General features: G+C 45.5%; 4 pseudogenes; 2 read left to right on the top strand and 2 right to left on the bottom strand.

Annotated features, from left to right (window-relative positions):
• The first annotated feature begins 5,427 nt into the window (after positions 1-5,427).
• On the top strand, positions 5,428-16,777 carry LOC144374166 (helicase MOV-10-like; annotated as a pseudogene).
• A 381-nt stretch (positions 16,778-17,158) lies between these two features.
• On the bottom strand, positions 17,159-21,716 carry LOC144374167 (rho-related GTP-binding protein RhoC-like; annotated as a pseudogene).
• Positions 21,717-23,959: 2,243 nt separating this feature from the next.
• Positions 23,960-29,724, bottom strand: LOC144374169 (protein phosphatase 1J-like; annotated as a pseudogene).
• Positions 29,725-35,679: 5,955 nt separating this feature from the next.
• Positions 35,680-37,853, top strand: LOC144374170 (chemokine-like protein TAFA-3; annotated as a pseudogene).
• The last annotated feature ends 34,236 nt before the right edge of the window (positions 37,854-72,089 follow it).

Raw genomic sequence — 72,089 nt, forward strand, 5'->3', positions numbered from 1 at the left:
GTGGCTGCAGCATCCTTCAGAGCAAAAATACTTCACCTCCCCAAAAAAGTGCAGGCACAAACTAGATTCACTAGGAATCTGTGCCTCAATGAAACCTGAGGGGGATATGATCATACTTTCCAATTCACAAAATGTTTTATGTCATCTGCACAGTCAAATGCAAAAGAAAAAAAACTGGGGATTATTCACACAACAGACAGCAGGCTTTAGTGTTAAAATCTCAGCTCCTATCCCTGCCCCCCCCCAATAAAAATTCATGGCAAGAACTTACATCAGAAACTGCAAGATTCTTGCTGAAACTGTATATGCTAATCAAGGACATACTGTGAAAAGTGATAACCCGTCTAAACATTTGCTTAAATAGGCACCAATCATGTTTGTTTTTAGCATTCTGTGGCTAATCTGCAGGTTACATGAGTTGAGGTCACATTGACTTTATACACCCATGTGTAGAAGTGGAATTAAAAAGTTATGTTTAGCTGGGTGCAGTGGTGCACACCTGTAATCCCGGCAGCTGTGAAGGCTGAGGTAAGTGGATTGCAAGTTCAAAGCCAGCCTCAGCAACTTAGTGAGACCCTGTCTCTAAATAAAATAAAAAAAGGGCTGGGAATATAGCTCAGTGGTTAAGTTCCCTTGGGTTCAATTTCAGGTATGAAACAGGAAAAAAAACTTGTTTAAAATATGTGGATTGATAAAATAAAAACAACAATCATTCTTCAACTTTGAAGAGGGGAGAATCCTTGTCAAAATGCTAAACAGAGTGTTTGTGAGGGGTGGATAAGAGGGGATTTTTTTGGCTTATCAGACCACAGTACAATTCTGCTCAGAAATTCATTTTACCAATTAATTAAGAGTTGCTCAGATAGTATGAAAACAATTTACTAGAAATGGATATCAGAGAAAACAGGTTTGTAGCTGTAACTCCACTCCACTCCTTTGAGGCAAAAACTTCTGGTATATTTTCTCCAGGGAAAGCACTACCTAGCATTCTAGCTTTTAACAAAATGATTCCAATTTTCTTTATGACTATGGAATTATAGAAGAAGGGAATCAATAGATCTTAAGTGATATGCCAACAGGTCATGATCAAGTATAATAAGTTCCTGTCTTCTATTTCAGTCTCAATTTATGTGTTAGGTTCTGGAAAGGTGTTAAGAAATATTTGTTTCCAAGCCAAAGGGACATGACATAAGCTCCATCTGTTGGTGGTAGACAGAGTCTTAGTTCAGTGGCAGGCTTGAAAGTTTCTTTCTTTATAGGATTCATGGTAGTCTGACTGATATATTTCATTCAGGGTACCCTCCCCTTGCACCCCTTCGTCTCTCCCTCTGACCCCTTTGTCTATGCTACAGTTATGGTATATGCATTTTCAAATATACCACTATTCTATATAATTAGCATATACAAAAAATCCGCCCTTTACAGGGGATTGAATCCAGGGACACTTAACCACTAATCCACATCCCCAGCCCTTTTTCATATTTTATTTAGAAACAGGGTCTCACTGAGTTGCTTAGGGACTTGCTTTTGCTGAGGCTGGTTTGAACTTGCAATCCTCCTGCCTCAGCCTTTAGAGCCACTAGGATTACAGGTATGCACAACCACACCTGACTGGGAACTATATTTTTTAGGAGAGGGGTCAAAGTACTAGAGTGCCTGTTACAAGAGCAGTCCCTTGTTCTTCTTTTGCTGACATACTTCAGTGTGCTCTCATTTCTAGCAGCCCTTGCTTGCAAGGCTTTATGGAATCAGCAAGGTTTTGAGCAGCTGTTAGCTAAAGTCACCACCGAAAGGAAAAGGAAAAAAATTCCAGTGTGCTCATTGCATTCCCAGGATTTGCCCTTGCTCTGTTCCACTTGTTCTCTGGCTGACAGGCTGCCCACAGAGCAACCTGCTTTATAATCCAGAGACTGGGGAGGCTTCAAGTTGCAAGTCACATATTAACAAAGAGGATTTATCTCATCACTGCAGCCCAACAGATGCACACAAACTTCAGACTTACTGCAGATGCTATAAGTGTGCTCCCAATTTGCTTTTTCATTATTGGTGCTTAATGGAGAGGAGAAATAATGCCACTGATATTCTAGGCTCACACTACCTAAGGATTCAAGCAGGCTGCTGGGCTCCATCTCCAATGATAAAAGGATCGGAAATGAGGAAGAGAGAAATATTCTGAGCCTGTGCTGTCTGATCTCTGCCACAAAACTTCAACCCTGCCATTAGCTGCAAACATGTATGGGCACTGGAGATCCAGTGAGATACTGTGATATTTATTTACTTGTGTGTGGGAAGGGTGGATGAAAAGCTACACATATTTGGAGTTTCAACAATAATTTTAAACAATGGCATGACATCCTTGGAAACAGAACCCTATGCCTCTAAACTTAAAGGACATGGGAAGACACTTGCTTAAAATAAATCAATTTGGATGGGTACAGCCACTCTGGAAAGCAGTATGGAGATTCCTCAGAAAGCTTGAAATGCAACCACCATTTGACCCAATGAAACCACATGGTATCTCATCAAATAGTGTGCACTGTTATATGTAGTAGTAAATTTGGGAAATAACCCAAATATTCACCTATAGGATATCAATCACAAAATTATGGCACATGCATATGTGGAAATTCTATGTTACCACTAAAAAAGCGCCCACTTGTAATCCCAGCCACTCAGGAGGTGGAGGCAGGAGTAAAAAGAGTTCAAAGCCAGCCTCAGAATCTTAAGAGACCCTAAGCAACTCAGTGAGACCCTGTCTCTAAATAATATATTTAAACAGGCTGGGGATGTGGCTCAGTGGTTAAGCACCCTGGAGTTCAATACCCAGTACCAAAAACAGAAAGAAAGAAATGAGACTCATTTCACATACACAGTCATACACAATCACTGTCATGGTAAGGAAATATCTAAATGCAAGGATGAGATAGAAATGATAAATATATTTGTAGAAAAGCCAACACATGTATGCATAGATATTTCAATACTTAGACGAAAAGTTAGGAAAAGATGTACCTCACAGGACCCAAAAATGAAGTAGGGCTTCTGCTTTTGACTTTCTGCATTTCTGAAATATCAGATTTTCTTTGAACCAACATAAGTTGTCTCTCAGTATCTGTGTAGGTTTGGTTCCATGACCCACCTAACCTAATACCAAAATCTGTGGAAGCTCAACACTCACATAAAATGGGATAGACTTTGCATAGGACCCACCTACAACCTCCCATATAATTTAAATCATCTCCAGACCACTTATAAAACATCCAATAGAGTGCCTACACAATATTTCACTTGTGTGCATTTAGGGTGTTATGTAGGATGTAGTCATTTCAAGTTTTGCTTTTGGGGATTTTCTAGAATTTTTGATTTTGAGGAGTTTCTGGAATTTTTGCTTTCTAATTATTTTTTATTCTTTTTTAATCTGTGGAGGCAATTTTCTCAGAGGTCCGACATCTCTTAATCTTAAAGCAGTTTTGAGGGCAGGTAGGGTCCAAATCCGTTCCAGTTTCAAGCCCTTTGTTGGATACTCAGTATCAAGGCATCAGTAATTATTGGTTCCACAAGTATAATTAGAGGAGCAGAACAATCAGTTCTTCCCCAAAATCCCAGAAAGCATCTCCTTTTGTGGGGTGCTCTCAAGAGCTCGGAAGAATGTAGAGACACTGTGAGGAGCCTTGCGCTACAGGGCAGGACCATGGTGCATGTGGTCAAGGGCCCAGCCAAGGGCAGAGGGACCAAGCTCTGCAAAAATCAAGGCAGGGCCGCACTCCTCACGAATCCTCATCCCAGCCCCACTGCCATGAGTAAGGCGATTCCGGGCACGTGCAAGGCACCACCTACCTTACAGCTCTTAAGAAGCAGCTCAGGCAGCAGGTGGAGGGGCGGCTAAGGCAGCGGCAGCAGGCAGAGCAGCAGAGGTGGCGGGAAGCGGGGCTGAGGCCGTGGGAAGCGGGGCTGAGGCCGCCAGGGCAGCAGCGGGATGGCGCTGGCAAGTGGGGCTGCGGTGGCGGCGTCTGTAGGCGGGGAGGAGGCAGCAGCTGCAGGTGGAGCAGCGGTGGCGGCGGCAGCAGCAGCGGGCTCTGGAGCATGTGGAGCGGCGGCGGGGGCACGCGAGGCTGAGGGGGCAGCATTGGCGGGAGGTGGGGCGGTAGTTCCAGTGGCGGGAGGCAAGGCAAAGGTAGCAGCAGGTGGGGCCGCGGAGGTGGCGGGAAGCGGGGCGGAGGCCGTGGGAGGCGGGGCCTTGGCCGCCAAGGCAGCAGCGGGATGGCGCTGGCAAGTGGGGCTGCGGTGGCGGCGTCTGTAGGCGGGGAGGAGGCAGCAGCTGCAGATGGAGCGGCGGTGGTGGCTGTGGCAGCAGCAGCGGGGGCGGGAGCAGGCGGAGCGGCGGTGGCGCACATGAGCCTGAGGAGGCAGCATTGGCAGCTGGTGGGGCGGTAGTTCCAGTGGCAGGAGGCGAGGCAAAGGTAGCAGCAGGCGGGCCAGCAGCAGCAGTGGTGGCAGAAACGGAGGCGGTGGCAGGCGGGGCGTCGTCCGCAGCAGGCAGCGAGGTGCCACAGCGGCAGGCAGCGAGGTGCCACAGCGGCAGGCAGCGAGGTGCCACAGCGGCAGGCAGCGGGGCTGGTCGTCAGGCGGCCTGGCGTCCGCAGCAGGAGGGGGGCGTCGTCCGCAGCAGGCAGCAAGGTGCCACAGCCGCAGGCAGCGGGGCGTGGGCGTCAGGCGGCCTGGCGTCCGCAGCAGGAGGTCGGAGGTGACTGTGGCGGCAATCGGGTGGGAGCCAGAGGCAGCCGCGGCAGGCAGGTCTGAGGCATTGGCGGCGGTGGCGGCGGCAGGAGTGTGGGTAGGTGGGGTGAGATGGCACCGCCTGGTCTGTCCTGGCCTGTCAGGGCGCGGGCGGTGGTGTTCTGGTTTCTGCCACCTTGTCCCTGCAGTATGGGGCGGAGGAGACGCCCCTGATATGTAGTTCCGACTGGGTGGATTGGTTCCCAAAGGATTTCTTCTCTGGTGGAGAGGAGAAGGATGAGTTCAAAGCTGAGGATTCTGCTCTTGAGGATGCTGCACAGCCGCAAGTCCTCCATTCAGAGGGTGAGTTGGTGGTGTTGGGTACTTCTGTCCTCCCTTGGCTCCCCTCCAGTGTCCCAGGTGGCCGCTATCAGGAGTCCCAGAGGAGGGTGATGGTCATGCTGGCCTACACCTGGGTCGCAGCGCACGGGGAGGGGATAAGACGAAGAGACCAAAGGGAAGGCTCAGGTAGGGAAAGAACTGCGGAGGGACGCCTGGTGGGGGAAAGGGAGATTGCAGGAGCAGGAGGTCAGAGGTAGCGGGCTTCCCCCCTCTGCACCCTCATCGCAGGGCCGCCAACTTCCAACCACAGCGGCGACTTTCAGTTTCATTTCCACGGACCCTCCTGCCTGGGCTGTAGCCATCGCTGAGATGCCCAGTATGTTCAGCTGCCGGCAGCTCCAGGAGATGGGCCAGTGCTTGGAGAGTTTCCTAGTCGTTAGAGGACAGGACATGGAGACAGATCCCGAGCAGCTGCGAACCATTTATAACAGCGACTTCAAGATCAGGTACCGGCCTATGCAACCCGGCCCGAATCATGGGCCCTGTGTACCTCTACTATCTCCTGCCACTCCCCTCGCACTTCTCACTTTAGTGCAACCAAACTGTATGTGATACTAATCATCACTCACTATTACTGAGGTCTCCTATGTGCCAGGTGCTGGGCTAAGTGGCTTGCAGCAATGCTACCATCTTGGGTGAGGCTCACAGCAACCTTTAAAAGAGGCAAGCCTTGCCATTCCCATTTCATAATGGAGGGAAGCGAGGCTCCCAGAGGTGCAGGAATGGCCCAGAGGTAGCGAGGTCACACCCCTCACCTTGACTCACTGTGCCCTCCGTCTTTTGCCTGAGTAGTGCCCATTCATCTTTGGGAGACCAGTCCCCTCCCCTAGGCTGCCCTGGGAGCCTCAGAGGCTGCACTGCGGTCACACACTGGAATCTCTGGGTTCAGTCTGAGTGCTTCTCAAGGCAAATCTGGCCTACGTCAGCAAGACTCAGGTCAGGTTCTTCAAACTGGACCACTGGACTGACTCGCGGCTTCCAGAAAAGAGGAGAATGAAGCTGAGCTCAGATATCAGCAAGCACCATAAGTCACTGCTAGCCAAGATCTTTTATAACAGGTGTGTGTACGTGTGTGTGTGTGTGTGTATTTGTTCGTGAACACACACTTGCTTGTGAGGGGTACTCAGGGCATGGGGGAAGGGGCTGTCTAACCAAGAAGAGTAGTTTGCTCAGGTTGTGGGGAGGCCTCTTCCTTAAGGAATGGGGGAAGCAGGTGGGGGGCTTGGCTGTGGGTGAGAGCATGGCTGGCACTCTCCCCAGGGCATCCCCCAGCCCAGGCCGCTCCTGCCCTAGCCCCCACCCTTGACTCCCACTCTCCCCAGGGCTGAGTATCTTCATGGGAAGCATGGGGTGGACGTGGAAGTCCAGGGGCCCCATGAAGCATGAGATGAGCAGCTCGTTATCTGCCTGGGTTTGAACCACAAGGAGGTGCTGACCCTGAGGCTCTGGGACGGAGGAAACAAACCTGCTACCCTCAGTCACCTCTTCCCACTCTGCCAGAAACCCCAGTTTGCCTTCTACTATGGTGACCAAGATCTGCCCTGCCTGCTGGGCCCCGGTGAGTAGCTTTCCAAAGGGAAGAATTCTGGTGGGCAGGGCTTGTCCTAGCAGGGCTGCAGCTTTGGAGCACACACTTTGGCTGTCCAGTAGTCTCCTCTCGGGATAGGTCTGGCTGGGCAAGTGTCAGGGTCAGCATGTTGGTGGGAGGGTCCCTGCCTTCCCTCCCCCCTCCCATTCACTCAGCCTTCTTCCTGCAGGTGAATGCTATGAGTTGCATGTGCACTGTAAGACCAGATTTGTGGGCTACTTCCCAGCCACGGTGCTCTGGGAGCTGCTGGGACCTGGGAAGTCAGGTTCAGAAGGAGCTGGCATCTTTTTACATTTCCCGTTTCTTGGCTGCCATCGCCCACAGCCCTATGGCTGCACAATTGGAGCCCATGACTCCCTTCAAGCACACCTGGATCACTGGAAACACTGTGTTGACCAACCGGATAGAGGAAGGAGAAAGACCTGACCTGTAAGCCCTCCCTCCAGACCTGACAGGGCTTGGCCTGTCCTTATCACAACAGTGTGGACCCTTGGTAAAAGCCCAGAGCTGGGAACCAAGGGACCCTTTATTCCCTCCTCTGGGCTCAGAAAAAAAAATTCTGCCTAGGAAGCAAACTGCAGGAGAGTAGCAGGAACAAGGACAGTATGAAAACATTTTTTAAGAAGTATTTTCACTGTGTAATGAATTATCAGGCAGCCCATTATAGACCGACACACACCTCTCCCCCCACCCTCTCTCTCTCTTTCTCTCACAGCATTGGGGATCAAAACCATGCATGCTAAGCCCATGTTCTACCCAGCCCCCTCTCTTCTCTTTTTAAATTAAAAATAATTGGTAGTACTGGGAATTGAAATCAGGGACACTTTACCACTGTGCTATAGCCCCACTTCTTTTTATTTTGAGACAGGGTCTTGCTAAGTTGTTGAGACTGGCCTTGAAATTTTGATCCTTCTGACTCAGCCTCCTGAGGTGCTGGGATTATTGGCATGCATCACTGCACCCAGATCTCTCTCTTTTTAAAAACAACTTTACTGAAATAATTCACATATCATACAGGTCAGTGATTTTTTTTTAGTATGTTCACAGATATGTGCAACCATCATTACAGTCAGTTTTAGAACATTTTATTATGCCAAAGAAGAGAAACCCAATACCCTTCAGCTACCACCCTTTTTTCACTCACCCACCTGCTTAGTACTTAGCAGCCACTCACTTTATCTCTGTCTCCATAAATTTCTCTGTGCTGGACATGTCATGCGAGTGGACTCATGTGTAAACATCTTTTCGACATAGGTAGCTAGTTACAAAATACTGTAGGACCTTCACAGTTAGATAATTGTTCACTTTTTGTTAACAATATATAGGTGCCAGGTGCAGTGGCACATGCCTTTAATCCTAGTGATTTAGGAGGCTGAGGCAGAAGAATTACAAGTTTGAAGCCAGCCTCAGCAACTTTGTGAGGCCCTACACAACTTACTGAGACCCTGTCTCAAACCAAAATTAAAAAGGGCTGGCTGGGGATGTGGCTGAGTGGTAAAGTGCCCCTGGGTTCAATTTCTGGTACCCCAAAACAAAAACAATATATATACACATATAATATAAATTAATCTGGAAGCCTGCATACCCCCAAAAATTAACATTGGCTGTCTCAGGATGGTAAAAATGTTATTATAATTTTTTGCCAGATTCTTTTTTAATAATGAAAATGTATTATAAATAATATATTTTAAATATTCCAAGTATTGGGATTTCCAAAATTGGTCCACCCATGGACTGAGCAGCCACATGAGCTAGTGAGCTCCATGTCCTTGGGCAGAGGCTGCCGACCACCCTTTGGAAATGGCATCACAGGGGTCCTTGTGCCTCCTCCACGGAGGGGCATTCCCAGAGTCTTGAAGGTGACAAGTTCAATGTTTATGACAGCTTTTCCCCCTACTTCTGCAGTGCTAAAGGCCATGACTTGAAGGTAAGTATGGAACTGGGGACCTACTACCCACCCCCATGCCTCAGGCAGCTGCTCCCCATCCTTCTTCAGAGAACAAGTATCTTCACTGCCTCAAAGGAGATTGCTGAGATCAAGTAAGTGCTTTCCTTCAGTACCCCACTCCCGTCTTCCCTCTCCCTGCTGGCCTCTGCCTGTTGCTTTGGATGTCTGTCCAGCCTCCCAGGCTCTCTTTGTTCACCCTTGCTGAGCAGCCCACTTGCCAGTTGCTGTTCCAAATGGGCCTTGCCCATTCTGGTGGGGAACAGTGAGCACTGATCATTTCTTTTATTTTATCTTGTACATTCCATATTCTGGTGAGTGCTTTGAAGAACTCAAGTAATGCTAAAGTAAAACCAAAGCAGGACAAGGGGATGAATTGGTGATGTTTTACAGAGAGTAGTCAGTCCTGGTCTCTTTGAGGAGGTGACATTTGAACAGAGAATGATATTTGAATGAGGTTAGGGTGTGAGTCATGGAAGGAAGATCTGGGGAAGAATGTTTCCGCCATAAGATCTACCGCGGATACTCAAGTCAGGTCTGAGGTTGGGTCAAGGACATTGGAGGAAGCAAGAGTTGGGGCTCCCTTCTTCAAGGCCTCTGACCCAATCCATTTCTCTGTCCTTCTGGTCTTCTCTGATTAATGGTGTGTTCCTAGTTGCAAATGGGAGGGGCTAGATGCTCCTGGTCATGGGGGTGCTTGATCTGTCCCTTTTCTGCCCTTCCCACTTCATCCTCCAACCATCACTGCCAGGGCCCAGCTGGAGACAGCCCTGACGTGGAGGAACTATGAGGTGAAACTCTGACTGCTGCTGCACCTGGAGGAGCTGCAGATGGAGCATGACATCTGGCACTATGACCTGGAATCAGTGCCCATGACCTGGGACTCCATGGACCAGAACCCCAGGCTGCTCACTCTGGAGATTGGGGCTCAGATCAGGTGCAGGGAGGGCAGGCTCAAGTCAGCCAACCTCTATAGGCCATTCCTAAATACAGGTCAAACCTAGAAAAAGGATGAAATGGTTCCTGTCCCAGAGGGGTCAGCAAGGGATAGGGTGGGCATCCTTTGCCCAAAATGGTGTCAGAGCAGGACATTGGGGTTTTAATCTAGACTTTGCTACTACTGGCTGTGTGATCTTGGGCAATATCCTTGCTTTCTCTGAGCCATAGGTTCCTTATCTAAAAAGCATAAAGCTGGACTGGATAATTCTTAGGCCCCTTTCTAGCACACAGATTTTGAATGTGTGTACCTTAGACCAGAATTGCCCATGAGAATAAATTTCTCCACACAAATGCAGGTGGGAAGAGAGAACAAGGATGATCATGGCAAGATGACTACAGGAGATGAGTTTTAACAATATTTTAAAGGCAGAGTAGAACTGAGCTGGTGAGAGGGCAGCTGAGTAGAGTGGGAAGCAGCTGCCAGGCCTTAAACTAGCACCCTGGAGTTCTGAACCTGTGAGCAGCTTGGGAAGGTTGTATTCTTCCTCTCCCCACAACTCCTGTCTGGTGGGAGAGGAAGGGAAATAGGGAAAACGCAGCTCTCTGAGTCTTGGGTTAGAAGGCCAGAGCCTCAGTTTTCGTCCCTCAGAGATCTGGAGAGCCTGGAGGTTGGGTCCTTCAGTGACCATGCTTGGGACAGAAGCTTGCTTATGTTCACACCCTGTAGGTTCCTGGTGTGACTGAGAGCCACCCCTCAGTGCTGCGGGGGGACCACCTGTTTTCCCTCTGTCCTCTGAGACACACCAGGAGGACCCCATCACCTACAAGGGCTTCATGCACAAGGTGGAACTGGACCATGTCAAACTGAGCTTTTCCATGAGGTGGGTGTTGGGGGAACCCTTCTTCAGGCTTCTCCCTCAGGTCAGGGGAGACAAGAGGCTTTCTCCTAGGATGAGTGGATCCCAAGCACAGGGCAGGGGCTTTTCTTCCAGGGAACTCTGAGCTACCTCAGCAGCTGCCTCTCCTAGGGAGCTTTTATGGAAGTCTTGGAAACAGGGAGTGGAGCAGAGGGAGGTGGAGGGAGGTCCTGGCTTTTTACTGTCTGGCCCACCTAACTGGAACTACTCTACCTTTCTCCCTATCCAAACCCTCCTGAACCGATTTGTGGATGGGCTGACCTTCAAGGTGAACTTCACCTTCAACCGCCAGCCCCTGCAGGTCCAGCATCGGGCCCTGGAACTGACAGGGTGCTGGCTGCTGTGGTCCATGCTTTTTCCTGTGGACTCCTGTGGGGTCCTGCTGCTGCCCTCAGATGTGAAGCTCAAGTGAGACTGAGGGCAGGGGACTCCAGGGCTGGTTGGAGTGTGGGGCTTGGGGATGGAGTCCTAGAGGCTTCTGGGATGCTGGCTGGATAAGTTGAAGTTTGGATTCCCGGCCTCCCTGCCAGGCTGTATGACTGGAGTCTGGAGTCACACCCAGAGCAGCTGCAGGCCATAAAGCACATTGTTATGGACACCACACATCCAGCCCCCTACATCATCTTTGGGCCTCCAGGCACTGGCAAGACTGTCACATTAGTAGAGGCCATTAAGCAGGTGAGGCTTGAGGATAAACCTGGGACCTATATCCTTGACTCCCCCAGATGGAGCGGTTTTCCCCAAATTCTGATTTCCTTCATCTCCCTGAAAGTTCTTGTTTCTCAGCAGCCATCAAAAGTAGGTGGGGAGGGCTAGGGCTGTAGCTCAGTGGCAGAGCACTTGCCTGGCATGGGTGAGGCACTGGATTCAATCCTTAGCATCACATAAAAATAAACAGATAAAATAAAGGCATTCTGTCCATCTACAACTACAATTTTTTTTAAAAAAAAAGTGGGGAGCTAGAGTCAGTGTGGCTGTTGAGCACTGTTGGGTAGGTTGGGCACTGTGTGGCTCTTGGAATGACTTTTTGCATTTTGGTATTCATAGACTTGTGTGTTTTATTGCAGTTGTTGTCCCACGTCAAAGTGCTAATTGAACTAGCAGGGCTCCAGGATAGAACTTGTCATTTATATCACTGCCTCCCTTGGCTGTGGGAGGCAGATGCTTCACTGCCCCAGTGTGAGTCACTAGAGTTTGGGAAACTGCTTCCCACACTCTACCTGTCCGCATCTCAGGTGGTGAAGCACTTGCCCGAAGCTCACATCCTAGCCTGCGTTCCATCCAACTCGGGTGCTGACCTTCTCTGTCAGCGGCTCTGGGTCCACCTGCCCAGCTCCATCTACTGCCTCCTGGCCCCCAGCAGGGACATCCACATGGTACCTGAGGACATTAAGGTCAGGGAAGTGCAGAGGGTCAAGGGATGGCAGATGTCTGGGAGACTCTAAGGGTAAACCAGAAAAGTAGGGAGACTTGGATCCTCATCCTTGGGTGGGTGAGAACCCTCTCTGGGCCTCAGTTTCCATGTCTATAAAGTGGCCCAGTGCCAGAGTGAGGGTGGGCATGGGTAGAGCCAAGCTGATGCCTCATGTTGCTTCACAATCCACAGCCCTACTGTAACAGGGATGCGAAAAAGGGGGAGTATGTGTTTCCTGCCAAGAAGGAACTGCAGGAATATTGCATCTTAATTACCACTCTCATCATGGCCAGCAGGTGGAGAGTGTGTGTGTAAATAAAAGGGTAGTGGGCTGGGAAGATGGGGAAGGGTTTTCAGTGGGTGAGTGAGGGATCAGATTGGGTGAGCATTCAGGTTTGGTAGTTGGGTGCCTGGGGATGACCCTGCCTGGCCTGACACCTCCCAGGTTGGTATAAGCCCAGTTTCCCATTGATCACTTCACACACACCTTCATCGATGATGCTGGCCACTGCATGGAACCTGAGAGTCTGGTGGCCATAGTAGGTGAGCGGCTCAGAGTGGGGTACAGGTGTGCCACCCTGCATGGGGAGATCCCATCACTTACCTTTCTCCTCATACCACCTTTGCCTTCTAGGACTGATGGAAGTTAAGGAAACAGGCAATCCAGGAGGGCAACTGGTGCTGGCTGGAGACCCTTGACAGCTGGGACCTGTGCTGCAGTCCCCACTGACACAGAAGTATGGGCTGGTGTACTCGCTGCTGGAATGGCTGCTCACCTACAATGCCCTGTACAAGAAGGGCCCTGATGGCTATGACCAAGCTCATCACCTCAGTTCATAACCAAGCTGCTATGAAACTACAGATATGCCCACACCCTCATCTCCCTCCACTGCTAGCCCATGCCTTCGTACCCATTGTGCTCCAGCAGGAGGCTGTGGTCTGCATTCCTGGTGCTCTGTGCCTCTGTGATGCAGAAAGGAGTATAGACTGGAAGGTCGGAGGCCTCCTTTAGCTAGTGGTTTTATTCTGGACTACTGAGATTATCTAGATATGGGGGTGGTCAGACACCAGGATTTGTCTCATGTCTGTCTCGGATGGCATTTCCAGGCAATCCAAGGAGAAATGAGAAAAAGAATAGTTTTTCATAAACATATTATCAGATTAGAGGGCTAGGCAGGGTTGTTTGTTTTGCAGTGGTGGGGATTGAACCCAGGCTCTCACACATGCTAGGCACATTCTACCACTGAGTTACATAGCCAGCTCTGTTTTGTTTTGTTTTGTTTTAAGAGTCTCTTTGTTCCCCAGGCTGGCCTCAGGCAGTCCTCCTGCCTCAGCCTCCTGAATAGCTAGCTGGACCTACAAGCACACAGAACCACACCCTGTTTATATACTTCTTTTACTGAATAAGTTTAGACATTAAAAATGCTTGGATGAGTACCATATAGGACAGTTGCAGAAAGGAAATGTTATTGTATCATTACTACTTTTATTTTTGGATTTAACATATTATCTCAAATAAGGGTAATGGGAAGTGATACATTGTTTCTGTACTGACCTTCCTTGGCAAAATTGAAAGCTGAGTCCCTAATTTCTTAGTTTTTTCTTTTTCTTTCTTTCTTTTTTTTTTTTTTTTTTTGAGGGATGGAGTGTGCCAGGGATTGAACTGGGCACATGACCACTGAGCCACATCTCCAGGCCTATTTTGTATTTTTTTAGAGACAGGGTCTTACTGAGTTGCTTAAGTGCCTTGCTTTTTGCTAAGGCTGGCTTTGAACTGGTCATCCTCCTTCCTCTGCCTCCAAAGCCACTGCAATTACAGGCATGCACCACCATGCCTGGCAAATCTTAGTTTTTAAAAGTAATTTGAAAATAATAATAATAATTTCACTGTTCACTGGATCCCTATGGACCCACAAGTTCTGCTTTATGTGGTGTGCAATGCCTGGCAGGAGAGCTTGCAGGTGAATGTGTCCTGCTATGCAGAAAGCAGGAAGCAAGATGCTCATGTGTGGACCTAAAGCCTGTCCCCCAAGGGCAGGACAAAAGTAATCCAGGCCTTGGTCTAGCTCTCCCTCCCTCCTGCCTCTCAGGTCCCATCCCATCATCCTGGACATTCCCAACCAACTCTACTACGATGGAGAGCTACAGGCCTGTGCAGATGTGGTGGATCAAGAGTGCTTCTCCCGCTGACAGGGTCTGTCTCAAAAGGTGAGGCTGGAAAGAGCAGGACTCAGGCCCCCACCCCCATATCTTGATTGTTTACTGAAGGTAGGAAAAGGCTCCACTGAACACCAGGGGTCCCTCCAGTTGTCACCTTGGCCTAATCTTCCTTATTGCCTGCAAGGGTTTTGGAGTGGGAGGGAAGGGAAGCAGGGAAGTCCAGTTGAGGGTTTCTTCTAACCTATGACCAGGGATTTCCCATCATCTTTCATAGTGTGATGGGCAAAGATGAGCATGAGTGCAATAGCCCATCCTTCTTCAACCCTGAAGAGGCTGACACGGTGACCTCCTACCTGAGCTGCTCCTGGCCCCTTCCTCTAAAAAGGGGAAAGCATGCCTGAGCCCACAAAGCATTGGAGTCATCTCGCCATTACCGGAAGCAGGTCAGGCCCTCAGTTCCCAGCAAGGATGGGTCCTCCCCCAGGTGATACCTCTGGAACAGCCCTGGCCTCTGCTGGCCCTATATCTCAGAAGAGTGCAGAGGTCAGCTTCCTCCTCCCTCTTTGCTCCCCAGCTCTCTGGCCTCCTTCCTGCCTGGTTCCTCTTGAATTGAGGTGACTGCATAAGAGAAAGATGCCTTTCCCTTCATTCCAGGTGGAAAAATCCATTATTGCATCACCAAACTTGACAGGGAGCTTCAGAGACTGGAAGGACTTGAAGGTGACTCACTACTTCACATTCACTCTCACCTTCTTTGTACCCTTCTTTTTCCCAAATCAGAGACCTCAGCTCCTGTGCCACTGCTTCAGTCTGGCCCATGTCCCTGTCCCACCTCCACTGCCTTGGACAGAACTGGGTTTTTCCCCATCCTCTTGCTCCTCAAAGCTCCAGCTTATAGTTCTGGCATGAGATCAGGAAGCCTGCATGTTTAACAACCTCCCACATCACTGTGATTGGGCAGGTTTGAGGTCTTTGCCCTAAGAATGAAGTCCAAATGCCACAGCCTACCCCCATTTGTCATGTGATATTGTCACCTCATCTCCACCCTCAGTAGCTTAACACTTGCTCTGAGATGGTGATTCTTAATACAGAGAAAAATCACCTGGAGGGATGTTAATACTACCAGGGCCCCTCCCAGCCAATTAACACTGATATCTGGGGGCAGAGCCAGGGCACTAGTATTTTTTTTACAGCTCCTCAGGTACAAGCCTGAAACCTACTCTTTTGAGATTTGGAGACATCTGCCTTGGAAAATTCTGATCAGGAAGTCTGGGTTAGGGCCCAAGGTTCTATAGTCTTAACAAGTACTTGCTGATTATCTCCAGGAAAGTTTTAGAAACACTCTTTTTATTTACTGTGTTCTTTGAAACACTGTTTGCTTTGTTCTGATGACTTTACAGGCCCGAATCCCAGAGCTAGCTTTACTCTTGAGGCTTGTACTTCCAGAGCATGCCTCTTGTCCCCTGTGGCAGCACTCACCCACTGATTGACAATTGCCCAGTGTACCCTCCTTGCAGCTCAAGCGCCATGTGGCAGACATCCCTTAAGTTCCCCTTGAACCCACCTATTCTCACGCCCTGACTCTATCTCTTCTAGGTGGACTCTGTGGAAGAATTCCAAGGCCAAGAATGCAGCGTGGTCTTCATCTCTACTGTGCGAAGCAGACAGAGGTTTGTGCAGCTGGATCTGTTCTTTAACCTGGGTTTCCTTAAGAACCCCAAGGTTGGAGGGCTGGTGGGTGTAGCAGGAATTCTTCCTTCCTCTGGCCTTTCCTTCCCATGACCCCACCACTTCTTCCTTCCAGAGGTTCAACGTGGCTGTGACCTGGGCCAAAGCTTTGCTCATCATAGTGGGCAACCCCATTCTCTTGGGCCATGACCCCGACTGGAAAGCGTGAGCATTCCTGCCCTGTAATCCCTCATGGTTGCCACAAGCCCCAGCTTAGGCAGCTGTATCTTCATTAGTACCTGTTTATGGCTCAATCCTCAGGATCAGTTAATCTTCATAAAACCTCCATCTTATTTGTAAGTGAGCTGACATTTAGAGCTTGAGCAACCAAAGCTCAGATGTGGCAGGACCCAGGCCTCGCCTCCAGCCTGTGCTGGTACTCCTCATCCAGGCCTGCATGGCTCTGTGTGTCAACACCTCTGTCCCCCACAGATTCCTGGAGTTCGGTAAAGAAATCAGAGGGTATACAGGGTGTCCCTTTCCTGGACCTACAGAATGGACAGAACTTACTTCAAGATCTGAGCAAGCTCAGCCCCTCTATCTTAGGTATGACTAGGCCAGGGTGGACCAGGCAGGGGACAGTGGTAGAAGAGAAGGTAAAGAAGACAAACCATACCTCCTTTCTTTCTAGGGCCCCATGGTCATGACTACCTCCCCCAGGAGTGGGAGAGTAAAGGGGGCCTGTCCCTGCAAGTGGAGCCCCAGTGGAGGAATTCGCTCTGAAGACACAGCTGCCTGCCTTCTCACACCAAGCCAAGCCTTAGCCCGCTGCACCCAATCCTGAACCAGAATCCAGCTGGGCTGCCCCTCTAAGGGACAGGAAGGCTGGGGGATGGTGTTTACAACCAAGCCATTCCACCCCTTTCACTGCTGGGGATAATGACACATCAAGCTGCTTGTTAGCATTGTTATGGGGGAAGGGGAAGAAAGAAAAACTCTGAAAACAAAAAATCTTATTCTATGCAAAATCCTCTAGATCGTGTCTCCTCTTCTTGGGCCCAGCTTCCTGTGTCCCCAAGCTGACCTGCAAGAGGCTGAGACTGTCACACCCTGTCCAGGGCCACATCTCCTCACAGCCTCCATGTCCAGGGGAGGAAACTCAGTGGGAAGCCACCCACCAGTTACTAAATTTAGTCCAGACTAGAGACCATGCCCCTCACCTACCCCCCAGGCTAAGCCAGGCATGACCTCATCTCTGCTCCAAGACTCCACCCTTCCACCATAGTCCTGCCTTTGCCAACAGGGGGCCAGTCTGGCAAGCAACTTGGAAATGAAGAGAGAGATGGGACTCTGGGCTTGTAGCCAAGATAGGAACCAGACAAAGGAAATAGGAAGCTGCCACACACGTGTTGGAACCTGTGGCCTTTATTCATGACCCCCAACAAGTTCAGTCAGAGACAAGGCCCCTGCCCAAAGGAGAAACCCCAATCCACCTACCCTAGAAATGCTCCTCTGAGCCAGAAGTATATAAAGTGCTGGTGTGTGACCATACTCTGGGGAGGGCCAAAGGGAGCAAGAGCCCTACCCCTGGACCAAGGCAGCAGGGAGAGGGACTGCTCAAGAAGGGCAGGCCACAGGCCCAGCTCCCAGAGGACAGGGAGGGAGAGCAGGCCTGTCACCACTCTGGGGGCTAGGGAAACGAAGCAATCCTGGGCACGAGGAAACTGGAAAAAGGAGCCTTCAGCATGGAGTCCTAAGGGTGGAGCTCAAGGGCAGGTGGGTGATCCCTAAGCCACTGTGAAGGAAAAGGGCATCAGGAGCCGTGGGGATCTCAGAGAATGGGACAGCCCCTCTGGCACTTATTCTTGAGGACCTGGAGGCCAGCTTGAGTGGCCATCTTGAAAACCTCCCGCAATCCCTCATAGATTTTGGCAGAGCACTCAAGGCACTGATATGATTTGCCATATCCTGGCCTTCCTCATATCCGATGGGTTCCTGAGAAGACAGAAGATAAGGCAGAGGAAGCTGTTGGCTAAGTGCACCTCACACCACATCACCCATAACAAATACCTCCTTCAGCCTTGAGCTTACAAAGCATCCAGGCCCCGGCTGCCCCAGGCATGGATCTAAACCTCATGTTTACATTAAAAGTTATCCCCAGACTAGCCCCTCCTCTCCCACCTAGTTGCAGACTCTGTGGTCCACATATGTTTTGCCTGAATGTGTGTCAGCTACCTCCTAAATGACTACCTTCTCCATCATCCCCCCAACCCATCCTCTGCCTGCTGTCCCCAGTTTAAAACCTTGCCTTATATAATTATCCTCTCAAGATAGTCTCTATTCCATACCCTGGCAGCTTCATGTAATAAACTCTTCCTCTGGTCAGTGGGCCACTTAGTGAGACCCTGAATAAGCCAGATCCCTCACCCTCTAAGCCTTTCTTCAGCCATTGATGATGCCCTTCCTCCCCAGGTACACTGATGGCACAGTCTGCATACCCTAAGTGAAACATAATCTGTCTCCCGTGGACAAGGACTTCCTTATTCATCTTAGTAGCCCCAATTCCAAAGACAGAATAATAAACTGGAATAAATTAAAATGCCAAGTGACCTTGGACAAGTCACTTCATTCTATGATCATCTGATTTGATACTGAGGTTCCTTCTGGTTCTTAGCAGGGCACACACATGGGAGAGGAGGAGGTAGATATCACTATGACTGCTTAACACAGGACAGTTGGCTGAAGAGAGAGCTCCTTTCTGCCTCAGATTGCAACCCCTCAGGGGGCACCTTCCTCCCCAGGGTTCCCCATCAGGCAGCCCCACCACCTGCTTCATCTTGGCCAGCTCTCTCCTGGTATGCTCATCTTGCCTCAAGTCCTTCTTATTCCCCACTAGGATGATGAGCGCATTGGGGCATAAGTGCTTCACCTCCAGGGTCCACTTCTCAGGTATGTTTTCTGTACAGACATGTCCCAACAGTTTCCTCAGTTTAAGCATGTGGGCACTGGTCTTCCTTCCCATAGCAGTCTGAGGCTGATGGTCTCCTTCATACCTCAAAACCCGGTCCCTTGTAGCATATCCTCCCCCAAGCCCTTCCAACCACTGGAGATACCACAACAAAGGAGCCAGCAGAGCCTGTGCAGCCCTTGTGACTCCATCCCCACAGCCTCTGAAGATGGCTGACTCCAAAGCGTCTCCACCCGCTCTCTCCAAAGTCCTCACCCAGGCTGTTGGGGCTGTCAATGGAGAAGCACATGAGGATGACATCTGTGTCCAGATAGGAGAGAGGCCGAAGGCATTTATAGTCTTCTTGCCCTGCTGTGTCCCACAAAGCCAGCTCCACCTGACAAACGGGCAATACATAGCTGACCCCAAGGGCCCCAACCTACTACCCAGAGATCCTCTCAAACCACTAGTCCTGCTGTGTGCAAGGCACCATATTAATCACAGTCATAAAAAACTCAATTGAGTTTTTCTTTAAAGTTCTAAGATGTAAACTGGGTGTACTGCTGCATACCTATAAACCAGCATTGTGGGAGGCTGAGGCAGAAAAATCGCCAAGTTCAAGGCCATCCTGGGGAACTTAACAAGATGCTGATTCAATTTGTTTAAAAAAGTAAAAAGGGCTGGGGATGTAGTTCAATGGCAAAGTGCTGCTGGGTTCAACCCCTAGTAACCCCTCTCCCACAAAAATCACTAAAATGTGTTTGATTTTTGTGATCTCAGATGAATTGCTATCATGAATACCACTTTAATTCTCACATTCCTTTGGGATAAGTCATGCCATCATCACCATTTTGTGGTGGTGGGGAGTTTAAACCCAGAAGCAAAGGGACTTGGCCCTGATTACACAGTGAGTATGTGGCAGAACCAGAGGATATATCCAGGTTTTCTTTGGGGTACTGGGGATTAAATCAGAGCCTCATGCATGCTGGGCAAGTACTCTACCAATAAGCCACACTCCAGCCCTTTTTATTTTAGATAGGGTCTGGATAAGTTGCCCACACTGACCTCAAACTTGTGATCAATCTTCCTGCTTTAGCCTCCTGAGTAGCTGGCATGATGGGCATGTACCACCACACGTGAATACATCCAGGTTTTCTAAAAGTGCAGTTTAGTGCAGATGGCAGGGCACATCTTCCCTGTCAGCATATCCCTTTCCAAACAAGGGTTCATTGAAGTCTACCCAGGTGACTGACACTAGGATTTCTTCCAACTCCCCCACCTACTCCCATTAGTTCAACTTATGCAGCTGTGTAAACACGGGCTGGGGTAACTCCAACCCAGGCAGTGCAGATAGAGAACAATCACTACTGATCTACCAGTCACTTAGGCAAGAGTGCGCCACTGCCATCCCCCAGCAAGGCAACGGGCACCAGATGGTGGGAGGCAGAGGCCAGAACTTCAGGACAAGGACATGAATTAAGTGACCTGGAACCCCCAGCTCAGAAGACTTTCCCTCCAGGCTCTGGTTGGGCCAGAAGAGCAAGCAGCCCAGGCCAATCCAGGACACAAGGCCCAAGGCCAAGATAGCATGAACAATAGTTCCCTGTGAGAGGAAACCCCAGAGGAACTGCCCCACTGACCCTAAAAGGAGCAACCAAACCCCCGCAGAGACTGAAGTGTAGCTGGAACGGAGCCTGGAACTTGTGGCACCTCCCCTGAGACAAGATATGTGGGATACCTAGCTCATTCTCTTGATTTTCCCGCAGATCCAGTGGGCCTCCTACCTGGCTCACTTCCCCTGAAGTTTGGGAAAGACTCACTCTTCAGTTGACACCTCTTCCTCAACTTTAAAGCCAGAACTGAGAGAACTCTGTGCCCCGGGCTCCCCAGCCGACACCCCTAAAATAAATCTTTAGCCTAGCTGGGGAGTGTGGAGGGTAGATTCCTTCACACACTTGCATGAACGAACACACGAACACACACGGGCTGGATCCTTCCCGGTCTCCCCTACCCCATGCCCCAAGCAGTTTCCAAGGACTTTCGAGGGCAGTGTCCAACCTCCCCCAACAGTAGCAGCCCCCAAGGGTCACACCATGCCCTTATTCACGCCATTCCACCTTCCGGGCCTGGGAGAACTCCCAGCCCATGCCCAGCACCCCAGGCCAGGTCCGCGCTGGGCCGTCTAGCCTGGGGCTAGCCAGGGCGTCTGGGCTGGGTTCTCTCGCCTAGGGACATCAAGGCCTCTCCCCTGTTCCGCGGGGGAGGCTAGGGGAAACCTGGAGGGAAGGGAAAGGGCTCCTATCAGGGCCTCAGCAGGAGAGAGCTGCTGCCAGGCCGCTCCTGGGGCCCCTTGCTGCAGTCCGGGGAGGAGCCCAGCAGGCCAGACCCCAGCGCAGCCCGGACACCACGTCCAAGGGGAGGGAACCGGCCAAAACCCCTCGCCGGACCCGACCTAGCTCCCAGCGAGTGGAGAGGAGGAAAGTGTTCTCCCGGGAACTGGGACGCCCTTCTCCCCCTGCCCAGACCCCTGTACCTTCCGCTCAGTTGCCTCTTGAGTTGCGTGGCCGTTGCAGGAGGCTGAGACTGACCCTAGGGGCCGGGCCCCGCTCCCGCCCCCGCCCCCGCCCCCGCCCCCCTTCAGTCCTTGGCTCGGCTGGCCTCTGGCCCAGCCCCAGGCGGCCAAGGGTCGCCTCCGCTGCGGCGCGAGGATTGGGGGGCACCTGCCCCGGGCTGGGTGAGAGGCTGGAAGGAGAGTCGCTCTGAGCTGCCAGGACCGCAGAGGAGTGGGCGGTGACCAAAGCGGGTGGAACCCCGGAGGGGCCTCTGCCCAGCATTCCAGCCCCTAGGGGCAGATGGGCGTAGAGAAAGTTGAGAAAGTTGAGAGGCGCTCGGGGTGGCGTCAGGAAGGGCCGCTGGTGCCCTCCCGCGGCCAAACAGCACCCGCTCCTGCCCCTCCTGGGCGCTCTCCGGAGGCAGGACTGGGAAACCCGGGTGCCAGCGCGGGCGATGGAGTGGGCCATGGTGTGTGCAGAAGACCACTCTCTGCCACTAGAATCCTTGCGGACCTTCTGGGACCTGCAGACCCAGACCACCGTTCTGCCTCATACCCCCTTCCTTCCACTGCCTGGAATTTCCCTGAGTCCAATTCCTACCTACTTCTCCAAGGGTACTACTCTTGGACGTGCTTCTGGATCCCCAACCAGGAATACAGTTCCCACAACTATTGTATTATTGTGCCGTTAGTGACGCTTAGCCCCGTATGATGTGTTACATACCATATTTACCTACATGTAGATCTTTCTTGTAAAAATGACTGAGGAGGTGGACAAAGAAGGAGGAAATCTATCAACATTTTATTGACTTGTATATTCTAGGAACTACATAACTCAACCTTTTAAATACTTGTCACAATCCTTTCGGGGGAAGTATACCCATCTCCTTTTGCCTGTAAGGAAACTGAGATTTGAAGACGCAGCTTAGCAAATGTTTGAGATTTCTGATAGCAAGAATTCATACAGTCAGTCCTGTGTGACTACAATGCTGGTGCTGTCTTCTGATGACTACCGTGCTCCTCCAGTCTTCCCTTCCTCTCGTCTAGCACAGTGCGTGTCCCATGATTGGTTTTCAAGAAATATTTGCCGAATGGATGCATGTTAGAAGTATTACAGACTTTAAAGATCTGAAGTACAGCCAACGCATTTGGTAAATGAGAAAACTGAGCTCAAGAGCAGTTTGGTCCCCAGGCCTCTTAATCCACTCAATAGTTCACTCAGTATGAAGTGAGAGCTATGTGCTGAAGATTGATTTATGCCTTCAAATAATTTATAGTCTAAATGAGGACTACAGACAATCTCAAGATATCTAACTCTTGGGGAACCTGACTCTATACACATTAACTATTTCAGTCCTCACAATAACCTGATGGCCTAGTAGTGTTATCTCCATTTTACTGAGAAAACAAATGGGGGCTCAGAGAGATTACAGAGTTGATGTTGGGTCTGGTCCTAGAATTCAAACCAATGGACTCTAGAGACCTTGCTCTTAATTGCCATTCCCTATGGACAACTCTTGCAGGCGGCCATACAGGAGGCATTTGCTGTTGGGGGGTGGAGAGAATGCATTAGCTATGGGATGCCCAGCCCTGAAGAACAAATGAAGTATTCAAATTAGGTTGATGTGTATATTTTAAATAACAAATTGAAGGTACTGAAGGCCTACAGAGTCATGGGAACTCCCTAGAAGACAGTGATGGTGATGGAAGATGAGGCTGGAGAAGGAAACAGAGACAGACCATGAAGGTCCTTATATGCCATGTCTAGGAGTTGACTGTGAATTTTTCTCAGGTACAGCAAGGAGCTGCTAGAGTTAGGAAACTAATATAATGAAAAAATAAGAAGGTGACAGTGGGAGTGAAGATATGTGGGAAAAGGTACACACACACGGATACATAAATGTATATATTCAACAATACAGTCTTGCATCATTTAATGATGGGGATATAAAAAATGCATCATTAGGCAATTTTATTGTTGTGTAAACATCATAAAGTGTACTTACACAAACTGAGAAGGCATAGCCTACTACACACCAAGGCTATATGGTGTATACCATCATAAATGCAGCTCATTGACATCATATAGCACATGATGGTACTTAGTGATGATTAGCATGATGAAGAGGAAATTAAAGGGTTACCAACTCCAATATTTCTAATTTGAGCAGCCAAGCTGATGCTCTTTGAGAAGACGAAGTAGGAGAAGTAACATGCTGTGGGGAAAATAGCGGATTGAGGTGTGTTGAGGTGAAGTGTCAGTGGGTTTTCACGGAAATGTTTGGGAGATGATTGGTATGTATGAATCTAAAGCTCAGGAAAGATTTGGGAAGAGAGCCCAATTTGGAAGAAACATCAGCAGATGGATGAAGATACAGAAGTGTCTGAGAACACTTAGGGCAAGTGAGTGGATTGAGGAGAGGAGAGGGCAGAAAGAAGAACTTGGAAAAAAATTCATTTTGGGGGGGCTGTCCTGATGTCCTTTCCACCACAGCACAGAACTTTTCCTTAACTTTTAGTTTCTAATTAAAGCAAATGAAGACACTCACCTTTATGCACCAGGTTTATTTGCCAAAAGCTGTAATTCTGGGTCTACTGGATATCCCTTTTTGGGTTAAACTGCAACTAAAGGAAGACAACTGCAGAATCTGGGCTGAGAGAGGGGTAAGCATGGAGAGGCTGGGTGGTGGTGGGAGGGATGGGCTGATCCCCTCAGGAGTAACTGCCTGGCCTTCCTAGGGGGATGACAAAGACTGAGATGTCATCCCTGGAATTCAGCTTGTTGTTAGGGAGATGCCAGCCATGTTCCTGGGGGATGCCCCGTGCCCCCAGGACCAGAGCTTGGGCCAGAGCTGTATACCTGCCAGGAGAACATGTGCAGATTCATGTATATGGTAATATAGACACAGAAGCCCACATGGGGTCCTCAAGCATTGCTTCCCTTTGCCCTTTACTTTGCCAGTGCCATCCCCTTACCATCATGTCATGCAACCCCTACCTGATGGGGTCATTGGGTTCTTAGGCCTACAGCACCCTGTCCACAGTGGCAGCTACCTCACAATCATTGGTGACATCCCATAGGTCATCTGTTCCCAGGACTAGCAAATCGTCTGGGAAGTGCTCATACTGTGTCAGGTCATATACTCGAACCTGGTGGGGAAAGAGTATAGGGAGGATTGAGGTGTGGAGTTTGCTGGACAGGAAGCTTGGGGATAAAAGGACCCTGGATGAAAGCCAGCTTGAGACCCACAGAGGAGGGAAGGTATAGTTAAGGAGGCCCCCATACAGCTCACCTCAGGGAAGCAGGAGAGGAAAGGCTTGATGGGCAGGGTGGATCTGCAGACATTAAGGTTGTGGTCTCCCAATCCCCAGGTTACCCCAATAGTGGCCATCACTCAGGCCTGAGGGAAACATGGAAGGGGAAAGCTATTTAGACCTCTGCCACACAGCCCTCGCACACCTAACCTCAGGTAGAACCTCAACCTCCCTAGACAAATTGTGGTGGGTCCTCCTGCCCTCTCCCACCTCTACCGTGGATTTTAACTTTTTGCCCTCCCCACAGACCAGAGGAAACCTGAGGTCCTCCAACGGGATCTTTTTGTAGGCTCTGGGGAGGGGGGGAGTAGAGGCATCACCTAGGCATCAAAGCCTCCTCTCTTCTAGGAGCTGGACACCCACACACATACCCCTTAGAACGGCCCCATCCCCCAACTCCCAGCCTGGCCCAGCCTTCAGCTTCCACTTTGCTACTGGTGAGGGACTGGTTGGGTTGCCATGGGAACGACCCAGCTCTGAGGGAAGTGTTACCAGCCAGTCATGTTCTGGTCCCGGTAGAGCATCCTCTGCCCCAGCTCCTTGGGCTGAGCTCTGCAGGGGAACTCAAGGTGGGTGAATTCACCACCCAGCAGCTCTGGTTTCAGGAAGCCCTGGGGTTGAGAATGGCCAGACAGAGCAAAGGGCCAGAGGGTGTTACACTCACAGCGTACCCTAGTACAATATATAGATAGTGTTATTTTTTTTCTTCTTTTGCACTAATGGGGATTAAACTGAGGGGTGCTTTACCACTGAGCTACATCCCCAGCCCTTTTTAATTTTTATTCTGAGACAGGGTCTTGCTAATTTTTTGAGGCTGTCATTGAACTTATGCTCTTCCTGCCTCGGGCTCCTGAGTTGCAGGAATCACAGGTGTGCCACCTGTGATGATATTTATTATAGCAGACCTTTAAGTAAAGGTCCACATGCTACACACTATTCTGATACACACATTAACTCAGTTACTCTTCAAAACAACCCATGGGGCAGGAACTATTACTGCACAGAGAGGTTAAGGAATTGTCAAAGGTCACATAATTAGCAGAGAACAACAAACCAGGATTCAGTATCCAGGCAGTCCAGTTCCAGAGCCCAGGGGCCTTTTCTGTTCCCTCCCCCCACCTCTGATTTTACTTCCTTCCTCAGCTGGGGCCACGGTGGGTGCTGCAAACCATCTCAGATTCCTTCCTGTAGCATTATCCCCTGGGCACAGCCCTGCACTCAAGAGCCCACACAGCCGCCTTCCCAAGAAGCTTCCAGTAGGGAGTGTTCTGTGTTTGGTGGTAGTGGTGGTGGTGGTGGTGGTGGTGGTGTGTGTGTGTGTGTGTGTGTGTGAGAGAGAGAGAGAGAGAGAGAGAGACAGAGACAGAGACAGAGACAGAGAGAGGGTAGGGTTGGGGGGATATTCTCAGGGACAAGAGTGCAGAGAGGCACAAGAACCAGTAAACGATGTGGGTGGGAAGTTTGTTTTCTACTTACAAGCAGCTAAAGATGCTGGCGCTCAGTCTCCGGGGTAGACTCCCAAACATTGGAATGATTTCACCATTCCGGACAATGATGGCCCTGCCCAGAGACAGAAAAGGCCTGGCTCTCCTCAGCCCCCTTCATGGATAATTCCAGAGGGACCAGGCCTTCTGCTTAGGATTTCTTACCCAGGACTCCATCTTTCCTCTCCTTGTATATATAAGGCCTTTCTTTATATCTGTGGTCCTCCAAGCTTCTTCAATCTTTAGGGTTTCTTTAAATATTTTATTTTATTTTTTTACAGTACAGGGGATTGAACCCAGGGCAGCTTTACCACTGAGCTATATCCCCAGCCATTTTGATTTTATTTTGAGACCCAATTTATTATAGGGTCTCACTAAAGTTCTGAGGTTGATCTTGAGCTTGTGATCCTTCTGCCTCAGCCTTCTGAGTTTCTGGGATTACAGGCATGTGCCACCATGCCAAATCCAATATTTGACTTTGAACCCCACCACCTCACTCTTCTATCCCTCCATCCTAGAGTGTATGGCTCCTTGTAGCCACTTTTAAAGCCCTTCTCCTTCATACCTGCTGTCACCTGCATTGACCACATACACCTTGCCTAGCAGGTACACCACAACCAGTGCACAGCAGCCCCCCTCTACTTGTTGGCCATGACACTCCTGCTCCCAAGCCATCTGCTCATCCTGTCAAGTGAGGAAGGGTCAAGAGGGAGGAGAGTAAAAGAAGAGTTTGCAGACACCGAGTCACCCTCCCCACTCCCATCTGCAGAAATCATCTGGCACAGCCAAACCACAACTGGAAAAATAGTGAAACACATGGGGGTAACTACTCCTTCTGCCTCCCCTCAAAACAAAACTCTGCTCTGGCTCTCAATAGTGTTGTGGGTTCTCAGGGTCAGTCCCTGAGGCCACCTGGCTCTCACACAGAGTTGGCCAGAGTGTCTGCCTAGCCAGCCTTTGTCCTGGGCCACCCGCTCACCATGAGCTAGAAGGCATTCTCAATGGCCCCTACTACCAGGCTTTCATGGGTCACTTCCTTCTGTGAAGACCAGCAGGACTGAGGACCAATCAAGTGAGTAGAATCAGAGGAACCTGGGGTCCCTGAGGTGCATGGGAGGCAGAGGGGAGGTGGTGAGTGGTCTTGAAGTGTTTCTCCTAGGTCCTTTAGTTGCTCCCGGATGTGGCGATGCAGGAGCCGTGAGGCCATTTCGGCAGCTCCACCACTGGCCTGTCCATCCAACAGGCCCCAATAATAGAAGCTGAGTCCCTGGTGGGGAAAAAGTTGAAGGAGAGTAAATCTGTGTGTGTGTGTGTGTGTGTGTGTGTGTGTGTGTGTGTGTGTGTATGTATGTGTATGTGTGAGTGTGTGTGTGTGTGTGTGTGTGTGTGTGTATAGTATAGTATAGAACAAGACTGTAGGCATCCAATAAATATTAGAGAGGTTGACATTACAGGCAAATTAGATTTATTCACTTATTCACCCAGGGCACACTATGTGTCAAAAGAAAGGAGACCCTCAAAAAAGCCAAATTCTGAAGATAAAAGATGCAAAAATCAGTATCATTAATTAATTAAATTATCCATAATACACGAACATCTACATTTGAAGTAGAAAAGTAAACATTCATCTGACATGGCAGGAATCAATGCCACGTAAGGGTTCTGTGGCAAACACAGAAAGATAGTGAGTTAGGAGGCAGTTCTTCCCAGTTTCAGAAATAAAACCAGATGCCTGGTATCCCTCAGGATGAGTGTCTGTGTCTCTGGAGGCTAAGAGAAGGGGTGAGGTCTTACTGGGCTTTGGCTAGGCTCCCTAGGGGCCCCTGTAACACCCCTCCATCCTTCCACATACACCACTTCACAGCAAGCCTGGTCCTCATTGTGCTGGCTCTTGCCAGTGTTGATGACACTTCCAGGCCAGAGTGACCACATCAGGTTGGACACCAGACCAGGTCCTGGAATAACCCCCACCTTAGACATATACACATCCTCCCCTGTCGGCTGGCCAAGCTGAGAAAGGTCACAGCCACTTGGTATCCAGACCAGAGAGAAAAGGAGCAGGGAGAGCTGACGAGGAATACTGTCTTGGTGGCAGGCCCTACTTCATAGAAAGGTAGACAGTAGCACCTGCCTGCCTCAGATCCCCCCTTACTTGGCAAAAGAGGCTCCCTCAGAGGTTCTGCTGGAAGAGGCAAGATGAGGGTAAGAAGCTTTACTTCTCTGCTCGCCAAGACCCTACATTCCACCTCCAATGTCAATCAGTTCTCCCAGTACTTTGTCCCCAGCATTCCACAACTCATGGGCACACCCACCCTCACCCTAAAACTACCCAGCAAAAGTTTCTGCCTGTTTGGTAGTGAGGAAGTGCTTCAGCCCAGATCCTGAAAGAGGAATTGAAAGTAGAGTAAGAGTATAGGACCACCTGGACTGGGAAGGAGCCACTTAACCACAAACTTCTCCCTTGTAGGAAGTTAAAAGAGGTGGTGGTGGGAACATGAGACCACCAGCCACCTTTCTCAGCGATCTCAGTGTCCCCATCTCCCTCAGGGTTAGCTTTTCTGGTAGATGCATTTAAAAAAATCCATGTAGCCTAGAAGCACGCCCGCTGTCCTGATCAAGGGGTCTATTTCCTTTATCTGCTGCACCAATAATTCTACCCAGAGAACACAATCCAAAGGGTACCCTCCCACTGCAGTAGGCTGCCCCCTCCCCCACTCTGGGAGGCCGGCGGCCTTCTGGTGTTGGGCTATTTCTGGGTGTGGAGGGGGAGGGGAACGTAAGAGGGACAGGGAACTGGGGCTTTAGGGCTGGAAGCTGCTGATAGTCTTTCCAACCCCTATCCCCTGGTTAGAAGGAACTCCGCTCCTTTTTGAACAACCGCCCTCACCCCGCAGTTCCTTAGCCTTTAACCTGCAGAGCTGCGATTAGGACCTGGCCAACTCATCCTTGGCAGAGCCCCCCCACCCCCTCAGCTCTGGGAAAAAACGGGGTTTTGAGGGGAGAGAGTGAGGGTTATCAACGAGTTACAAGGTCTTGAGGAAGGAGATTCAGGCTGCACAGGATTGAAGAGAGGGCCCGGAGCGGGTGGTGCCCAAAGCCCAGAGGATAGCAAAGGTCCCGGGAAACGGGGGTTCACGGCTCCAAGCGCCACAAGGGGGGCGCATCCCTGGAGCGGGGATGCAGAGTTGGGGAGAAGTGGTAGTCCCATCCAGGTTTGGGTGCCCTGGGAGGGCGTTCACTCAGTGTAGCCAGTGCTCCAGGGCAGGCGGCGGCCCCTGTCCGGAGGGCTTTGCACAGCCCAGCCCGCCCAGCCCACATGGTCGTCGGCGCCGTCGCAGCCCCCAGGACTCAGCTGCAGAAAGGTCGGTCTGGAGAAGCTCGCTGGAGCCTCTAAGGTCTTCGCTGACGCCCAGCTCTCGCTTCCTGGCCTCGCTGGAGGGCTCTTGGGCGTTTCTGTAGCTGCAGCCAGTGGCGCAGAGGTCATGCTGGGCAGGTCTGGGGATTTGGTGCGCGGAGGTGAAGCACCCCCAGAGCTCACCAGGTGAGCCACTGCAGAGCGCACCAGTTTTAGCCTGCTGCTTCTTGGCCCCGCCCTCGGCTGTGGCGCTGCCTCTCTCAGACCCTGACCCTAGGGCTCAGCGTGGGCGGTGCTTACCCCTGTTGGTCCTTTGAGGCCATTGACTCCCTGCCTGGTTGGGACTGTGAGGGGCAGAACTTCCCCTAGCTCTAGGCCACCCCGGGAACCGCCCCAATGGTTCCCGATCTCTTCTCCACCTCATTCTGTCTTCATCCAGCCGCAATTTCTCAGAGGGAGATGGGTTTGTTGCACAGCACCCCAGCCTACCCAGACCCTAAGACTTTCATCTCCCTGAGCCACCCACCCATTCCTGACACGATCGCACCTCCTCCATCCTCAGACTGTTTCAGACCTGGTAATGCAGTCATCGCCCCTACCCATCCCAAGGTGGCAGAAGGTGAGAGGAGAAAGGTAGCAGGCTGGGAAGAAGCAAATCTGTGGGATGTTTTCCTTAGTTCAGACTGATAATGTCTAGCCATAAAGGGGGACTGGAGAGCCTCAAGGCAGGCCCCTTTTTCACAGTCCACATGCAGGGGGTCAGGGCCTATTATTTTTATTATTTGGTGTTTCAGGGATAGTTTGCTTACCATTTCTTCCTCCTTGCCTTTTCCCTCCACATTACCCCAACCTCAGAGCCCTGTTACAGTAAGAGATATGTCCTTCATATGAAGAGAAAAACTCACAGAATCTCTTTGCCTTTATTTTCCTAGTACTTTTCACATACAAAACATAACCTTACAAAGAATTTTACTATTTCCAGGCATAGTGGTGCATGCCTGTAATCCCAGTGGCTTGGAAGGAAAATGGAAAGTTGGAGGCCAGCCCCACCAATTTAACAAGGCTCTAAGCAACTTAGTGAGGCCCTGTATCAAAGTAAAAAAAAAATAAAAAGGACTGGGGATGTATCTCAGTGGTAAAGCACCCTTAGGTCCAATATCCAGTACCTAAATAAATAAATCTACAGTGGAAATTATATTACATTTTTTTTCTGATGCAGACACTGGGTCCCAGAATTTGATTCCCAAGTTGAGACTCACACCCATTATCCATAGTGACCATTCACCAGGCTATTATAGCCTTCCTGCCTGTCACTAAGGGTACCATTTCTGGGGTAGAAATATTGCCTTCCAGATATCAGTCTAGGTGAGGACTACTGAAAAGAACTTTGTAGCTGGGTCTAATGGTGATTGTTTGTAATCCTGTTGATTCCAGAGACTGAGGCAGGACGATCACAAGTTTGAGGCCAGCCCTCATCTATACACCCTACTGTCAAGTATAAAACAAATTATATATATATATATATATATATATATATATATATATACACATACATATATATCCCCTTCAAAAAAAGACCTCCTTTCAAAATAAAAAGGACCAGGGATGTAACTCCAGTAGAGGGCCCCTTGATCAAGCCCTAGTAGGAGGAGGACAGGGAACAACTTTGTGCAACCGTGAGAATGTTCTATATCTACTCTGCCCAATACACTTGTCCCTAGTTTCTTGTGGCTACTGGACACTTTAAATAGCGTTTGAGTGCTAAGTAAAATTTTAATGAGTTTAGATTTAAATTTAAATAAAATGCGGCTAGCGACTACCCCACCGGACAATGCAGTTCTGGAAACTTCAAAGCTCAAGACACCTTTCAGGTCCAGGCAATGACTCCTCACTTCCAGCGCCCCACCGCCACCTCCACCCCGCCTCTGCCCTTCACCTCTGAGCATCACCTCCTTCCCCTGAGCCACAGAACTAGGCGTCAGGAGGCCTGCAGGTTTGGGAGGACTTCCTCGGGGTTACCTATCTGACAATAGGGGCCAGTAGTTCTTCCCTCCCTCCTCCTGTCTTGAGTCGCCAGGTGCCTCTGCGGGCCGGCTTCGACCACCAGCCCGCCCATTGCCCCGCGCTGTCCTGTGCTGGCCCAGGTTGGAGGAGTGGGGTGGCACCGGCGCCAAGGCTGCAGCGGCCGCAGCACGCTCCCCAGCCTTCAGACGGGAGGATCAGAGAGGGTCCGACTGATCAGAGCAGGGCCCAGGGCTCTCATCACTGCCGCGTCGGTGATGCGAGTTTGGCCAGAGCCCTGCTGTCCTGGGGGCACAGCAACTTGGTGAGGGACGCAGACAGAGCCCTGGACTGGAGGGCATTCAACCTGGCTGCACCCAAAAGTAGTCTGCTCTCTGAGTTTTGGTCCCAGGTTCAGAGGCAGCGCGGACCTCAGACCAGCAGGTGGAACAGTGGTCACCGCTGTGGGGCAGGTAGGTCCCTGTGAGAGTGCTCAGAATTTTTGAGGACTGAAAGGACACTGGAGTTGGGTGAGGGTAGGTTGGGGAAGGTTGGAGGTTCTTGTCGTTCACGTCTTCAACTCCTTCTTGGTGTGCAGGCTGCTCACTCAGTCTCACTATAGCATGGGTTGGAGCAGAGGGGAAACAGGCTGGGAAACTGAGGTAGAGCATAGAAGTTGAAGAAACATTCCCAGAAGCTTTCTGCAGCTTCCTCTAGCCCCAGTCCTCTCCCCTCCCCCAGGTCTTTTGAATCTTGGGGTTCATAAGAGAGACCAGGTGAGTGGGATTGAAGGGTCTGTAAGCTCAGAAACAAGATCACCTGAGACAGGTTGAGCATGTAGCTCAGTAGTAGAGCCCTTGTCTAGCATTCCTGAGGCCCTGGGTTCAATCCCCAGCACCCCTCACCTGGGAGAAGCTGCATTTCTAATAGTTGAAATGAGGTTTCCTGATAGGGGCGGAGAGAGGAGAGATCTGTTCAGGAAAGAGATACATCCAGATAGGTGGGAGCTTAACTGTCTCCAGGATATTGCCATCACTTCCTCTGAACACCTTCATTCCCCTTTGTAGGTCCCTTGTTGCTGGGAGCTAGGAGGGAGGGTTCTCTTCCTTCCAGGGCCTCACCATCCTGCGTTTCACTTCTGCCTCCTTAGGAGGCTGAAAAAGGAGGAGTACTTAGGAGAAGGTGTTGGGGAGCTGTGGCCTGCAGTTCAGAGACCTGCTGAACCCCCATTCTGGCTCTGTGGGGTGAAAGAGGGTGACAGTGGCAGAACTGAGCCAGCTGTATGTAAGTCCAGGAAGCAAGTGCCATGGGACATTGGAGGTAGAGGCAAAGAGGATTCAGGGCTTGGGAATCCTCCCCAGAGGTCTATCCCAGCAGGACTCTATCTGGCAGATTCTGATTAGAACCCTCCCCTGATCCTCAGCTCTGTCCCAAGATCAGAGAGATGACAATGCTGATTTTTAGACCCCTCCCACCACTGCTTCACTCTGGTGACATTGAAGCTCCCTGGCCACTGGTCCCAGGCTCATCCTGACTCTGTAAGGGCCATTCCCAATCCAGAAGAAGAGACTCTGCCCCTGCCTAGAACAGCTTCATAACTGGACTCCGACCAACCCACCCCCTTGCCTTCTCCCAAGCTTTCCTTTACCCAACCAGACCAGGGCCCGGGCTCCCTCAGGACCTCACAACTCACTGAAATCTTTCCTACTTGTCCAGGTGGAGTGAGTCTGAGACCAGCAGATGAGCAGACTTAATCTAAAAGATCCTAACAAAAGGTGAGTGAAGAAACAGTTGAAGATTTGAAGTGTGAGGGGTGGGCAGATATTGGGCATTTTATTCTAAGATGACAGCAGGTTCCTGGCATTTGGTTGATCCCTAATACTCTCAGAATTGTGCTGGCACTTGAGGGAGGTCAGCAGTGACCCAAGGGGTTAGGTGAGCAACAGAGGTAGTGACCCAGGTCTATCCCTGAGCTTGAGACCCTGATGCCTCCTGAGACTGATTTTGTCCCCATCTGTGGCTGGGCAGCTCCCAGCCTTTGTGTACCTCTACTTCCCAGATGGAATTCCCTCCATTTCTAGTGACTCTCTGGAACAGATTTGGGAGTTTGAACCACCAAGAATGGAGGAAGATAAGGAAAGGGGAAGAGAGTTTGGCTCAGAAGCAAGGTGGTAGGTGGGCATAGGGAAGATTGCTGGGTTCTGGCCCCTGCCACCCCCATTTTTCATTTTCATTTTTAAATTTAAATATTGTTTAAATTAAATGGCCACTACATTCCCCAGGTTTGAAACTCAAAAAATGAAAAAGAGCCGGGTATGGTGGTGCACACCTGTTAACCCAGCAACTCCCTGAGGCAGGAAGATGTAAGTTCAAGGTCATCCTCAGCAACATAAGGAGGCCTTAAGTAATTTAGCAAGACCCTTTCTCAAATCAAACAAACAAACAATAAATAAATAAATATAAAAAGGGTGGGGCAGGGGATGTGGCTCAATGGTTAAGTATCCCTGGGTCCAATCCCTGGTACAAAAAAGAAAAAAATAAATAGGGAGTAAAAAAGAAATTGGTAGAAAAATAAGTCATCTTCTTTCTCAGCCAACCACTTTTCCTTCTTAATGGCAAACAATGTTATTCCTGTTTTTTTCCATAGCTAATTTTTTGACATTTTTGTTTGGTGAGGTTTGGTTTGGTTTGGTGTTTTGTGTATGTGTGTGCACACACGCTTGCGGTATTAGTGATTGAACTCAGGGCTACTCTATTGCCAGCTATTTCCTTGGCCCTTTTTATTTTTAAGTATTTTTTTCTGAAATTGTCCTTTATTTTGTTGTAATAAAACTGATACAAAGTAACATTTTAGTACAGAACCTCCCAGGTTGTCAGATCCTGTATCTGCCTGCACACCACCCATCACAGCCCAATCTGCCTGCAATATAGAAAATCAACGTGTAACCAAGGCCTCAAGAATGGTCTATAGTTCTTCTCAGTTGTCTGAGCTAGAAAACTTGTACCTGAAAAAGAAAGGTCAGCATTGAGAACCGAAGCTTGTTTCTCTTTTGAAGCACTGTGCAAAAAATCATATCCCTTTTTCAAAAATATCAGTAATGGCTAAACTACAATCTCATTTCTAGAATTACAAAGAATAAAATCAAGTCAAAGACATCTTGGTATTAAATGAAATTTTAGGAACAGTATTAAAATATGGATCCTACACCAATGACATCGGAGCCTGGTATAGAACCTGCTAACAGGACACTGCAGGACACACCATTTAAGGAATCTTCAGCCAGACTTATCTGACCTCCGAAGTGCATGCCCTTTTTATTGTATTTTGAGACAAGCTCTCACTAAGTTGCCCTGGCTGACCTCCAACTTGCAATCCTGCCTCAGCCTCCAGAGTTGCTGAGATTTACAGGTACAGACCACCACATGTGGCTCCAGAGCTAGTTTATGCCTATTCAAGCAGTATAAATAATCTCTCTCTTTTACACGTTTTATACACATCATCCCACATTTTGCTGCTCCCTCTTAACAGTGGATTATCATTGGAGATCACTGCATGCATCATTAAATAAAGCATTTTTCCATTGTGTTTCCACAGCTGTTTGGAAGAGACTGCCCAGATTCTCTTCAAAGCATTTAGCCAGTCCTTCATTGGTGGCTGTTTGGGTTGTGTCCAGACTTTTTGAGTTTCCATTTGCTCATCTATAAAATAGGTAATAACTATCCTAGTTTTTGGAATAGTCATGAAGGATTCAAGAGCATGTCTGGGTTAAGAACTGAAAAAAATGGGAGTTAGCATGATTGTTCCTCCCACACCACAGCCCATTTTTTTAATTTTGGGGGGATACCAGGGATTGAACTCAGGGGCACTCAACCACTGAGCCACAACCCCAGCCCTATTTAGTACTTTATTTAGAGACAGAGTCTCACTGAGTTGCTTAGCACCTCGCTTTTTGCTGAGGCTGGCTCTGAACTCTGGATGCTCTTGCCTCAGACTCGCAAGCAGCTGGGATTACAAGTGTGCCACTGTGCCCAGCTCTAAGACCCCTTTTAAATGTCACTTCCTCCTCAGGTCCTCCCTTTCTGCTCCCCTGTTCTCTGTGGCATCCATCGCTCCCTACAGTGACTTTCTGCCAGGCTTTGAGCTGCTTGGGGACAAGATGGGCATCTTACCCACCCTTGCCTCCCAGAGGGCATAGCACAGAGAAGCAACTAGGGCTGGGCACTAGGAGAGCCCCTCCTGTCTGGAGCTATGCAAGGTGTGCCCTTCTCTCCACAGGATGAGTGAAAGGGCCATGCAGAACTGGAACTCAGGCCACTGGCTGCTGGCACTGTGCTTGATGTGGCTGTGAACTCTCCTGGCCTTTGCTTCCTCACAGCCTCCAACTGCCACAGGTTAAGGGGAGGCAGCAGGGACTGGGAAGGAGGTTTTCCAGCACAACTGGAAAACTGGATAACACCCCACCCTGTTCCACACAGCGAGCAGATCTCAGAGGCAAAGTACAATCCATAGATTTCAGGGTTCTGACTCTTCCTTTGTTCATCACCCAGGCAACTGCTCTCTTCTGCTAATCCCCACCAGGATGATGCCTGGGAAGACCCACTGTTCTCTGTCCCTTCCAGGCCAGAAGGTTTTCTGCAGAGAGAGAGGCCCTCTGGTGGGGGCTTAAGTCTAGCCTCCTGGCCTAATTCTGGGGTTTTCCTTCTGGAATGGCTGAAGCCTATATAAGTGGATGATCCTCCCCACACACTGTAAGCCCTGGGGCCCTTGCCCTCACCCTGAGAAAGCAGGGAAGTGGGGGCGGGACCTGGTGCCTGCTTCAGCTTTCTTCTGCTCAGACCCAGGGTCTGCCAAAGGGTGATGAGTGCGGCTTCACTGGGGAGGAACAGGAAGATTTCATCTGCTTCTTTCTCCCCTGCCATTGGATTTTTTCTGTGTGTGATGCTGGGGATCGAACCGAGGACTTGATGCTGCTGAGCAAGTGGTCCATCAGTGACGTAAAACCAAAGCCCTGGAAATCTCTTAAATAACCTTCCCCAAGCAAGGTGTAGTGGTGCACACCTGTAATCTCAGTGATTTCCGAGGCTGAGGCAAGTTGAAGCCAGCCTCAGCAACTGAGCGAGACCCCATCTCCCAATAAAATATAAAAGGCTGGGGGTGCGGCTCAGTGGTAGAGGGCTCCTGGGTTCAATCCCTAGTAGTTCCCACCCAAAACACACAAACAAGAAAGGAAGGAAGGAAAGGCCTTCTCCCTAGCAGGTAGAAGCGGCTCAGGGACCAGCAGGTGGGTGGGAGGGGAGCAGGGCTGGAGGCCTGGGCTGGGGACCTGATCTGATGTGGCTGGCCCCATCAGTCTTTGTAAAGCAGGGCACGTATGAGGTGATCGCTTCTCACCACTGCTGCAACAGATACCACATGGAGGAGCACTCCCAGACTGTAAAATACTCCTGCTTTTCCAGCCAGGTGGCTGGCACTGTGCGGGCAAAGCCCTCCTGTGTGGATGGTGAGTGAGAAGCTAGGCCCTGGTCAGTGAGACTCTGAGCAGAGAGATAAGGAGGTCTTGTTGGGCCATTTCATCTTCTGGGGATCCAATTTTATACCCATCTCAGGGCTTTCATGATCAGAGTCTCAAATGATGGGGCACCCTCTGGGAGATAGGAGGGTAGATATGACTATCTCTGTGTTATAGACAAGGAAAGCTCTTGTTGTGTGCTGTCCCTCACTGCCCAGCCCACACCAACAGACTAGTTCCCTCATACTTTAGGCTTTCTGCCACACACAGCCTTTCAGACGTGGGCTCTTCACCTACTGCTCTCTCCCCAGCCTCTTCCACATGCTCTACTCTCAACCCTGCCTTTACATTAACACTTGTATTCCTTCACATCACCCTTTCCTACCTACCCACTCTGGCTTCTGCTCTCAAGCTTAAGTGGCATCTGAGCAACCATGCCCAGTGTGATCACATGCATGCCAGCTTGTGCCCTCCTGGTCTGTGGACCTCTGCACATGGTGCATAGTAGCTCACACACACCAAGCTCTGTGCCAATGACATGATTGCCTCAGAGACAACTTCACCTGCCTCCTTTCCCCCTCAATATCTTTGGTGAGATGCTGGGACCTGTAGGATTAAAGTTGGTAGGGCTATGTCCCCAAGCCTCAACATTTCTTCCTCTCTGGGCATCCCAGAGTAGGCAGAGGACAAGGGAAACATGGGACTCCATGCCAGGGGTGTGTGGAAATGTGTACCTCATTCACAAACCCCCCCCCTTGACTGATGGCTGTGCTTGCAGAAAACTTAGAGCTGCACTCCTGCCTCCTGCCCCAATAGCCTCTTTCATCCTGCAGAGGTGGTGGTGTCAGATGGAGCCCTGCCTGCCAGGGGAGGAGTGTAAGGTGCTCCCAGACCTGTCGGGATGGAGCTGCAGCAGTGGACACAAAGTCAATACCCACTAAGGTATCCAGGTGGACACCTCATTCTACTCCTCTTCTTCCTCTTTCACCTGGGGCAGCCAAGGGGGCACAGGAGCCCTGGGGATCCAGGATGGCATGACCCAAGTTGGTATCTGTGAGCAGTGAGATACTCACTGCATCCCCAGGTGGTCCTTCCATGTACAGTCAGACTCTGAGGACTGGTGTTAGGGCTCTGGATAAACAATCCAGGAGTGTCTTTCTGGCAGATTTTTTGATGGTCCATATGCCTTGTTTTCTCTTCTTTGCCTATAGTGAGTTTGCTTCTGGAAAACATCAAGTCTATACAAACAAAGTGGGGAATTGGGGAAGCTATCTAGATAATTCAGGGAGGAGTCTCTCCTCCTACCTGAATTCCAGGTATAATAGTCACTCTGCCCAACACTTCTCCATGGACTGTCCCCCCATTCCCACAATTCTAAACTCCAAACAGTTCATAGCTCCCTTCCTCTAGTCAAATTGCTCTGTCTGCTGTGACAGCAACCAAGAGGATTATTATTTTCATGGTTTGTTGCCTATCCCATGAAACAAGGGGTAATTAAAATTTTATTAAAGTTGTTAGCAATTCCATGTGTGTCATGGTTAATTAGTTGCATCTCTTTGTCATCACCATTTGTACAGATGAGTGACAATGTGGGGCAAGTCAAGGCACTGCCTTCTACATTCCGTGCCCATCACCACACATATCAAACAGGCAAACAAACAAGAAGAGAAAGAAAGGCAGCCTCAACAGTTTTGAAGAAAGCAACAATTTTCCCAGAGCACAGAACAAATGGAGCAGGGAGTTTGACTAGATATAGAGCATCTTATCTGTAGGCAGAGAAAGGAGACAGCCATTCTGATTATACCTAAGCCTAGATGAGACTGAGACCCACCACAGAGCTTGTGACATTTGTCACCACATTATATGTTTAGGTTTGCAGCCCATAAAGCCTACACTGTGCTTGCAATTTGTACAGTGACCTGGAAGCAAATAGTGGGTAAAGCGTGCCTGATTTATGTTTGCATGGTCCAGCTGGGCCACTTTTGCAGCCTGGACTGCTTCAAGAGCAAGGGACCAGCAGCAATGTGACCTGCGTATCCTGGAGAGTCTCTGGAACAATGGAATGGATCCACCTTGTCTTCTATTGTTTGCTGTTTAGGTAACACGATAGCTCTTAGGGATCACAGCCTGGACAGGAGAAGCTTGATTGAGCCTTGGACTGAAGAATGGCATCCAGTCATCACCCAGCAAATTTAGAGATTCACTTACCTGGACTCATGCTTCATGTCAAATTCACCATTAACTCTCTTGATTTTAATCAAGTCTCTAAGCAGATATGGATGAATCTCCAACCACATATCTTGAAGACTGTGCTCTGCTAGAGACAAAGAAGTTCAAGACACAATTCCTGCCCTTAAGGAATATCCAGTTGGGCTGGGGAATTGAAGACAGATAATTTAGGTCATTGAGAGTCTATGGAACCATGACTTCTGAACCACCTGCTGAGGGCATGATAGGAGTTTGGGGATGAAATTTTCGAAGTTCTTTGGCTACTCACTGGTCACAAGGCACAAAGATGAGAATTCACAATCAGCACCTTTCCATCCACTCTGATTCCATGGTAAACTGCTAACAAGTTGAAGGAAAGCTTTCTTCCTTATGCCAGGCCAGTAATCTCTCATTTGGATGGGATTGGATTGACTTGGGGAAGGAAAGCAATGAAGCATCTGTGGAGTCACAGCATGTTTGAGCTGTGTTGTTGGGTACGGAATGCACAGGTCCTTAGAATCAGCCTCATCCAAGCACCTCAGGTTTCTGTTCATTTGTTTATTGTAACAGATAAGAAAGCTGAATGTGGTGGAGCACACCTAATCCCAGCAACTCTGGGACTGAGGAAGGAGGATCACAAGTTTGAGGACAGCCTGGAAAATTTAGCAAGTCCTTGCCTCAAAATAAAAAGAGCTGTGGGTGTAACTCAATAGTAGAGTACTTGCCTAGCATATATGAGAGGTCTGGGTTTGATCCCCAGCATTACCGAGAGAGAGAGAGAGAGAGAGAGAGAGAGAGAGAGAGAGAGAGAGAGAGAGAGAGAGAGAGAGAAGAGAAACTGAGCCCCAGAGTGCAGAGGTTGAGATAATTATCCCATGAGCTCACAGCCTGGTCTCTCAAATCTCTAAGACTGCAGCCTTTCACTAGTATGGACCTTGAGATTCCAACCTGGACCTTCCTTATTACACCTGACCCTGTAAAGCATTGGCTGGACAGTAGCAACATTTTTCTTGGAACCTGCTAGACACTTTGACCAAGTTTACAGTTCTCCTATCTGCAATAACCCAGAATCTTCACACACCAGGATGTAGAGTCACTTTGTCTCTACTCTGCCCTAAGCCCCCCAAACTCCAAATAAGCTCCATGATAACACAGACGTCACTCAGCCCACTTGCAGTGGGTGTGCTCGGTTGGCATCCCCATTGCCTGCTCTGACCCGTCTCTTTTGTGGTCTTTAGCCTATGACGCTCTCAGAGGTTCTGGTTCTAGGAGAAAGTCTGGGAGGAGTGTAAGGCTGGCCAAAGTCCTGTCACTTCAAATTCACCTGCTGAGATGGTAGGCTGGAGGTGTTGTCTAGGGCTGAGGATCAGCTGGCATCATATGATAGCTTGGATGCAGCCTCTGTGATGGTGGGGATCACCAGGGCTTTAGGGGTAGGGTGTCATCAGAAACCAACTGGGATGATGCCACTTTCTGATCCTCAAGAAGGCAAATAAGATGATTTGGGACTAGTTTCAGTTCCTCCCTCTCTGCCTACCTCTTTATACAGTAGAATCAAGACTGATGTCTCCCTCACCCCACCCTAATGTATTTTTTCTTTTTTCTTTCTTTTTTGTTAACAGGGTGAACAATGGTGTCAGATTCTTGCTGGACTGTAAATATCAGTGCTCTGACAACTATAATCTCTGCATAGAGTGGGCTCTCAGGTGGGGTTGTCAGTGAGCTGATCAGAGCCATTCTTGCCTCCTTCAAGGCTGGGAAAGGACCTGGAGGAGAGAGTAAAGGTTGACATACTATTCCTGGAAAGAGTTGGAGAGTAAATATTTTAGGCTTTGTAGACCACAAAAGTGGGATACCTTCTCCATCAGATTGAGAACAGTATGTTGCACATTCTATGTTTTTGTTGTTTGTGTCATTTGGTTTTAAAAAAAAGCTTCAAAACTGCAAACAACTTTAGCTCAAATACAAAAAGCAACTCTTGGCCTTTTTCAAAAGGTCACTAACCCCAGTGAACCTCTAAAGTCAGGCCACGTTTGCAGCTTGGGATGGTTTCCCAGCCTCCTGGCCTGCCCTGGGTGCTGTGGAAACTTGAACTTGAGGGCAGGGGTGGGTTCTGTTTTTCTCTGAATGCTCCTTTAGGGGTGGGTAAGTTAATTATTTAGACTACAAGTGAGATAACTTTAGCAGAGTCAGGCAATAAAAGCCTGCTCTTCTGGAGGCCAGGATGTGGGCTCCTCCATTCCCTCCTCACCCTCAAGACTGTGTCTAGGAGGTAGGGACAGAGCTCCAGGCCCCTGCTCATCATAAGCCAACCAGTGCCCACCTCTGCACCAGCCAACCTCATTCTCCTACCTTCCCTGGCCTCCCTCATCCCTGCTCAGAGGAGACTGCTTTCCTTTGACACATGCTGCGATCTGGTAGTTTATTTTATTAGCTCCTCAAAGCCACATTTCCTCCAAACCTATTCATATATTTATCTGAAGGGCTTTGAAGGGTATCCTTTGCATGGCCAGAAAAGCCCCACATGAGAGGATCTGATGGAGAAGTTGTCCCACTTTCCAATAGTAGCTCCCTGGGATCTTGTTTCCAACTAAGTCAATATTTGTGTGCATTTTGTAGCTGTATAATGAGAGCCTAGAATGTAAATTGGTTTCCATGGATTGTCTTCCTCATCTCCCTTTAGTGTGCTTAGTCTCACATCCTCTGAGTTCACAGACACCCTCTGCCCCTCAGCTGTGAAGGCCTTAGGAAGGTTGCTAGTTACAGATCATGTAGTGGATTTCTGTTGTCTCCTGGCAGTTTCCTTAAGGTCTGTGAGTGACATCTTAATTAAAGGCCCCAGACAGTTGCACAGAGTTTATGCTGTAGCTTCCTAAAATCACAAGCTCACAGCTGGAAGGGATTTCAGGGGCCAGTTAGTTAACTCGCTCATTTATTTGATAAGGAAAGGGTGGCTTGGAGAGCTTAGATAATTTTCCCAAAGTTACGCAGCAGACTGCTGGCTTGTTCTGCCCAGTGACCCACGCAGACAAGTGATCTTTTCATTACTGCTCATCACTTTTTACCCCAGAACTGATGAGGGACCTGGAAAGTAGTTAGCAAGAATGAATGTGAAGCTAGGTGCTGTGGTGCACACCTGTAATCCCAGTAGCTCAGAAAACTGAGGCAGGAAGATCTAAGTTCAAAGCCAGCCTCAACATTTAGCAAGACCCTAAGCAACTTCCTGAGACCCTGTCTTTGAATAAAATATAAATAGCCTGGGGATGTCTCTCAGTGGTTAAGCACCCCTGGGTTCAATCTCCAGAACAAAGGAAGAAAAAGAGGAGGAGGAGGTAGGGGTGAAGAAGAAGAGAAAGAAGGAGGAGGAGAATTATTAACGTGAAAGAGTCTGGACACTTTTATGGCTTGAGTGCAAGAGGACAGAAGTAAAATGGAAACATTTAGAGATATACACACAGAAAGAGGGAAGAAGCATCCAGGTGCAGTGGGCACACATGTAATCCCAGTGACTGGGGAAGCTGAATCGGGAGGATTACAAATTTGAGGTCAGCCCAGGCAATTTAGCAAGACTCTGTCTCAAAATAAAAAGTAAAAAGGGGTGTGGATATAAAAGGGGTCAAGTGCCCCTGGGTTTAAGCCCAGTACTGTATCACTTTACCACAACTTCCAAACACCAGAGCACAGGACACAATAAAACAAAACTAATGCCATTACAAAGAGAATTGATTTTTGCCTTTTCTGGAGGAAACGGAATGGAGCCCCTGTCAACCCCTGAAAGCTGTGAAGCCAGCCTTGATTGCTTTTAGGTTCTTACAGTCTGCTACAGGAGTCTGTAAATGAAACTCCTTGGTCACCTTTTCTTGTTAATAAAGTTTTATTGCAACAGAACCATGTTTATTTGCTTATTATTGCCTACTTATTATTGGCCACTTTTGTGCTATAACAGAGTTGATTTTTTTTAAAGAGAGAGGAGAGGGAGGGAGGGAGAGACAGACAGAGAGAGAGAGAGAGAGAGAGAGAGAGAGAGAGAGAGAGAGAGAGAGAGAGATTTTTTAAATATTTATTTTTTTAGTTTTTCGAGGGACACAACATCTTTGTTTGTACGTGGTGCTGAGGATCGAACCTGGGCTGCACGCATGCCAGGCGAGCGCACTACGGCTTGAGCCACATCCCTAGACCCAGAGTTGAATTTTTTAAGAGAGACCATATGTCCCCCCTCCCCGCAAAACCTAAATAATTATCTGAGCCTTTATAGAACAATTTTGCCAATCCCTGCTAAAGTGTTTTTTTTTTTTAAGCTTTCTCAATATGCACATTTCACAATTTGGAAAATGAGACTGCATTGTTTTCCTGATCTGAGGGACCTGTTTGTTTGACACTGAGTGTACCTGTGTCCCCTTTATTCCATTCCATTGTCAATTGTGATACCTGAAAAGAATTGAAGACATCAGACTAAGAGAGAGGGGCTGAGGCTGTGGTCCAGTGGTAGAGCGCTTTCCTAGCATGTGTGAAGCACTGGGTTGATTCTCAGCACAACATACAAATAAATGAATTTTTAAAAAGAAAGAAAGAAAGACTAAGAGAGATGCCATAGAGAAGACTTGGAGCAGATAGAGCCTTCCCTAAGGTTTTGTCTCTCCATATATCAGTTCAGTTCATGCTTTCCAAGTTCATGTTGTTTCTACTTTTAAACTTAAAGAATATAACTGCAGAGGCTGGGACTGTAGCTCAGTGGTAGAGAGCCTGCCTCTTAAGTGTGAGGCACTGGGTTTGATCCTCAGCACCACATAAAAATAAATAAATAAAATATTGTGTCCATCTACAACTAGAAAAATACTTTAAAAAAGGAGTAAACTGCATATGTACCTTGGGGGTAATGATATAATTGTACATGCCTGTATGCTGCTGGTGTTTGGGGTATTTGTGGATTTTCGTATTTCCATATCTACAATCAAGGATGATACTTGTATCATCAAACTATTTCAGCACAGAGATGATTAATCAAGACAGATGGCTAGACCAGGGCACACAGGCTGCACACAGTCCAGCACATAACTGTACATTCCTGCTCAACCTGCTGGGGCTAAGATGGGACTCCATTACAGGGTAGAGAGGACTCATTTCTCTCTTCCCCCCAGGGCAAGTAGCTAAACTGGATCCCGATATCCTTAAGCTTGTGGTTTGTCACTAAGTGTGGTTCTGCAGTGAACATGGGCACAGCAGCTATTGGACCCAGATGGCTATTCATGTATTTGGAATAGCCTTGTAGAATAGGTAAAAGAAAGCCCAGTTGACTGCTTTTTAAACCATTAATGAGGGTACTAACTCTGGAAGGGGAGTTCAACTTTTGAAAACGATTATGTATTTTCAAAAGTTGGATTGACCTACATGCTGGGTGATTGGCAATGTACCATCATCACTGCTATTAATGAATGTCTACCATGTCTCAAGTACCATGCGAGGTAACCATATATTAAACATGTGAACTAAAGATCTCCAAAGAGCCTGAAGACTGTTTGATCTTGGACATCTAACATATCTTGAGTGGAGAGAATGTTGCAGATAAAGAGCCAAGTTATCTTGGGCTATCTTTAATCTCTTTAATAGCTTTTTATTATTGACCTGTGTATCTGACCTAGCATTCTTGTGACTATGAAATAAAACTTTTGGAATGAATAATAAGCTTGATAAAAATGTTATAACATCTGAATCTTGTAAAAGATTTCCTCAGTTTATGAAAGACAACACCTGAATCTTCTAGAAGAGATTTATCCATCTGTTTGTAGTCCCCATCTACTTTCTTCTGTGACTGTAAAAGCCCATTTAACTTCTTCCACAGGAGAACCATGTCATTCCAGAGAACTTGAATCTGTTCCCAGCCCATGGTTACTCATATTTGGCTCTGAATAAATCATTTTTTTATTCCTTAGAGCAGAGTTGTTATTTTTGTTGACAAATGGAACTCCTCCCATCTTAAAATTTTGAGAGAGGGATTAAAGATTGGAAAAAGAAAATGGGGTATGAATTATTCTCAAGCAACCCTACATTCTAAATCAAGATGCAAGACTATTTGTTCAGACTTGTAAAGTGGGTGGTCAACAGCTCATTACCTGCCTCCTCATGTAATGACAGAAGGCTAACGGTTGAGGCTAAAAGGTGCACTTGAAGAACTGTCTGTAGAGAGATGTCACTTTCTTCCCCCTCCAACCAAGGGTGTTGATTCTTTCTTGCTATAACACTTAAGGTGGGTATTCCAGAGGGAAAAGAGTTTCGACTGGAATCATTGATATATGTTTGGGGGTAAAGGGACTCAGGCCTAAAGATAATCTAAAGGCAAGTGGCTGTGGCAGGATTTCTGCTCTGATAGTGAGTCCAGATCACTACCTTCAGGGTGAGCGCACCCCTGAGAGCTTAGTACAGCAGATGTTTGCATTTTCCATGGGCCAGATGTAGACTACCCCAGAGGGCCTGGAAAAGAGAGGTGACCCTAACTAGGGAAAGATTTACAGAAGCTACATGGCCAAATGGTCTTAAGTGGCCAGTGGGAGGAGTATTGCCCACATCAGTTGCAGAGAATCTCTTACTTATACCTATAAGTAAGAGATCCTCTGCAATAGGACATCATCCAGAAACCCAGGACAATGACCCTCAAGACAATGCCAAACTGTGATAGAAAGAGAAAGATTCATAGATATTAAATAATTTGCTCAATATCAAGCAGCTAATAAATGGTGTATGGTGGTTTTGTATAGGGTCAATTTGGGTAAGCTAGAACTATATTTTTCAGAATCATCTTCTTGTCATGGTTAGGGTTGGCTAAAAAGATATATTTTTAAATTATGTGGAAGGCAGAGAAATTTAGCAGAAGCAGCAATTACTTCCAGCATGTTCCAGGTTGTACTTATTCTGCCCCATGCCACTACCAGAAGTAGTAGCAACTTCCAGCCCTTTTGACCCACAGAAATCCCAGTCCATATTTCAGAGGCAGAGACAATGGACTTCCATTGACTTCTCTAGGATCCTGCTCTAGTAGCTGGCCTGCCTGAGCTCAAAAAGTTTGAAAGGCTTTCTCTGATCCTCCAATTTCTCTATTCAAACCTTATTCCCCCAGTGTCTCCAAAAATCATTGCTATTGCTTGATTATGGTTTATTCCCTTCAAAGCTCATATTGTAATTTGAAGTGATGGGAGGTGGGACCTCTAAAAGGAGATTTGGTTGTTAATGCCTTTCTCATAGGAGTGGGTTTTGCCTCTTCTGCACACACCCATATGCCCTGCCACACTGAGGCCCTCACAGAAACTGAGCAGCTGCTGGCTGTGCTCTTGGGTTTCCAGCCTGTGGATCTAAGACCTCTAATGGCATCTGGTTTTCAGGTGTTGACCTGGCAAAATGCTTATTCTTTATGCCTGTTAGGAAAGATCACCAGACTCAGCTTACGCCAACTGGTAAGGCCAGCAATATGCCCTCATCTTCCTTCCTCAGGGCTTTATCTACTACAGGAATGAGATGATGCTGAATGGACCAGGTAGGTAGCAAGTAGCAAGTACTTCAGAGGCTTTGGTAAGACACATGCATCCAGATGGTTGGAAATAAGTACCATAGAAATTTGGGTAAAATTTATTGAGGCCCAGAGATTTGAGGTACATTAAAGTATCACATCTAAGGTGAAAGACAAATTGTTACCTCTCACTTCTCTACAGTAAGAAAGGGGTGCAGTGTTTGGTGAGCCTCTTTAGATTTGGAAAGTAACATTCAATTACTTTGGTCATGCAGCTTTAATATATCAAATAATTCAAATGTCTGGACGTTTTGAGTAGGACCCAGAATGTGCAAACTTATCTGCTCCTTGAACCAAGCTTTCAGGTTCAATGGCGCTTCAGGTGTCTGGTACTGTGTAGGACTATGAATAAGTGTATGGAAACTTCAGCAGATGCTAAAGATGAATCACAGAACAAACCTTTAGGATTTTGGATCAAACTATGCCATTCTCTTCAGATAATACTTTCCCTTTTTGGCTTCATTGGGGAGGGTCTACTAGAAACTCAATGTTTGACTCTGGATTACCAAGTTACCATGTGACCTGAGCTGCATATTATGAGCTGGATATTATTTACAGCAATATTCTACTATCAAGTGGAAGTGGTATGCATATGTGTTAGAACTTGAGCAGGCCTTAAAGGTGAAAAAAAAATTGCATAAACAAGTGCCCCAGATTCCCTTGGCTCCTAACCCTGCTAAACTGCCTCTTCCCTGTCATGTGACCCTATGAGAAATTCTCTCTGACCCAGTTGACCTAAAGGAAAATATTTGCAGTACTACTATGCCACTCAGAGGGGACCCAGAAAAATAGCTGGAAAATCCTCCCTTTGTTTAGAAGTTTTAAGCAATACACATAGTTGCTCATTTTTCCTGGAAGGCCAGATAGCCAGTGATAAAAATATATACTTAAAAAAAGTTTTTGAATGGGTGTGTGTGCTGTGGCTGAAAGTTTGACTTGATACTCATAGTATTAGAGGGAAATACACATTTGGAAAATCGGTAATAAGGAAATCTGGGGAAGAGGTATGTGAATGAACCATGATGAGCTGAGACAAAGTGAAAATATTTGTGTCTTCATGAATGTCCACTGAAGTGAAATCTTAGTGGAGGATGATCTTCATAATCAGGGCACTAAGATAGCAAATTTCTTTCCCCAACTGTCTTTATCAGCCATCTCTATCTTTGTCCAGTGTCTCATAGTTCCATTATATAAGTTCAGGGACAGAAATTGTGCATGGCTTAGTAATATGGGCTTCTATTCATGAAGTCTGATCTGTCTACAATCACTGCTTAAAGGCCAACTTGCCAACAGCTTAGACCAACACTGAACCTTCAATGTGGCGCCATTCTCCAAGGTGAATAGCCAGTCATATGGTAGCAGGCTGATTACATTGGAACACTTTTATCATGAAGGGGCAAGCCTCTCCTCACTAGGGGACACTTAATCTGAATATGGATTTTTCCTTCCTTGTCCACATACTGCTAATTAGATCACCAACTTACAGAATATCTTATTAATATAATATTTCACTAAACATGGCTTCTGATCAAGGATCCTTTAACAGCAAATAAAATATGGCAAAGTACTCATGATCATAGAATTCAGAGGTCTTATAATGTACCTGGTTACTCTGAAGTAAATGGCCTAATAGAATGGTGGAATGGTCACTTGGTGACACAGTTTCAATGCTAGTTGAATACTCACATAGGACAGAGCTGAAGCAATGTACTTCAGGAAGCTGTGTATGTCTTGAAGCAATGATCAATATGTAGTGCTTTTTTCCCCCATAGTCAGGATTCATGGTCTGAAAATCAAAAGGTTGAAATGAGAATGATTCCTCTCATTGTCATTCTTAGTGATCCATCAGGGAAATTTTTGCATTCTAGCCCCACAACTTTGTTCTTTTCAGGTTTAGAAAAAAAATATATCTGCCTAGGTTAATGGCATGTAAGTAAAACATGTAATACATATATCTTTCTTTTTTTAAGAGAGGGAGAGAGAGAGAGAGAGAGAGAGAGAGAGAGAGAGAGAGAGAGAATACCTTTTTTTTAGATGGACCCAACACAATGCCTTTATTTTTATGTGGTGCTGAGAATTGAACCTGGGTCCCGCCCAAGCTAGGCGAGTGCTCTACCGCTGAGCCACAATCCCAGCCCAATAATACAGATATCTTTCAGTGATGACATTTAGTGTGCTGGAAGCAAAGGGAATATAGATTGAATAATAGAGAATGAAGTTAAAAACACCAACTATGACCACATAAATAGCTATAAAAAAGAGAACTGCAATAGTTAAAAATGTTTTCCTCACATTAATATGAATATTATTATGACCATAATCATACAATTATAACGTAATTGATTATATTAATACAATATGTTAACATAAATACTAAAATTTATTTTCTTCCCTGAAACTCATGAAATTGATCAGGGCAATTTATTATCTAAAAGCAACCAGAAATATATACAGAAGCTGCCTGAGATTCATCCAGAACCACAAAAATGTTGGGATTAAAGACAAAGGTGTGGTAATAATGAAATTATTTCCTGTTTGAGCCTCCCCACCCAAGTCATTATACTTCAATGAACTGGAAAAATTTTTCAGTGAACTGATTACATGTACCTTGAAACATTTAATCTGCTCAAGACCTATGAGGTAAGTGCTATTAACACCAGTTTACAGATGCAGAGAGGGAAAAAAAAAGCCTTTGGGCCTTCGATAGCTTTCATACTAACTGGGAGAGAGACCAGGAAAATGCATATGGAAAGTGAGAATTGGTGGGGAAGGATTAGGCAATGTGAGTTGTCTCATTAATCCTCAGAACAATTCCATAAGGTAGCTATTAATATTCTCATTTTATAGACAAGGAATCTAAGACCCAGAGTCTAACTAATTTGCCCAAGATCATAGAGCCCACAAGCAGAAGAACTAGGATTTACCCAGGATTGCCCAGCTCTAGAGTTTGTAGCATTTTATAACATGTGGGCTGTGTCCTGGTTATATCCTTGGGGACCCAATTCCCCACAGTCCAAACACTCCACAAGAAATGCTTAGGGAAGATGAGAAGGCCTAGGGATAGGCTGAGTAATAAATGCCACTGCAGAAGCTGACAGTTGGCCAGAGTGAGCTTGGAAGAAGCTGGATACTGTGTAGTTTGAATTCTACACTAAAGACAATGGAGAGCCACACAAGAACTCAGGAGCAAAAGCAAAAGTAGATTAGCACATTGAAGACAGAGCTGCTAAGTCCAGATGAGGGGTGAAACTGCACAGGAAAGATCAGAAGTTTTGACAATAATCTAGGTAAGAAATGATAAGTTCTTAAAACAAGAGTTGGCCTGGGGGTGTAGAGATAGGGGAGAGGAAGATGAAGATACTTTCCATCTCTAGGCTCTTTCTATTCTCTAGTCAATGCTTGCTGTGTGTGTGTGTGTGTGTGTGTGTGTGTGTGTGTGTTCTCTTCTCAATTGATGAGTGGCAGCCCTAATTCCATCTACTAGGCAGATGACTGACTGCTTACATACTGAAGGCTCAGTATTCCAATATACTGCCTTCTGCAGAGCCTATAATCCCTTCTTGTGAGTTATTTTTATTTAGTTATTTATTTTTACAGCTGTATTCATAACAAGCAAACATAGTGGTACTCTGTTTAATGACATCTTTAAGGGCTACCATTTGAATCTGAACCAACTGTGAGGAAAGACTGAAATGCAAAAGTTTTAATGGTATGGCCATTCTGGAGGACTAGATGTCCAGGAATTTCCATGAAAGAAAAGAGGCCACTCTGCCCGGTAAGGATGGACTGCTGGAGCGGGAAGGGGATTCCTTGAACACAAATAATTTTTGCTCTTTGGCTTCTAGGAATTTTGAGCTTTGTCTTTTCCCTCTCATTCTGACACAGCATCAAGTTTCTCTTTAACTTCTCTTAAGGCACAAGGATTCCCAGAACAAGATTGCTACATGCCATCCAGAGCCTGCATGGAGCTGGAGAGGCACATGATAGAACATTTCCTCTGATGCATTTTTCCACAAGAAAGGAGTGACAGATATGGAAAACGTAGCCCATTAAGACTTGCAAGATCTATCAATGACCAGTCAAAAACAGGAGCAGTGTGAGCAGCTCAGTATCCAAGTCCCACGCTGCACAGTCCCTAAGCTCTTGTGTAGGACTGAGCCCAAGGCATTCAGCTGAGAGGACTAGAAAGTGTTTTAGTTTTTTGGTTTCTCCTCAAGAGTGATATCTGGGAAAGTCTTCAAAGCTGGAAAGTCGAGGATAGTTCCCTTTTTCCCACCTGAGGGGAGTTTTCCTTGCTGTTCTCCACCAGCTCCTGCCCCTTTTCTGTGTTATCCAACACAAGCCAGGGGACATGCAAACATCGTTTGCTTTTAGTTGCTGATTGTTAAAGATTAAGCTGCTGGTAAGCTGATTGCAAAACAATAATCTTCCAGAAAAAAAATATTTTAATTAAGTTTACATAGAAACAATTGGTTGCAATCATAGACATTAGTCAATTAGACGTCCAAGGGGAAGGTGGGGGGCTGGAAAGGTGGAGGTGGGGAGTGAGTGAAGGATATGTACAAGATGGGGGGGGGTTTGTCTCTGGGTTAAGCAGGGCGACAGCTCTTCCAAGACAGTTTCTGCTTCCCTGTCGTCCCCATCCCCTTCTGGTTGGACAGTGACTCCCAGGAATTCTATTTTACTTAGAGGTGGGCAGTTGCCTTTGATCAATGAAGCAGCACCAACCGAGGACCGTCAGGACCCGACCGCATCGGGCTAGGCTCTGTCAGTGCCCCTCGGGGAGCTGCGGAGCCCGCAGATCTGGGATCGGCGGCGTCTCCCAGAGGATGTCCACTGATGCACCTCTAGGCTACAATGAGGCACAGGAGGCTAGTGGACGAGCCAGAGCCCCCCGGCACCTCCTGAGCGAGCTGGCTTTGCAGGAGGGCAGATCCGGGCGCACCTGGGCGGGTGACCGCCTCCTTAGAGGAGGCCGAGGCTTCTCCTTTCCCGCCCGGTAGGCTGCTCTGGCCAGACAGGTCCTGCCCGCTCCCATTGCTGGGTGGTCCATCGCCCCAGTCCTCCAGAAGTGGCACGCGGTGGCGCTCAGTGCAGGAGCAGGTGCGAGGCTGAGGCATTGGGGACCCAAGGGCGGATCCACGACCTCCAGGGCCATCCGGCCTCCGCGCATAGTCAGGGGCACGCATATTGGTTGGGTGTTCTGGACCTCCAGCCTCCGAACAATCAGCGGCCCCTAGCGGTGGGATCGGGTGGTGCTCCCGGCGCCCAACCCCGCGGGGGCGACGAGGGAGCTCCGCATCCTACCTCCAGCCCTTCCCGGCCTGTTCGCTGGACTCACCCCGCGCCACCTTCACCTGCTCCACTGTCCGGAGTCCAACCGGGCTGAAGGTATTAACTAGAGTTCCTCTTGGGCTCTGTGGCACCCCGACAGTCTCCGAGCAGAAAACCTAGGGCTCTGTAGGTGAAAATGAAGATACAAAGGTGCCAGAATATTGCCTGTCCAGGTTGAAGCTCAGTGGAAAGCTGCCTCCTTTTTCTTTTCTTTTCTTTTTTTGTTTTAAACTGAACTTCATCGAAGTACAGATTGCATGCAATAAAATGCACCCATTTTAAGTGAATATTTAGATGAGTTTTGACAGATTTACATACCACTGACATGATTATTTATATACAACGTACATCTCCTTAAAAGTTGTCATGTATGCTTAGTAACACACACACACACACACACACAAGTTATCTGTGTGGTATCCCAAACTACTCTCAGCCCCCACTCCAACCCATCCATGCATTTGGGTTCCAGGCAATCAATGGACTGCTTTCTGAACACTATAGATACATATTTATATTTAACTGTGCCTAATTTCGTTCACTTAGCATAATGTTGTTGAGAATCATCCCTTTTGTTGTAAGTCATTAATTTACTCCTTTTTATTGCTAATATTGCATTGTCTGGTTGTATAGCAAGTTTATACTTTTCCTTGTCTATAGATATTTGGGCTTTCCCCACAGTTTTGGCTATTTAAATTAAGATGTTATGAATATTCAAGTGAGTCTGTGGGGAATAAAACTTCATTTTTTTGAATGATTATCTAGGAATGGGATTGCTAGGTCATATCAGAAAATGCATTCAATTTTATAAGAAACTGTACAACTATTTTTCTGAAGTGGTTGGAGAATTTTACCATCCCAATTGTAGAATATGAAGTTTTGATCATTTTCACATATTCACCAACATTTGTATTTTAGTTATTCAAATAGGTGTCTTGTGGTATCTTACTATTTTTTTTTTAAATTTCAAGTCTCTGTGTGGGGTTTCTTTTTATCTGCTTATTTTAACAATTCATATATCTCTTTTAGTGCAATGTCTGTTCAAATATTCATTTGCTTTTATAAGGTCATTTGCTTTATATTATTAAATGGAAAAGTTCTTTGTATATTTAGGATATAAGTAAGTCTATGTTTTTATGTATTTTTCTTATGTTTGTGACTTGTCTTTTTTTTCTTTCTTTTTTCTTGGTACTAGATACAGGGGGCTCTCGACCATGGAACCTCATTTCTAGCTTCTTTTTATTTATTTATTTTTTATTTTTTTGGAACCAGGGAATAAACCTAGAGAGGCTTAACTCCTGAGCCACATCCCCAGCTCTGTTTATATTTTATTTAGAGACAGGGTCTCACTGAGTTGCTTAGGGCCTCACTAAGTTGCTGAGGCTGGCTTTGTAATCTCGATCCTTCTGCCTTAGTCTCCCCAGTCGCTAGAATTGGGGTTCATCACCACTATTTTTTATTCTGAGAGAAGGCCTCACTAATTTGCCAAGTTTAGCCTCAGATTTGCAAGTCTCCTGCTGCAGCCTCAGTAGCTCAACTCTGCATTCTAAAGAGTAAAGTTTTAATTCTGGTGAAGCCCATTGAGGATAATTTACCTTTTTGGTTTGTGATGTTTGGATTTTAGCAGAGAAATCTTTTTTTAATGACTTTATTTGTTTGTTTATTTATCTATTTATTTATTTATTTTATGTGGTGCTGAGAATTGAACCCAGTGCCTCACATGTGCTAGGTAAGTGCTCTACCACTGAGCTAGAGCCACAGCCCTTAGCTAAGAAATCTTTTGCCTTAAATGAAGTTGTGCAGATTTTTCTTGTTTTTCTTATAATTTTTATAGTTTTAGCTCATATCTTTAAGTCTATGATTTATTTCTAGGTAAATTTAATATATGATGTGAGGTACAGGTTGAGGGCCATTTTTTTTTTCTACATGGATGCCCCATTGCTCCAGCATCATTTCATTTTTTGAATAACCTTAGCACCTTGGCAGCTAGATCTTAAGATGGCATCTAATGAACACCTATATTTATGCCCCTGTGTAATCTCCCACAACCTTGGTTGTATTGCAATCAATAGTGTATAATTTTGCAGAAACGGAGGAGTAAGATTTACAATGCTAAATCATAAAAACATTAGCTTCTACCTTGCCCTCTTGAATCACTTTCTCTGGGGGAAACCAGTTGGATACTCAAACTACTCTATGGAGAGTTTTTTTTTAGCAGGGAAACAAAGCCTCCTGTAGCTCACATCTACCTACCAGACACTTAGGTGAGCCATTTTGGGAGTAGCTCCTCGAACTGCACTTAAGGATTCAAATGCTTAGTCTCAACCAACATCTTGACTGCAACCTCAGGTGAGCCTGAACCAGAACCACACATCTAAACTGCCTCTGAATTCTTTACATACACAAACAATACTTCTGGAATCATAATTTTCTGGTCCTTGGATTTATGTCTTTCCTTACATCAATATCACACTGTCTTTATTATGGTGACTTTATGGTGAGTACTCACACCCTCTAATCTTGTTTTCTTTTAACATTGTTTTGACTATTCTAGGCTTTTTGTTTTTTATACCAGTTTTAGAATTAGCTCATTAATTTCCTAAAAAAAACTTGTTGATATCTTAACGTGGCTTGCATTAAATTAAATTTTAATGTAGGGAAAATATTAAAACTTCTGGTCTATGAACATGGAATGTGTCTGCATTTACTTAGGTTTTCTTAAAAATTTTTAAGCAATATTTTGTAATTTTGAATATTCAGGTTTAGGACTTTCAAATATATTTTGGCAAATTTATCTCTACATATTTTATGTTTTTTTAATAATAAAATGGCTGATACAGTGTTTTAAATTTCTGCTTTTAGTTGATTGGTGGCAGTAGTAATGATAAACAATTGATATTTTTATACTGACTTTTTATCCTGTGACCTTGTTAAACATCCTTTTTACTTCTAGTAGCTTTAAAAAAGATTCATTTGGATTTTCCACATAAATGAGCATGTTGTTTGTGAATAAAGATAATTTTACTTCTTACTTTCTATTATGGAAAATTTTTATTTATTTGTCCTGCCTCACTTCATGGATTGGACCCTTTGATACAATAATTACTAGAAGTTGTAACTACAGACATATTGCTCTTATTCCTGATATTGGAGAAAACATTCAGCCTTTACTGTTCAATATGACATTAATTATAGGTTTTCTTAAGTATTCTTTATCAGATTGAAGAAGTTCCTTTCTATTCTGAGTTTGCTGAGAAATTTTATCATGAATAGGTGTTGATTTTTATCATGGGATTTTCTACATCTCTTGAGATGATCAAATGATTTTCTTTTTTTCTGGTAAGTAATATGGTAAATTAATAATGTTTATTCTTGAATGTTAAACTAATCGTGCAGCATTCCTAGAATAGATCCCATTTGAGCATAATGTAGTTCCTTAATATATTGTTGAATTTGATTTGCTAAAATTTGCTAATATTTGGTTAGGGATTTCTAAAAATCTGTGTTCATGAATGATATTGTTCTGAAGTTTTCTTTACTTATAATATCTTTGTCTTTATTTTGAAAACAGGGTAATGCTGGCCTCATAGAATGAATTGAAAAGTATTCACTCTTCTACTTTTTAGGTAGAGTTTATATTATTTTGTTGCTCCAATTGTAATGATTATTACTCACTAATGAAGTCATCTGGCTTAGAGTTTCCTTTGTGGTTTGATTACTAACCAGAAATTAAAATTCTTCAATAATTATAATGAATATTCAAGCTATTTCTTCTTGATTAGTCATCAGTCTTTCAAAATTATTATTTTTCCATTTCATTGAGGCATTGAATTTGTTGGCATCAACTTATTTAGAATATGCCCTTATTATTTCTTGAATATCTGTACAAACTGTAGTGATGCTCCCTCTTCCATTCCTGATGTTCATAAATGAATCTTTTATCTTTTTTTCACATTCATTCTAGCTACAAGTTTTTCTAATATTGTCTTCTCAGTGAATTAGCTTTTCAGTAATTGATTTCCCTAATTTCTGTCTTTTCTAACTAGTTTATTTTGTTCACCTTTATTTTTGCTTTGTTTTTTACCTTATATTGGATGTATTTTGTCTTTTGTTTTCTAGTTTCTTAAGGTAAAATTCTAGAATACCAATTTGAGATTTTTATTTTTTTTTACTGTAAATATATATAATGCTCTTACTTTCCTTTAAAGCTTAGCTGCTTCCTATAGATTTTGATATGTTATAATTTATTATTATCCAATTAAAATATTTTCTAATTTCTCTCTTGATGGATTCCTTGGCTCATATGTCATCAAGAAGCATGTTGCTTCATTTCCAAATACTTGGGGATTTTCCACTTAGATTTCTGTTATTGAGTTTAATTACATTGTAGACAAAGAATACTCTACATGGCTTTAATTACTTCATATATGTAGGGACTTATTTTCCAATAAGTCTGTGGTAAATGTTTCCAATATGGTCTGTTTGGTAAATGTTTAGTATTCACTTGAAAAATATGAAACATTTTCTATTGTGTAAAAATTCAATTAAATAAGTTGGGTTGTAGGATTGCTCAAGTCTTTTATGTCTTAACTGCTTTTGTATGTAAGGGGGGGTCCATTTCAACAATTACTGAGAAAGGATTGTTGATATCTCCAATTATGCTTGTAGGTTTGCCTATTCTTCCCTTTTTATTCTATGAGGTTATATTTTCTGTTTTAGTCTACTTTGTGTGATAATAATATAGCTATTTCAGCTTCTTTGTAATTGAGTCTTCAGATTTGAAGCATATTTCTTGTAAAGAACATATAGCTGGATCTTGCCTTCCCCCCCCCGCCTCAATTTGATCTGACAGTTTCTTCCTTTTAATTATAATATTTATAGCATTTTCATTTAAGGTAATTATTGATATGGTTAAATTTAAGTCTAACATATTATTCTTTTATGAAAATATTTATTTACTTTTTTAAGAAAGAGAGAGAGAGAGAGAGAGAGAGAGAGAGAGAGAGAGAGAGAGAGAGAGAATTTTAATATTTATACACACTTCTTATCTTTCAGCAGACACGACATCTTTGTTTGTATGTGGTGCTGAGGATTGAACCCGGGCTGCACGCATGCCAGGTGAGCGTGCTACCACTTAAGCCACATCCCCAGCTCCCCAAAACTTTTATTTTTTAGTTGTAGATGGACACAATACCTTTATTTTATTTTTTATATGGTGCTGAGGATCGAACCCAGGTTTTCCATATATATTTTATAATTTTTTGAGAGCGAGAGAGAGAGAGAGAGAGAGAGAGAAATTTTTAATATTTATTTTTTTAGTTTTCAGCAGACACTACATGTTTGTTTGTATGTGGTGCTGAGGATCGAACCCGGGCCGCACGCATGCCAGGCGAGCGTGCTACCACTTGAGCCACATCCTCAGCCCCTCCATATATATTTTTTTGTGTGTTTGTTTTTTCTTGCAGTGCAGAGGTTGAATGCAGGGCCTCATGCATGCTAGACAAAGCACTCTACCACTGTGTATCCTCCCAGCCCCAACATATATTTCTTTAACTTATTGTAGTTTACCTTTTCATAATCGCATACCCCTTTAAGTATCTGTGAGATCCTTACAAGAGTTCAGTCGGGTTCCTCTCCTCTAGGTATTTGTGTTCCCCTCTGTATCTGCTGTTTCTGGAGCTCTTTATTCCTTGGTATACGTGCAGATTTCCATTAACACGATTTCTTTTCTGTTTAACAAGTTTTATTAAAAAAATGTTTTTTGTAATTCTGCTCAAAATGAGTTCTCTTAGTTTTCATTTGTCTGAAAAAGCCTTTTATTTTGCCTGCATTTCTGAAACATATATTCAGAATTGAAAATGTAGGTGAAAAATTCTTGACAGGTTTTCTTTTTCTAATTTTTTTCTGTACTTTAAAGGTGTTGTAATATTGTGTTCTGACTTACATGGTTTTTATGATGTATTGCTGTCATACTTATCTTTGTTAACTTAATCCCTCTGTAGTGTCTTTTTATCTCTGATTGCTTTTTAGATTTTTTCTTTGTTACTAGTTTTCAGTGTTTGGTTATTATTTGTCTTAGTATGGAATTTTTTTTTTCACCAGGGATTGAACCCAGGAGTCGTTTAACCATGGAGCTACATCTCCAGCCCTTTTTATCTTTTTATTTTGAAAAAAGGTCTTGCTGAGTGGCTTAGGGCCTCACTAAATTGCTGAGGCTGGCTTTGAACTTGTTATCCTCTTTTTTTTTTTTTTAAGAGAGAGTGAGAGAGGGGGGGACAGAGAGAGAGAGAGAATTTTTTAACATTTATTTATTCTTTCTTAGTTTTCTGCGGACACAACATCTTTGTTGGTATGTGGTGCTGCTGAGGATCGAACCCGGGCCGCATGCATGCTAGGCGAGCGCGCTACCGCTTGAGCCACATCCCCAGCCCCGAACTTGTTATCCTCTTGCCTCAGCTTCCTGAGCCACTGGGATTTCAAGCATGCACCACCATGTCTGGAGGTATAGGATTTTTAAGATTTGCTTAGGATTTTTTTGAGCTTCTTGGATCATTAGGGTTATAGTTTTTGTCAAATTTGGAAAATTATCAACTATTTTCTCCCTCTTCCTTCCTATACTTCTGGGACTTTATTGGTACACCTTGCACATATTACACATGTCCAGTCATACATAAAACTAGACCACTTGTTATTGTTCCTCAGGTCAATGAGGTGCATTACCATTATTTGTTTCAGTCTTTTTTGTCTCTTTGCTTCTGATTTTTTACTGTAGTGTCTAACCTGTTGCTCTTCCTATCCAATGTACTTGTCAACTCAGCTATTATAGTTTTCATTCCTAAAAGATCCATTTGAATTTTTTATACTTTTCTTTCTCTCATCTTTATGTTCTTCTTGACCTAATTAAGCAAAGGAAACATATTTATGATAGCTATTATAATATTTGTGACTGCTATATACATTATTTTTGTCATTTGAGGGTCTATATTTTTCCTGCAGTTTTGGAGATATGGCATTCTGTCATCGATGACAAAAGAATATGGGCTTTTCTCTATAGACCAGGCATATTTTGAGCAGAATCTATGAGCAAGCCCATATAATGATGAGCAAAATCACTCTGGGCCCTTGCCTTAAGGAAGTCACATAAATTAATTTGGAAAACGAGTCTCTTACTCTTTCATGAATAAGGAAAAGATAACTGTAAAAATTCTGATGTTCAATTTTATTAGATGCCACAAAGCCCTAATAAAATCCAGATGACCTGGGTTCTATGTTTTGAGCGGATGTAGACTTTGTGTGCAATGTTAAGAAGAAGAAACAAATATTCAACCTTTCTGAGCATGCTTCTGCAGAAGCAGGTGCTTACAGGCTGTCACGACCCCCTTGCCCGCAAGGAAGACGCGACTCAGGAATCTTCTTTCAGCAGTTTATTCAGGCCCTTGATATTCTTCTAATGATTCTTCTACTACCCGGAATAATAATTGGATGCCCCTCCAAGCCTTAATAAAGCACCTCGAACCCCAATGCAAAGCTGCCACGTGTACCCTTCTCACAGGGTGCTAGAAAATGACACGCCAACTTTCTCTGATAAGGAGCTGGGAACACGCCAACTCTCTTTGATATGGAGTTGTCCTTCACAGACCACAACGGAGCCAGCGCCATCATGTAATGGCGACCACAGTCCGCAGGAACGGCTCACCACAACAGGCAGAATGGAGGCCATGGGAGGGCCACATAAACAGAAAGATATTCTCTGTCCTGTTTTATGTTTCTTTGGATAAATTAAAAACATAGAAACAAGGATCATTGTTCTTTTTTTTTTTTAAAAAAAGCCATATGTTATAATGCAATAAGTAGCTGCTCCTTCTGGGCTCTCCTAACACGTAACCGCATTATTCTGACCAATGTGATGCGTGGCTTTCAGATTTCTGGAAACAGAACATGCCTCCTGACTCACACCACCTTAGAGGACACCTATTTTAAATCATAGGAGCTTACAGCATTAGTAATCAAGTTGGCCACCTTTTTAAAATAAAATAGCTGATTAGCAATGGCAACAGCTTAATGCCATACTAATGCCCATGTACTGATAATGCTAATGAAAATGGGCAGTGTTTTTCTGGAAAAATAAATGTTATTTTTTTCAAATGTCTTAAGATTGTCTCAAGCCTTAACTACTTGCTTAGGAATCTCTTTCTGTTAAACTAGGAGAAGGGAAAACAGAGTGACCTGTGATGCAAGGACATCCAGCTGGGAGGTCAGGAGAAGGCTGCTCAAACACTGCTTCTGTGTCCAGGTGATGCATCAACCAACCACGGGAAAGAGTGTTTTCAAAAACTATTTAGTGGTATGGAAATCATTCTGATATAATGCTGAATAAAATGAAATGAGAGCCCAAAATACAATATAATCTCAATAATATATACACAAAGAATTTAAAAGGTATGTGTATGTACATCTATACATATTTAAAATTTATATATACACATATATAAATTTACCAAGAAATTAACAGTGATATTTTCTGAGCAGTGCAGATATTTTTTCTCTTATATTATTCTTTTATTTTTTTCCCCCAACATTTTCTATAATGGGCTTTGATTGCCTTTTATAATCAGAGCCAAAAATAAAAATTATCAAATGAAAACTGGAAAATACTACATAGAATTCATAACCCTCTGTTAATGAGAAAGCTAACTTAATAATAACACTGTAATAAGAAAACTAACTTAAAACAGAATATCTCATTTTTAACCATTGTAGATAATTGGAAATCTTTTTACATGGATTTGTTCATGTGCCACTTCCTTACCAGAGAGACTTTAGGCGTTTAATTGGGAATTTACTAGAATTGGGCTCGGCTTTCAGCCACCATCACTTCATTTTGGCTAAACCCTAAATGAAAGAAACTCTGAGGCACATTGTTTGTCTACAGTGGTCCCCCTGGTTCCCAGATCCCTATGCTAGAAGACAATAGGTGGCCATTTCAATTAACAAATTACAGAAAGAATAATGCCCTCATTAAAAGCTTATCAACTATTCAAAAACATACCCTGCCTTTATCCACCCCTGTGTTTGCTCAAAAAGCACTGAGTCAGGAACAGTGCACTTCCAGGAGGACCCAAAGTCCTCAGATCCCAAGGGCCATTGGACCAGCACTACCCAACATACTACCAGGTACCCAGAGGATGAGGGAAAGACACCTCTGTCACAGGCAGGCAGTTGTTCTGTGAGCTATTAAATGCAATAAGCAAAGGGGAAGATTGGCAGTGGGTAATTTAGAAAGAGCTGTTAAATTCCAAAAGAAAAAGAAAATCCCTAGCTTTTATCAAAAGCTGAATAAAGAATAACGAAGAAATTCTCAATCAAGTGGAAACTATTGCCATATATACAGAAAGCCCTTTCTTTAAAACAGACCAAAATATAAACTCTCTATTATTAAAATGTCATCAGAAGAAATCCCAATAGAAATGACCAGAAGTCACTTTTTTGACTACTAGCTGTGATCGATGTTAAACCTCCAGCCCAGTCCAGATAGTAGTCACTAGAACAAGTGATTCATCTATCCATATGTGTACATAGAGAGGGGGATGGAGAGAGAGAGAAAGAGAGAAGATGGACTGAATCACACACAACTGGAGAAAAAACTGACTACACACAGTCACAATTAGACTTCAGCTTGACACGTGTCTGGGCCAAGCAACGACTGCTGTGAGAGCAGTGCATTCTATCCACAAGAGCAAGATCAGGGCAATGAGAAAGGCTGAAGGAGGAAATTCAAAGCAGAGGAAAGCAAGGTTTGTTCCTTGGCTGCAAAGGAAGAAGTGACCCACAGTGTACAGACCCACTGAGAGCCCCAGCAAACGCTAAAGTACAAGCATGACATGACATTTCAACAACAGTAAGAGAGTAAGTCCACTGCTCACAAGCCTTTCCAGTTAATGAAACAGAGGGCTAAATATCTGAACTAATTTTGAAGGAAACTCAAACCTTGGAGTTGACTTATTAGCATAATTCAATGATTGACATGTGAAGAATCAATAATAAAATTTTATGAAATATTATGGATCTTAAGTTTGGGTCTTTGGTACAAGGAGAATGTTGTAGTTTGTTAGTCAGCTCTTTCTTGCTCTGACCAAAACACCTGACACAAACAACTTAGAGGAGGAAAAATTTGCTTTGGCTCAGCATATCAGAGGTCTCAGCCCATGGTCAGATGGCTCCATCACTCTGGGCATGAAGTAGGCAGAAGATTATCATGGCAGAAGGGGGTAGTGGAGGAGAGCTGCTGTGCTCATGGCAGCAAGGAAGCCGGGGATGGGGAAAAGATAGGCCCTTCTAGTGCAAGCCCCCAGTGACCTACTTTCTCCAACTAGGTCCACTTCCCAATAGTCCATTCAGCCATTTGATGGATTAATTCACTGATGAGTTCAGAGACCCCATGATCCAACCATTGCCTGAAAGTTCTACCTCAGTATATGGGGGAAATTCCAGACCAAAACCATAACCAGTAAGCAGAGTAATGATTTCTCAGAAGGCCAACAGTCTGTCCCCAAATCTTGTGACAATATTACCTTATATGGCAAAAGGAGCTTTGCTGATATGACTCAATTAAGGATCTTGAGAGGGGAAGACAATCTTGGGTTACCCAGGTGAGACCAGTGTCATCTCAGGGAGCCTGTAAGAAGGAGGCAGGGGGGTCTGAGGCAGAGAGAACTTTAATTATATAGCACAGATGACTCTGAACATAGAAGATGGGGCCATGAGTCAAGGAATGCAGGTGGCCTCCAGAAGCTGGGAAAGGCAGGAAGGCAGATTTTGTCCTAGAACTCAGAAGGAGCACAGCCCCAGTGATACCTATGTTAGTCCTGTAATACATATATTGGGCTTTCGAGGTCCAAAACTGTAAGAAAGATGATCTGTGTTATTCCAAACCGCCATGTTTGTGAAAATGTGTTACGGCATCCATCATCACTAATGCCAAAGAGCACCCACTGTAGGCTTTCATTTGTTTGACCTAAGGTTTAATAGAAATTGGGGCACAGCAGAATTGGATAGGTGCCCTCCAAAAACCACTCTCCCATCTCCCATAGGAACAGAGAGTACTTTTAGTTAGGCTCTAACTTCCTGGAATGCAGACTTCTTTGCTCTCTACCCATATTGCTCTCCAAGAATGCCGAGCTTCCTCCACCCCTGTGCCCATGTGTCGAAGCTCCAGCCAAGGAGACACAAGGAGAAGCATGGGCACAACCACTGAGATGTGTCCCTACAGGAAACTGCATCCCACTTTGTCCTCTCCACATCTGCTGCTGGAATTGGTAGAGCTTGGAGATGGTATGGGAACAGAGCCCACCCATGAGACAAGAAACACAGCAGAAGAATCCTGGACTCCAACTCAAAGTTAGAAGTCTTTGAAAAAGAAATAAGCTGCTACCTTGTCCAAGTAACTCTCATTTAAGGATTTCTCTTATAGTGGAACACCGTCCTAACCAGTACAGACATAAGTTAGAAATTATAGATGCAGTCCAAATATTATTTTATATTTAAGAATGATACAATTTGACAGGCCAGCCATGCACATGCCCTCCCTCTCTGGCCACTAGATCCATTCCCATTTACCATTCTTCCCCACCCAGGGACATTTCTAATTCAGCTTTTTTTTTAAAAAAAAATTCTAATTTGTTATATATGACAGCAGAATGCATTTCAATTCATAGCATACATATAGAGCACAATTTTTCATGTCTCTGGTTGAACACAAGTCACACAATTTGTGTTTTCATACATGTACTTAGGGTAATGATGTCCATCGCATTCCACCATCTTTCCTACCCCAGGAGCCCCCTTCCCCTCTCTCCCCTTTGACCTATCTAAAGCTCCTCTACTCCTCCCATGCTCCCCACCCCAACCCCATTATGAATCATCATCCTTATATCAGAGAAGATATTTGGCATTTGGTTTTCTGGGATTGGCTTACTTCACTTAGCATTATATTTTCCAACTCCATCCATTTACCTGCAAATGCTATGATTTTATTCTCTTTTAATGCTGAGTAATATTACATTGTGTAATATACAAAAATTTCTTTATCCATTTTTCTACTGAAGGGCATCTAGATTGGATCCATAATTTAGCTATTGTGCATTGTGCTGCTGTAAACATTGATGTGGCTGTGTCCCTGTAGTATGCTCTTTTTAAGTCCTTTGGGTATAAATCAAGAAGTGAGATAGCTGCATCAAATGGTGGTTCCATTCCAAGTTTTCCAAGGAATTTCCATACTGCTTTCCATATTGGTTGCACCAATTTGCTGTCCCACAAGCAATGTAAGAGTGTGCCTTTTTCCCCACATCCTCACCAACCAACACTTACTATTGTTTGTATTCTAATAGCTACCATTCTGATGGAGTGAGATGAAATCTTGAGTAGTTTAGATTTGCATTTCTCTAATTGCTAGAAATGTTGACCATTTTTTCATATATTTGTTGATTGATTGTATACTATATTCTGAAAAATGTCTATTCAGTTCCTTGACTCATTTATTGATTGGGTTATTTGGTTTTTTGGTGTTAATATTTTTGAGTTATTTATATATCCTAGAGATTAGTGATATGATGTGTGGGTGGTAAAAATTTGCTCCCATTCAGTAGGCTCTCTATTCACCTCACCAATTTGTTTCTTTTGCTGAGAAGAAGCTTTTTTAGTTTGAATCCATCCTATTTATTAATTCTTGATTTTATTTCTTGCTCTATAGGAGTCTTATTAAGGAAGTTTGGACTTAATCTTCATGATGAAGATTAGGGACTACTTTTTCTTCTATTGGGAATAGGGTCTATGGTTTAATTCCTAGGTCCTTAATCTACTTTGAGTTGAGTTTTGTGCATGGTGAGATATAGGGGCTTAATTTCATTTTGTTGCATATGGATTTCCAGTTTTCCCAGCACTTTTTGTTGAAGAGTCTATCCTTTCTCCAATATATGTTTTGGGCACTTTTATCTAATATGAGATAACTGTATTTATGTGGGTTTGCCTGTGTGTCCTCTATTCTGTACTATTGGTCTACAAGTCTATTTTGGTGCCAATACCATGCCATTTTGCTCTGCACTTCATGATTTGGAACATGCAAAGTATACCGTTGTTCTTGATTTTTCATTGTGATTGGTTTTACAGGGTAACTTTATTAAGTAGATTTAGATTATCTTAAGGGAAACTCAAATTATTTGGGATGAAAATAATAAACAATAACGCCATTCACAAATGTGATTACAATAATGAGTATAGAAGTCACTCTTGAAGTTTCATCATCCCCAAAGACATTAAGATGACCCAACACAGTTTACAGAGAACACTATTGCTGGAAAAACGGTTGTAGAGATTTCTTAACTCCCAGCTCTTTATCATAAAGCAAATAACAATTTTTTATTCTAATGAATCATGAATCTCAAAATATACCTTTAAATTAAAGAGCTATTTCACAGGGGAAAAAAAGACACTACCACATCCAACATAGCACACCAACTCTCACATGTTAATTTAATTTGGGGAATGTTCTGAAACTTAAATACTGAAGAAAACTAGTTTAAAAAGGAAAATCACCACCCATTTAAAGAGGCTGACTGTGTGCGAAGTGCTTTCTTGGCACTTCTCAGTGAAACTCCTGAGTGGCTAAGTCCTATTTCTATCCCTGTTGAGTGAATGAGAAAGCCAAGGATTGGTGCAGCTGGCAGCTGAGTCAGGGAGGGAAGATCCTCCATAAATTAAGTTCCCTTTACCAGGTCCTGCAGGAAGTTAGCAGGAGAGAGGACAGTCCATGCAGAATCCCTCCCCCTCCATGCAGAATTTTATAGCCCTGTTGCCACCCAGTGACAAAATCCCTTCCATGGCAAGCAGTTTCCCTAGGAGATGAACCTGAAAGGAAAGACAAAAATTGTAAAGCAGCCATCTCCTTCCTGTCCCTTGGCAAACCTCGGTTCAGGCTGAAGCTTCCAGGGCTCTGTTTTTGATCTGCCAAATTGAAGGTCTCTGTGATCCTTGAACCAGGACTATTAATCTCTTTATAATCAGTGCTTCCCACAGAGCCTCTATCTCAATTAATGAGAACCCTTCAAAAAGGAGTAGATAAAGACGATTGGTTTCTGTAATTTTGCAGTGTTTTAAAACACTGGAAGCTTTACACAATTGAGGTGGAAGGAAAAATGAAAGCAACTAGTCGTCGGATAAAAATCATGGCAGAGTTGTATGTAGTCAGAAAAAGAGAGAAATGAGACAAAGAAGAATTTTTGTTTTATTTTGTTTGTTTGTTTGTTTGGGTTTTAAATACAGCCTCCAGTCAAAGGCTTGGCTTAAGCCTGGGGGGAAAAACATGATTGCACGCTCATTTTGAATATGCAAAGGATAGAATTCAAATAATGATTGAATTTAAACATATTCAGATTATACAAAATGGGCATGATGAGCCCTACTTTGCCTATGGTGAAATTCAAATAAAACAGTGTAGGAAAAAAGCATTTTTTCATCTGTAAGGAACCATTTAGCACTAAGGGATTATTATCATATGGTTATCAATTTCTCCCCCAGCTGCCAGAACAAGTTTGACTGCATTTTAATGAAATGTTGTGCATCATGAGTCTGTGTATTCCTGCAGTACAGAAAATAGCCAATGGCATGACTTATTCTCCATCAGTCAGCTCTTGTTTCATGTCCCCAACTCTTCTTGCTTGGGATATTCTTAGCTCTAGATATTGTCTCCCAAGATCCTAGTCACAATTCTAGTTGTCTGAGAAGAATCAAATAAACACATGGGTTTGGAGGAACATCATATCTGGATGTTTTTCTGCCCTTTTGCATGTGCACAAACTAGAGAAGGCTGAATAACATTCTAGCACCTAATGGAGGCATCCCTATTAGTCCATGAGCACCAGGCTGAACTTACCTGGGTAGCCTGGGACGTAGTAAATGCTCAAGAATTATTGGTGCAATAAATGGCGAAATGCATAGTTTGAAAAACTTACATAATCTTCACCCTTCATTGAAGGCAACATTTAAAAGGAGGTAGCTTGGCTCCTGGTTAAGAAAATGGCTTAACCAGTTTGAATATCAGCAAAAAAATTAGGCTTAAATTTCCATGGTCTCACCCACCAGCTGTGTGGCCTAGGAAAGACATAGTATCTTTTTCTCTTTCTTCTCCTTCTCTTTCCTTCTTGTATCCTGTTCTCCCATTCCTTTCCCTCTTCTCTCTCTTGCTACCTCTCCCTTCCTTCCTCTCCTCTGCCCCTTCATACTTAAAAGTCGAATTTGTCATATTCCTCACCTGATGGCCTAGTATTATCACATTTCCTCCTAAGCCTCCTCTTTTGATTGTTATCTGTCATTCCTCATCATTTGTCTCTATATTTCTCTTCTAATTCACCCACATGGACTATAGATAGTCATTCAAACATTTAATCTTTTTGTTTACAAAACTAGCATTTTTTAGTATTTTACTTGATGTGACATTTGCATGCAATCATAATAAAGGTGAGTAAATGTTATTTCTGTTGAAATCAGCCTGTGTTTCTTCAACAACAAGGACTTAAGATCCATCATGTTCTTTTCTTACCCTCACATTTCACCTTTCCTCTCTCTCAGTGATGAACACACAGAGTGATTCTCAACTTCCTGAAGTGAAAATTATGACCCATGTCCCACGTGGACCCATCTGAGAATTTCTCAGGATTAGGCTCAAGAAGCCACACCATTGGTGCAAGTGTGACACTCCATTGGTGAGTGGTGGAAGGTGGTGCCTCTGAATCTCTAACTAACTCTGTTTTTAATCTATTGAAAGAGGATACGACATCTGCTATGGTTGAATATATCCCCCAGAATTTTTGTGTTGGAAACTTAACTTCCAATGCAGGTGTTGGGAGGAGAGGCCTAGGGGCATTGCTCTGCCAGGAGGATCCCACTCTGGGTAGATTAAGTAGGTTAAATACATTTTTCAACTTAGCAAGATTTTCAGATTTATGAGGGGCTTGTTGGAACATGATAGCCTCATAACCTGAGGGGTATCTGTATGGAAAGGGCTTGGGTCCAGTGTTCCCAATATAGCTCTTGTCCTTCTTCCCATGATACGCAGCAGGAGTGATCTGACCTGGGTGGTCTTGAGCATCATGATTGGAGTGTGATGCCGCTTGTTAAAAGAGCCTATGGGACCCTACCCCAGGGTTTTGGTCAGCTTTCCATCACTGTGACAAATATCTAAGACAAACAATTTAGAGAAGGGAAGGTTTATTTTGATTGACAGTTTCAGAGTTTTCAGCCAGTGGTTTGAGTGAGGCAGAGCTTCATGGTGGAAGGGTGTGGCAGAGGAAAGCTGCTCAACTTATGGCAGCTGGGAGGGAAAGGAAGGGACCAGGAACAAGAAATAGCCTTCCTAAACAAACCCTCAGGGACCTACTTCTTCCTCTAAGCATGTCCTACCTACCCATTAGTTTCTACCACCTCCCAGTAGTCTGTTCAGTTACCACTGGATTAATCCACTGATGGGGTCAGAGCCCTCATGAGCCAATCGGTTCCCAAAGCTCCAGCTCTGCACATTGCTGCACTAGAGACTAGCCTTTGGGGGACATTCTAAATCCAAACCTTAACAAGATCTGTCCCTTTTCTATTGTGACAACTCTCCTCAGTGCTCTCCTTCCATGTGCCAGGCACCTCATCAGCCCGGGACCACAGACTTGCCCAATGCTCTGGCCCTGGGCTTCAGAGCTCACTGTCTTCAGGCTGCAGTTCCTGCAGGTTCCCTGGGAAGCCTCCAGCAGTGCTGGCTCCTCCAGCTTGTTCTAATGAATCACAAAATTAAATTTAGTCTCAGAGCTCCTGCCACTGTGATTTCCCGAACACGAGAGAGAAAAGCCAGTAACTATGTGTGTGTTTAATTTGCTGAATAAGTCATTTTGGAGCCATGAACTCCCAGCATCTAGCTGTGGTGGAAGGCACACATTGGGTGTATTCCCAAGCCTGGAAGCTTTCAGTGAAGATCTTATGTGTGTGTGTGTGTGTGTGTGTGTGTGTGTGTTTCCCATGACCCACATTTTAAAAAGTCATTTAAACCAGTTAAAAAACAGAAGTATTAAACAATGCAGAGCTCGCCTCCGCCCACCTGTCCCGTCCTCTTGAGCTCCAACAGTTGGAGGTGCCGCCTGCTGTAGTTTGCCTGCACACAGCATTGTAGAAACCACTCCAGCCTGCATGAGGGAGATCTGTATTATGAAAATGCTCCAGAGTCTGGCACAGAGGCTTTCTAGATGTGCCAGCAATTTGTCTTTTGTTCTTTTTTGCAAAACCCTTATGGGATTGTGCATCCTCCAACATTCTAATAAAGGGATTTCTCCTTTTTTCTTTTTTCAAACGAAAACAGAAAGACTGGTATATGAGACCAGCCTTTCTACTTAACAGATAAATATCAGGAAGACATCTCAGTGACACTTTGTCATATAAATACTTCAAATCACAAGGACCTGAGGGGATATCCAGACTGCTCTAGATGTAGGTTTATTGTGCAGATGGGAACTGATTGATGTAGGGGGAAAATACCCCTCTCCAAAGTTGATGTTTTTTAATGGGCTTGCAGAGATAAATCCGCCCTAAACATATTCTACTTAGTATATGTAGACTCGTCCATCTCCGGGAAATAGAGATTCATTCTCCACCCTGCCTTTACTTGAGGTGGGCCACACTTAGTGACTTGCTTCAGAGAGTGGGATATGGAAAGAGAAGGAAATAACCTACTGTGAAGGAGCCTAGCAGACGCTACCTTCTTCAAGGGCTGAGGGCTCATGCATGGCACGTCATGTGGATGTGACATAACACCTGGTATGGCGTGCTATGGTGAGAACCTCAAACCACCTGCACAGCCTTCTTCCCCAACACTGATCACTCCACTAATCATGAGCAGAATATCAGACAGACCCCAACTACAATGTTCTCTAGATACAGAGCTCTACAGGATACGGAGCCAATCCCCCTCAAGACTCTCACTGTCATGAAACACAGAGACTGGGAAACTGCCACACAATAGAAGGGACAGAGGAGAGCAGGCTGGTGCCCTGTATTGGATCCTGGAACAGACAGATGATATTAATAGTAATAATTTTTTAAAGGGGAAAAATCTAAATCAAGACTGGAGTTTAAAACTTGGGTTTAAAAAAATGGATTTAAAAATGGTAAATTGTGCCTTTTCTATTGACTAAACCTTCAGAACCTCCAGGAGCTGGGAGGCATGATTCACACTGCCAACAAGTTTAAACTCTGCACACTTTATTTTTACACCAAAACCTGCAATAAAAATATCTTAACACCATCGCAATAAACATTGCAATTGTAAGGCAGAAAACGGGGGCTGATGATCTCCTTTGTCGGGATCTGACTGCCTGCCAGAAACAGTCCAGAAAGATAAAGTCACTTTCCAATTATTGAAAATGAAAAGAAGAAATGGAAACCTGAACTTTAATTTTTAAAAAAAGCCCTATGTATGTAAGCCCAGATGGGAAGAAGTGGACCAGGTAATGAGGGATACATGGGAAAAATTAAATCCCAACCTGATGAGGGAGAAAGTCATGGAAACAGTGAGAGAGGCAGAGGCAGCCAGAGCCCAATCTCCTATGACACAGTGGGCCACTAGCAGACTCTCTGCTCAGCATTTTCTACTGAGTGTTGAAATTAGTGTTATCCAAAGCAAAAACCAGAGTCTGGCACAGATTGAGGATTTCATTAACCTATTTCACAGATATAATAACTGATGCTCAATGAGATCAAATAACTTGCTTGAGGTCTTAAACTTGAGATCCAAACCTTGATCATACTCCAAAAAGATATATATTCTATTTACTAAATAAAATTCCCCAAATGTCAATCATTATTTTATCAGAATATCTCTGTGGCACCTAAATTACCACTTCCTTTAGACTTATCTGAGTAACACACTTTTTAATTCAAACATGTAAGTGTGAATGTATGTGGTGTGTGTGTGTGTGTGTGTGTGTGTGTGTGTGTGTGTACTCAGACACATGCTATCAAAACAAAAAAGGCAAGCATTTCAATGCACAAATCCTGACAACCAATGAAGTTGGGTTTTGCTATACTAGACATGCAGAGAAGGTAAAGGTCAAAGGAGGTGATGTGTGGGTTGGGAAGATGAGATGCTGGGCACATCAAGTAATGGGGAGGTCAGTCTAGAGGAGAAATGTGAGATGTGGGCAGCATGCCTTTTGACCGTAGCCTGATTTCTGTGATTCAGTGAGGTTGCTCATCATTGATGAAGCAAGGGTTATGTAATTAGAAACACTCCAAGGTCCATTGTAATCTATTACTGTCCTAACAGCCATGAAAGGAAGAGATGCCATAATCCCTCACCCAACGGACTGACTCCCAGTTTTGCTCCACTGGGAATGTTACTCTCAATGTACTCACTCAAATTTCCCAAGGTGCTGAGAGCCATAGCCCAGTCCAAATGATGCATGGCATTTTTGCCAGAACGCCAGCAAGCCATTGAGATGATAATGGTTATGTTAAGCTGTGTATATTAGACCCCCGCTGTCTATCTCCACCTGCTACTTTGGAGTTCTCCTGAGGATTCCTGGAGAGTTCCCATTGGTTGGGGAAGTGCCAGAGGAGGGATTTCCGGTTGGTGGTTCCTGGAGGAGCCCAGGGAGCGTGTGTGGAGTGTGCTGGTGGAGTTCAGAAATAAAGTTTGTTCCTGCTTCATTGGCTTGTGATTTGTGCCCAGCCAGTCTGCAGCACCAAGGGTCTGCTTGTGTGTGTTAAAAAATCAACACAGTAACCCACATGGCTCTCTTTCTAAGGCTGCCCATGTTCAGGACCTTGCTCACAAAAGTCACTAATCCTGGGCTGACTGGTGGTCAGCCGCATTCTTCTGTGGCTACCAAGGTCATATTCCCCAGGCCTTCATGGGCAATTTCCTCTTCATGGTACACCTTGCCTTTCACCTTCAGCCTTGGCCTTCAGCCAGCTAACCCCACTTGCCAGTCCTGGGTCTCAGCTTATACGGCACTCCCTGCAGAACCTGATCTTGACCCCTTCATCATGG

This window comes from Ictidomys tridecemlineatus, unplaced genomic scaffold (genome assembly GCF_052094955.1).
Source record: "Ictidomys tridecemlineatus isolate mIctTri1 unplaced genomic scaffold, mIctTri1.hap1 Scaffold_600, whole genome shotgun sequence".
NCBI classification, from domain to species: Eukaryota; Metazoa; Chordata; class Mammalia; order Rodentia; family Sciuridae; genus Ictidomys; species Ictidomys tridecemlineatus.